This window comes from Panthera leo, chromosome B1 (assembly GCF_018350215.1).
Source record: "Panthera leo isolate Ple1 chromosome B1, P.leo_Ple1_pat1.1, whole genome shotgun sequence".
Taxonomy (NCBI): Eukaryota; Metazoa; Chordata; class Mammalia; order Carnivora; family Felidae; genus Panthera; species Panthera leo.
This window is the reverse complement of record NC_056682.1, coordinates 63,742,032-63,814,120: the sequence shown is the minus strand read 5'-3', so window position 1 is coordinate 63,814,120 and position 72,089 is coordinate 63,742,032. Positions and strand designations below refer to the sequence as shown.

At 36.9% G+C, this 72,089-nt stretch overlaps 1 long non-coding RNA gene across 1 annotated transcript; it reads right to left on the bottom strand.

The window, feature by feature from the left end:
- Positions 1 to 25,177: 25,177 nt before the first annotated feature.
- Positions 25,178 to 66,468, bottom strand: LOC122216941. Its single transcript, XR_006201199.1, has 5 exons — positions 66,374 to 66,468; positions 55,224 to 55,342; positions 52,999 to 53,101; positions 34,194 to 34,248; positions 25,178 to 25,263 (listed from the first exon to the last, which is right to left on the bottom strand). It is a non-coding gene; the product is annotated as an uncharacterized LOC122216941 (long non-coding RNA).
- Between the last annotated feature and the right edge of the window lie 5,621 nt (positions 66,469 to 72,089).

The following is a 72,089-nucleotide window of genomic DNA, read 5'->3' as shown; positions in this document are numbered from 1 at the left end:
CTGTAACAAAACATTTACATTTTTACTTAATATTTTCTACTTACCTATATAATCTCATTCATAGTGTTTACATTTTAGTATACTTTTTAGTATGCTGAATTTTTATGTTGTATCTTTTTATACTATAAACATTTTACATATTGGGGCACCTGGGTGGCTCAATCAGTTGAGCATCAGACTTCAGCTCAGATCAGGATCTCATGATTTGTGGGTTTGAGCCCCACATCAGGCTCTGTGCTGATAGCTCAGAGCCTGGAGCCTGCTTCGGATTCTGTGTGTCTCCCTCTCTCTCTGTTCTTCCCCCACTTGCACTCTGCCTCTCTCTCAAAAATAGATGAACGTTAAAAAAAAATGATAAACATTTTACATATTCATTTACATTTACATGTTATTTACATCTGAAATAAAAATTAGAATGATTTTATTTCTAAGTGTTCTAGAGCAGTTTAATTCAAAATAATTCCTTCATCATTTGTCATTACTACCAGCCACACAAGCATTTGTACCTATATTCAAACCACTGCACTCTAGCAAACCTGCATTTCTTCTGTTCTTTTAGGTATAGCCTAGCTACCAAAGGGAGACAATACTGTTACAGAGTGACATCTGTTCAGAGGGCCCAAGCACCACAGGTAGGGAGATTTTTCACAGGAACCATTACCGAACATGGTAGAGTCGTATTTCACATACTAGTAAATTTGCCTACTCCTGTCCAAATTTCTGTTTAATATACTTTCTTAGCTTTTGACCACCACCTCCATAAATATACCAAATAATAATGGTGATAGAGAAGATTTATATATCATTCCTCATCTTTCACAGAAAGGTTTTAAATTTTCAGAATTATAACATGTTAGAGATATATATTCATCCATGCTAATGAATTTTCCTTCTACTTTTACTAGTGGTTTTTAATCAAAAATGTATTTGTATATGATCAAAAATCATTTGAGCATCTATTGAAAATCTCTGATAATTTTTGTCCTTAAAATGTTTATTGGATGAATTATATCAATTGATGTTCAAAAATTAAACTTTCCATATACTCCTAGAAATAACCCCATTTCTTCATACTGTTATTGTTTTAGTATATCTATATAGTATTTTTCTTGATATTATTTTCTGAAATTTGACACCAATATTTATTTGGTAAAAATGTATAATTTGTTGTGTATAATTGTTCATAGTAGTCTTTTATGCTCCTTTGTGTTTCTGTAGTATCAGTTATAAGGTCACTTCTTTCATTTAATTTCATTTTGCCTCTTTTCTCTTGATTAGGGAAATTGAGCCGCTACCTTACAACACTCACAAAAATTAACTTGAAATGGATTAAACACTGAAATGTAAGATCTGAAATCATAAAATTCTTAGAAGACATAGGGGAAAAGCTCCTTGACATTGGTCTTGGCAATAAATTTTTAGATACGACACGAATAGCATAAGCAACAAAAGCAACAATCAACCAGTGGGACTACATTAAACTAAAATCTTCTGCACAGCAAAAGAAACAATCAATAAAATAAAAAGGCAGCCTACAGAATGGGAGAAAATATTAGCAAACCATCTACCTGATAAGGGGTTAATATCCAAAATATACAAGGCACTCAGGCAACTCAACAAAAAACAAACAATCCAACTTAAAAATGGGCAGAATACCTGAACAGACACTTTTCCAAATAACACATACAGATGGCCAACAGGCACATGGAAAAGTGCTCAACATGACTAATCACCAAGGAAATGCAAATCAAAATCACAATAAGATTATCACCTCAAATCTGTTAGGATGGTTGTTATCAAAAAGGGAAGAGATAAGAAGGTGAGGATGTGGAGAAGAGGGAACACATATGCACTTTGGTGGGAATGTAAACTAGCACAGGCATTATGTAAAACAGTATGTAGTTTCCTCAAAACATTAAAAATAGAAACGCCATATGATCCAGCAATCCCACCTCTGTGTATATATCTGAAGGAACTGAAATCACTACCTGCACCCCCATGTTCATGCGACATTATTCCCCATAGCCAACACATCAGTGGATGAATGGATAAAGACAATGTATATATATATATAAAATGAAGTCTTACTCATACATAAAAAAGAAGGAAATCCTGCCATTTGTAACAACATGGATATTAAGGGCATTACACTATGTGAAATAAGTCAGAAAAGGATACTGCAGAGTCTCACTTATGTGTGGAATCAAAAACCCTAAACTCCTAGAAACAGAAGAATGATGGCTGCTGGGGTGGGCGTGAGGGAGAACGGGTGAAGACAATACAAGGGCAAAACTTCCAGTTACAAGATGAATAAGTGCCAGGAATGTAATGTACATCATGGTGACTACAATTAACAATACTGACTTGTATACATAAAACTTGCTCAGAGGGTAGATCTTGCATTTCTCACCACACACAAGAAGGAACTATATGAGATGATAGATATGTTAACTAAACTTACTGTGATAATCATCTCACAATACATATGTGTATCAAATCCTCAATTATACATCTTCAATTTACGCAATGTTCTGTGTTGATTATATTTCAATAAAGCTAGGGAAAAATGTAAATAAAATTTTTTGATATATTTTAAAAGTATCAACATACAATAATAATAGTATCTGTATCATAGAATTGAAATAAAGATTAAATGAGTTATTCCACTTAAAGTGTCTTTCAAAAGTTAGTTCTCAACAAGTTTTAGCAATGATTGTTATTACTATTTTTTATGATTTAGAGAGAACATGAACATCTATCTAGCCTATAGAAGAGAACCTCAAAAAAATCTACCAGAAGAAGTAAAATAGTAAGTTTGCTGGATAGAAAATCAACATGTAAAAAACAATTTTCATCTCCAAAAGCAATTTAGGATGTGTATCTTTTTAAATATTCATAATTACAACAAAAACAGTAATCATCCTGGAATAAGTCTCAAAAAAGTTAAGGAATATCTTTATAGAAAAAAAGCACATAGAAGCAGAACTAGATAATTAGAGATGTGTAACACATATATGGATAGAAAGGCTTTGTCACAAAAATGACATTCCTCTCAAATTAAACTATAACATCTATGCAGTTCCAATCCCAACACAGTATGTCAGAAGCTTAAAGGAAAGATATATCACATCCAAAGGGACTCAGTACAGAGATGTGATGATAGTTAAAAGAAAGATACTGTTTTTTCTCTCTCCCTTCACCCCACAATCACCACCACCTCCCAGGCCTGACGGAAGGGAAGGAATGGAGTTAGAGAAATCCAACTGGGACTGGAACCTTCTAATATAGGAGTTGTGGGGATAAAAGTATACATCTACTGCCACATCTGATAAGGGCCACAGAGGGAGCCAGAGGCATAAATTTCCTTAGCGCTCTTTCTCTTTGCACCCCAATCTCCTGCTGGTTTCTCCCATTGGTTAAATACAACAAGAAGTCAGAAGCCGAAGAAATACAAAGGATATAGGTCCATAGAGAATTGGTCTAAAGAAACAACTGAAGAATATCCATCATGTAGAATGCTTTATGGAATTTAACAAGCCAACTCTAAAACAGTATAGAAAAGGTTTATAAAAATAGCCAAGATAATTTTGAAAACTAAGGAGTGGAATTCTTCCTGACAAATATAAAGGCAGCTTATAATGTTAAAAGGATTAAAGAATTACGTATTGAATTGGCACAGAATTAGGCAAATAAACGAATGGAACAGACTACAGAATCCAGAACATATTTAATCCATGACTCTTACATATTCTAGACTTAGCCTTACAAATCAATGGAAAAATTAAACTAGGACAATTGGCTCTGCGCAGGACAGGGTCGAGGGGTAAGGGGTGAACTCTATTCAGAACAACTACAAAAATAATTTCCAACTAAGCCAGAGACCACAGTGTAAAACATTAATGCTTCAGTAGGAAACTGAATGATATCTTTATAATGTCTAAAAAAAGACTCCTCAAACAAGCAAAGCCAAAATTCATAAAGGAAATGAATGATAAAACTGAAAGTCATAAAATTTTTAAATTTCTATCTAATAAATGACATCATAAAATTTTTAAAAAGACAGCAAGAAAATATTTTCAATAAACATAAATGATAAAAAGTGCTCAAAATGTACAAAGAGATCTTAAAATGCATTCTAAAAATCCAAAATTGGGGTGTCTGGGTGGCTCTGTGGGTTGAGCGTCCGACTCTTGACTTTAGCCCAGGTCATGATCTCACAGTTGGTGGGTTTGAGCCTCACATTGGGCTCTGCACTGACAAGCACTGACCCTTCTTGGGATTCTCTCTCTCCCTCTCTCTGCCCCTCTCCCCTGCTCATAAGTGTGCTCTCTCTCTCTCTCTCTCTCTGTCTCTCTCAAAATAATAAAAATTTTTAAAAAGTTTTAAAAAACTTAAAAAGATAAAAATCCAAACTTATGGAGGAATAAGAAGAAAAGTATTTAAAAGGTAATTTACAAAAGAGAAGACTTAAACGGTCCTCATAAAACATAAAAAATGCTCAACAGCACTAATTGGGTTAAAGAAAACAAAACACCAATGAGGTATTTAAACTTATACATGCAGGGGCACCTGGGTGGCTCAGTCGGTTAAACCTCCGACTTCGGCTTAGGTCATGATCTCGCGGTCCATGAGTTCGAGCCCCACGTCGGGCTCTGTGCTGACAGCTCAGAGCCTGGAGCCTGCTTCCGATTCTGTGTCTCCCGCTCTCTCAGACCCTCCCCCGTTCATGCTCTGTCTCTCTCTGTCTCAAAAATAAATAAACGTTAAAAAAAAAATTTAAACTTATACATGCAAAAAAAATAAGAGGCCTGGTAATGCTTTGTACATTGCTGAAGGACGTATAAACCGGTACAGCCATAATGCAGAGAATATCATAATCTGTAAGGATAGACAGGTCTATAACAATCTGCTGAAAATAGAAATCTACTACCCTCTGAACAGCATGACCACATTTTCACAATTTTACTACATATTTAAGTATGTATAGCCAATATAATTATTTTTATGTTTGTAAAGGTTGGGAAAGTGATGTAACATTATTATCCCTTGAAGCTTTCTTTTTCACTCAAATTTTAAAGATTGATCTATGTTGACACATGTAAATTTCAGTTCATTCATTTTAACATCTATATAGTATGCAATTGCTTCAAGATACCATAATTGAACATTTTTAGAATTTTTAAATTAATACAAATGACATTCTCATAAACTCATGTCTCTTTGTGCCCACATGCAAGAGTTTTTCTAGAAGTAAAATTGCAGAATACCTCCAGAAATGCAATACCATACAGTTTGTAAACTAAAGTGTATGAAAAAGATATCCAAGAGATAGTATAAGACAAGGCACAGCACAATGCGTATTTATCAAAATGTATATGTTCTTATCTGAGCATAAATATATGTATGTGAGAATGTGATGTCTATATTGTGGATACATCTGAGGAAAGAAGTCAATATTTTTGAGTTGAGAGGGAATTGAAGGAGGACTTTCATTTTCTACTCTTAATACTTCTATATTGTTTAAATCTTTTACACAACACATGCTTTACCTGTTGTTTTACAGCTATAAAAATATCCAAAAAATCCACATTTATTCTTTTATTTTGCATTATGTTTATTATCCTACTAATAAGATACCTAGTAGGACAATAGTAAAAACATCCTGGGGTATCAGATGAAATGCTTATGGTGTGTATGTTCACAAACTAATAATTAAGCAATTAACTTATCTTCCTTCATATTACCATTTATCTTTCAAATAGTCTCATTCCTTCATATTACCATTATCAAAATGAAATGCCCACATTATTGAAAATTTTAGAAAGAAAGAGGAGAAAAATAAAAGCACTCACTATAAAATGATGCCAATTATTAATACTATTCATTCATTCCCTCATTTACTTATGTGGAGGTGGAGGTGGTGGTTGTTGCCAACTTTCGTCTCACGCAACTAAATATTCAAATTTCATCCACACCGAAAAAGTACAAAGACACCTCAAAACTTTAAGTGTATAGCATATACCCTTATTTTAAACAAAAGCTATACCTGAGAGTTTAAAGAATACGTATTAGCTTTAATAGTGGTATGAACTACTCACATTAAATAGCTATTATTATTAGAAAATTTATGGGGCGCCTGGGTGGCTCAGTCGGTTAAGCGTCCAACTATGGCTCAGGTCATGATCTCACGGTTTGTGAGTTCGAGCCCTGTGTCGGGCTCTGTGCTGTCAGCTCAGAGCCTGGAGCCTGCTTCAGATTCTGTGTCTCCCTCTCTCTCTCTGGCCTTCCCCTCTCAAGCTCTGACTCTCTCTCTCTCTCTCTCTCTCAAAAATAAATAAACATTAAAGAAAATTTACTTACTACCTTTAATCCTCACAACAACTGTAGGAAGGAGGTACTATCATCCATGTGTTACAGAAAAGGAAACCAACATTCAAACACGTTAAGCAGTTTGACCAGTGTCACCTCAGGAAGTAATGGAGATTGTTTCAAAACAACTCAATATGGCTTAGAGTCAACTTTTTCCAACTACCACTGTTTCCCATTTCTCTCAGAGGGGAAACTGAGACTTTCTATTTAAAATAAGTTTTCAAATTTTCTTTATATAACAGATATTTCCGTAAGTAAAATATAATAATTGTTCTCTGACTGAGAAAGAACATAAAAACATTCCATCTCTAAAAGCATAGACACCCCCCCAACCCCACCGAGCACCCACATGAGGAAGTGCACATTATCAAATTCACACCAAGGCTGCTGAGTAGGAGCCCATGATGGACAAAAGGGCTTGTGAGTTCAGAGTCTGTAATCTACATAACTGTTACCACCATTAAGAGGAAAAAATATAGGTTTATGTGCTATGAAAGCACACAAAAGCACATAAAAAACTTAGTAATTTTTAATTGTTCTTGTAATTATTTATTAGAACAAGTTACAGATGACAATCAATGACTTGTTTAAAACAATTTATTTAAAACAAACATGATTTCTAATTTAAAAAATGGGCAGAGGACCTGAATAAACATTTTTCCAAAAAAGACATACAGTTAGCCAACAGGCACATGAAAACATGTTCAACCTCTTTAATTATCAGGGAAATGAAAATTATAACCACAATATACCTGTTGGAATGACTAGATGCAAAAAGACAAGAAAGAATGAGAATGTGAAGAAAAAGGAAACCTCATGCATTGCTGGTGAGAATGTGAACTGGTGCAGTCACTGTAAAAAATAGTATCAAGGTTCCTCAAAATTAATAGAAATATCATATGATCCAGTGATTCCACTATTGGGTTTATTTTAAAAAAACATTACTCAAAGAAAACAAAAACACTAATTCAAAAAGATAGATGCACCTCTATGTTTACTGCAGCACTATTCACAATACTCAAGATATGGAAGCAATCCAAGTGCCCATCGACAGATCAAGTACAAAGAAAATGCGATACACACACACACACACACACACACACACACACTGAAATGTTACTCAGTCATAAAAAAAGAATGAGATCTTGCCATTTGTGAAAGTATGAATGAACTTGGAGGGTATTATGTCAAGTGAAATTAGTCAGATAAAGAAAGATAAAGGCCATATGATTTTACTTGTATGTGGAATCTACAAAACAAAACAAACAAAAAGCAGAAACAGACCCATAAATACAGAGAACAAACTGATAGTTGTTGGGGGGATGGGCAAAATGGGTGAAGGAAAGTGAGAGGCACAGGCTTCCAGTTATGGAATGAATGTCCTGGAAATAAAAGGCACGGCATAAGGAATATAGTTGATGGTACTGTAACAGTGTTGTATAGTGACAGATGGTAGCTACATTTTTGGTGAGCAGAGCATAATTACAGTTGTCTAATCACTATGCTGTACACCTGAAATTAATGCAACTTCAATGAAAAAAAAATTCTTAGATCCCAGTAAGAGTTATCCCTCATACTGTTGAGAGGCAAATTATTCAAAGAAATTTTTGCACTAGATGTACCTCCATAGAGTGTAACTTAGCATGAAATAGAAGATTTTTTCACATCATTTTTCTCTATATGTAATTTTATCATAAAAGATATACAGATAAATGCAAAAGTATTAAAAAATAACCAACACCCACAAGAGAACTATTCAGATTTAACAGAAGCTATCACTTTCAAGTTTTGCTTCATCTTTTTTTTCCATTCAAGAAGTATCTAACTTTTTTTGTCAAAAGAAATCATACTTATGAAAAATTATTTGGAAAATAAGGAGAAGTAGGGTATAAAACTAACCATAGTCCCAGGACCACTATCAACATTTTGAAACACTTACTTTTATTATTTAAAGAAAAACAGATTTGTGTAATTAGACTTCTAACACAAAAATTCCTTTACATGTCCCCAAAATATATTTTTGGCCTTTCTGGGTTACTGAGTACTGTGTTGAAAAAATTTTAACACTTTTTGCATCATTTTTAACAATATCTATAAGTTGGTAACTATGGCTCATCCTCATAACAAAAGTCCATGGAAATAGTGTCTATTACCACTGCTTTTAAGATTCTTTTCTTAATTTTGGTCTACAAAAGCTAAGGAAGTTTAATGATTCTGCTTTTCAGAGCCTAAGGGTGGTTATCCTCTAACGTGAATGTTGTAAGGAACAAATCAAAAAGTCTCAGGGGCACTTGGGTGCTCAGTCGGTTAAGCCATTAAGCATCTGTCTCTTGATTTTGTTCAGTTCAGGTCAGAATCTCGCTGTTCATGAGACTGAGCCTCATATCAAGCTCTGCGCTGACAGCGTGGAGCCTGCTTGGGATTGCATCTCACTCTCTCCCTTCTCCGGCCTGCCCTGTCTCTATCTCAAAATAAATAAACATTTTTTTTAAATGTCTCAGACTTTACCTTTGATACTTGTTATTCAACATCCTAATAATCTGCCCAATTAATTCCCCCCACTTCTGTCTAATTCCCTCTCATTGTTCATGGCACAAATCTTTGTTTCATGTAGTAATTACTGAATAAATACATGTTTTCCCATGTACTTACTAAATATTTTTAAAATAATAGACTTAAGAGATTTCATAAAAGATTAAGTTTAAAAGTAACCTATAAAGATAAACCAAGCTATCTCATGAAAGAGGGAGTATTGCTGGCAAGACCATTATATATATTATGCTACATCTTAGAGGGTCATTTCACACCGTGTCTTAAATACAACTTTGGGTTCCATTAAGGCAAAATTGCTAAGAAATATCAAAGGAAATATAGTTCTAGGTGGAAAGTAATTTGTCTCTAGTTTCTTACATTTCAAATCTGGGAGAAATTAGCAAAAGCAGAATCCAAACTTGTGTGAGTACTTAGGCAATTTAACTACATTAAAACTTAAGTACATGAACTCTTCTGGGACTGAATAATTAAATGTGGCTACGCACCATACTTCAGCAGCATCTATATACACTCTTTGTGTGCTACACTATTAAAATCAATCTCAAGTAAAAGTTTAGTTGAAATACTTTTAAAAGAGAAAAGTCTAGGGGCACTTGGGCGCTCAGTCGGTTGGGCATCCGACTTCAGCTCAGGGCACGATCTCACTGTTCATGGGTTCGAGTCCCACATCCGGCTCTGTGTCGACAGCTCAGAACCTGGAGCCTGCTTCAGATTCTGTGTCTCCTCTCTCTCTGCCCCTCCCCTGCTTATACTCTGTCTCTCTCTCTCTCTCAAAAATAAATAAATACTCTCAAAAATAAATAAATAAACATTTTTTTAAAATTTAAAAAAGAGAAAGTCTATCTACAATTCTACCACCTTAAAAACTAACAGATAACTAATAAAAATACATAAATTTTTGTAACACTGTAAAACTCCTCAGATATAAAGAATTTTAAAAGCCTCATAGACAGTTCTTAAGGTATCCCCATGAGGTAGGACAAATAAATTGAATAAACTAATAAATATCCTTTTTCTTTCAACTCTCTTTATTTAGAAATGCATTAACTTCAAAATTATCCATTCCTACAATTCTCACATTTTTAAGTGTTCAAAACTTTAAGTATTTGTTAGTCTGCATATATCATACAATATTCTCCCCAGATGTTTCACACATTTGTTTTTTGCTCAAATGTCATCTGGTTCATTCATGAGGCCCCTCCTTACTGTCACCGTCACACATACACAATCACATACACTCATGCATACACACTTCATTCTTTAATATTCAAAGCATTTTGTGACAGTCCCTCCTACTTGGCACATCTCCTCCTTCGGGCTGTGACTCCTTAGAAACTGCCAAGCTTTCCCAACAATAGGGCTTGCGCACACTTCATTGTCCCTCTGTTTGAAAACTCTTTCCTTCTCTAATTAACTCGTTTTCATCCTTTTGATCGATGTCAGCTCATGTCACCTTCTCAAAGAGGCTTGCCCAGGTCTCCCTTGCTAAGTCAAACCCCTAAAACAGTCTTTCTCCCCAGTGTGTACTTGTTCATCAGTGCATTCACTCTGGCATGTGTGTGTTCATTTGTGTGGTTACTTAATTAATTTCACTGAAATAAAACTTTCCAAAAGAGGCAGTAATTGTGCCACATTTTGTTACCCATTTTGCCACCAGGACCTAGCCAGGGCATACATATCAAAGGGAAGTAAAACAAAAAGTGGGGGAAGGGGGGATTGATTAGGTCAACAGATGACTTTATACTTACTAAAAGAATTCTTTAAATAGCCTCATTTGGTGACCTGAAAGATGACGACTTTATAAATAAAACACCTTTGAAAAATACATTGTTTTAGCTTTTTCCTTACAATTTCTCTCACTATAAATAGAATTGGCTTAGTCCTGATTCTTGTTCTTTCTTGTTTTGTTTTGTTTTTTTGTTTTTCCTTTTCTTCTACAGAAAAAAAAAAAAAGTAATTTACCATGTATCTTAGGCCAAGTTCCCTTCAAAAGAAGAATGTGAAATAGAAACTTATGTGCAGGGGTGCCTGGGTGACTCAGTTGGTTGAGCATCTGACTTTTCACGTAACTTTTCCCAGGGTTGTGGGATCAAACCCTATGCTCAGCATGGAGCCTTCTTAAGATTCATTCTCTCTCTTCCTCTGTCCCTCTCCCCTGCTTGCATGCTCACTCTCTCACTCTTGCTCTCCCTTTCTCTAAAATAAAATTTAAAAATTTCAGTTAAAAAAAAAAAAACATGTGCAAATACCAGAAGGTGATCCCAGATGGTAAGAATGAAGCACCAGGTAAAGTGAAATAGGAAATAAAAGCCAATATAAGAGTATGGAGTTGGGTTGTCACCATGGCCAAATGAGGTTCCACTCAACCTGGACCCTCAGGGGGAACTACAGAAAGCCTTTCTCTCTCAGAACTGCCCACCTATTCCCACTGATTGAGGGATTCTCCTAGTGGTATTAGCTTCTCCCCACTTCTAAGCTGCACTTTTAGGGGCAAAGGGATATATAAGACATGCTGGTCAAATCACAGAGCAGCAGTTAAAAGATACTCTGCACAAGTTCAAGGTGAGAAGAAGTCAACACAACTGAGGCACAGCCTGCCAAAAATGTTTGCCACAGTCACAGGAAGACCTGGAAGTGAGGCTGAAAAGGAAGTGAGACTGAAAGGATATACATCAGACTCCAAGAGGCATGTGACACACAGTATGAGCATCAGGGCATTGCTCATCAGAGAGTCAGCCTCAAATAACAAGCAAGGAACACCACAGTCCCTAATTTATCATTCTTACCAAGCCTCGGTGAGTTTCCTAATGTACCTTAATACACTGAAAGGAAGGATGGGAGGGAAAGAACCCATTCCAGGCATTTTGAACAACTTGGTTGTGTCTCAAAACCCCGTGGTTTCTCAAGATCATAAGACCATGAAAGACCCACCACTAATATCATCCTCAATGAGGAAAAACTGAGAGCTTCCCCCCTAAGGTCAGGAACATGACAAGGATGTCCACTCTCACCACTGTTGTTCAACACAGTGTTGGAAGTCCTAGCCTCAGCAATCAGACAACACAAAGAAATTAAAGGCATCCAAATTGGCAAGGAAAAAGTCAAACTTTCACTCTTCACAGATGACATGATACTCTACATGGAAAACCCAAAAGACCCTATCAAAAAACTGCTGAAACTAATACATGAATTCAGCAAAGGTGCAGGATATAAGATCAATGTACAAAAAATGGGTCGCATTTCTATACAGCATAAAGCAGCAGAAAGAGAATTCAAGGAATCAATCCCATTTACAATTGCACCAAAACCCATAAAATACCTAGGAATAAATCTAACTAAAGAGGTGAAAAATGTATACACTAAAAACTATAGAAAGCTTATGAAAGAAATTAAAGAAGACACAAAAAAATGGAAAAACATTCCAGGCTCATGGATTGGAAGAACAAATATTATTAAAATGTCAACACTACCCAAAGTAATCTACACAGTCAATGCAACCCCTATCCAGATAACACCAGCATTCTCCACAGAGATAGAACAAACAATCCTAAAATTTGTATGGAACCAAAAAAGACCCCGAATACCCAAAGCAATCCTGAAAAATAAAACCAAAGCAGGAGGCATCACAATTCTGGACTTGAAACTGTATTCCAAAGCTGTAATCATCACAACGGTATGGTACTGGCACAAAAATAGACACATAGATCAATGGAACAGAATAGAGAACCCAGAAATGGACCCACAAACGTATGGCCAAGTAATCTTTGACAAAGTGGGAAATAATATCCAATCAAAAAAAGTCTCGGGGCGCCTGGGCGGCTCAGTTGGTTGAGCGTCCGACTTCAGCTCAGGTCATGATCTCATGGCTCCTGAGTTCGAGCCCCGTGTCAGGCTCTGTGCTAACAGCTCAGAGCCTGGCACCTGCTTCTGCTTCTGTGTCTCCCTCTCTCTCTGCCTCTAACCCACTCACATTCTGTCTCTGTCTCTCTCAAAAATAAACATTTAAAAAAAAAAAAAAAGAGTCTCTTCAGCAAATGGTTTTGGAAAACTGGACAGTGACATGCAGAAGAATGAACCTTTATTACTCCATACACAAAAATAAATCGAAAATGGATAAAAGACCTAAACATAAGACAGGAACCCATCAAAATCCTAGAGGACTAAACAGGCAACAACCTCTTTGGCCTCAGCCGCAGCAACTTCTTACTTGACATGTCTCCAGAGGCAAGGGAAACAAAAGCAAAAATGAACTATTGGGACCTCATCAAGATAAAAAGCTTCTGAACAGCAAAGGAAACAATCAGCAAAACTAAAAGGCATCTGACGGAATGGGAGAAGATATCTGCAAATGACGCATCAGATGAAGGATTGGTATCCAAAATCTATAAAGAACTTATCAAACTCAACACCCAAAAACCAAATAATCCAGGGAAGAAATGGGCAAAAGACATAGACATTTTTTTTCCAAACAAGACATCCAGATGGCTAACAGACACATGCAAAAATGCTCAACTTCACTCAATATCAGGGAAATACAAATCAAAACCACAATGAGATACCACCTCACGCCTGTCAGAATGGCTAACATTAACAACTCAGGCAACAACAGATGTTGGCGAGGATGTGGAGAGAGAGGATCTCTTTTGCTCTGCTGATGGGAATGCAAACTGGTGCAGCCACTCTGGAGAACAGTATGGAGGTTCCTCAAAAAATTAAAAATAGAACTATCCTACAATCCAGCAATTGTCATCCAGAGAATACAGGAGTGCTGATTTGTATGGGCACATGCTCCCCAATGTTTACAGCAGCACTATCGACAGTAGCCAAATTATGGAAAGAGCCCAAATGTCCATTGACTGATGAATAAAGAAAATATGGTGTGTGTGTGTGTGTGTGTGTGTGTGTGTGTGTGATGGAATATTACTTGGTGATCAAAAAGAATGAAATTTTTCCATTTGCAACAATGTGGATGGAACTACAGTGTATTATGTTAAGTGAAATAAGACGGTAAGAGAAATACAAATATCATTATGATTTCACTCACAGGTGTAATTTAAGATATGAAACAGATGAACATAAGGGAAGGAAAGCAAAAATAATATAAAAACAAAGAGGTAGACAAACCGTAAGAGACTCTTAAACACAGAGAACAAACTGAGGGTTGCTGGAGGGGTTTGGGATGGGGGATGGGACTAAATGGGCAATGAGCATTAAGGAGGACACTTGTTGGGATGAGCACTGGGTGTTATAGGTAAGTGATGAACCACTAAATTCTACTCCTGAAATTATCCTGAATTTATAATCACTTAAGGGGCACCTGGGCAGCTCAGTCGGTTGGGCGTCTGACTTCAGCTCAGGTTATGATCTCATGGTTCATGAGTCTGAGCCCTGCATCAGGCTCTGTGCTGACAGCTCAGAGCCTGGAGCCTGCTTTGGATTCTGTGTCTCCTTCTCTCTTTGCCCCTACCCTGCTCATGCTCTGTCTCTCTCTCTCTCTCTCAAAAATAAACATTAAGAAACTTTCATAATCACTTAGAAATGGAATTACATATTTTAGTTCACTTTGAGTATCTATCCATCACTAGACAGGTTCAACAAAAATTCTAGGTCAATCCTCAGAAGTGTAGTTAATTTAGGTCATACTTGAAGTGTATTGTTAAAGATATTTCTGAAACTACTAACCAACCTTTGCAACATTTCTTCTGAAAGAAATATATTCTTGGCATTGATACATTCATCTATATACCAAAAAGAAAAGAAGTTACACACAATTAACTTATTAACTTTATTATATGCAAGTGACAAGACATCAGTCTGTATCAGTTGCTTGTCTGAGTAACAAGTTGAAAAACAAAAGATAGTTGTTTCTAGAAAGAGGGAAGCTCCAGACTTTCCACGTTATCCACTCCCTATATGTGGAATTTATTTGCAAGTTAGGATGATTCATATATCATGGGGTTCCTTCGTTCAGAAAAAAAGTGGGTTTTATATATACACACGTGTGTGTTTGTTGTATGTGTATAACACTCCCAAGAGAAAGAAAAGTTTTGCCAATTTGTTATATTTAGTTACCATGAATTCGAATTTACTAGCTTCAAGATTTCAGATGGAAGAAGCATCAAAGAGGTAAGCTGAATTTTAATGGTTTTTTTATCCCCTGGGATGACGAGTGGGAGCATTTGCCAATCTAGACAAATACCAAGAGGCTGAGAGTATGAGCAGGGGACCACTGAAACAGGGTAGGGAAACCAGCAGAAATTTTGGCAGTCTTATGGGGCTGGAGATAAAAAAAAAAAAAAAAAAAAAAAAAATAGGTGCAGGAAGGACCAAGATGCCAGTGAGAAATAAATCATGAAGCATCAAGCTGACACATGCATGGTTTTAGCCACATGACATCTGCTGACATGTGAAACTACGTATACGATGCTAAAGGACTAAGAAGAACGCTTCTGAAAAGAAGAGCAGGATTCTCAGAAGTACTGCCCCGAATTGTGTTTAGTACCTGTGAATGCACCAGTGGATGCTCTAAATATCTATGCCTTGGCAGCTAGGTTCCCCCGCAAGGGATAAAGACTATTAGTACTTGAGTCAGCTCAGTCACTGATTGGATTATAAGGACTGGCAACCTCTCTAATTCATTCACCTAGCAGGAGTGTCGACAACTCTTTGGACCTGGATAAATCATCTGGAGCTTCTAGAATTTGTCACAATTACTTCTAGTAATTGTCACAATTACTAAAATCAAGAGTAAAGACAGACACTGAAGAAAAGTTCTACAGTAATCCAGTTATTGGTGTTAACTAACAAAAACTTTCAAATGATCTTGATTAATATGCTCAAAGTAACAGAGGAAAAGGTGGAAAAATAGATTAATTGGTATCTATAGCAAAGAATGAAATGCACATTGAAAACCAAAAAAATACACTAAGTAGAATAATAACCCATAGATGAGCTTGAGAGCATAACAGCCATCGTGAAGGAGAGAAGGCTAGTAAACTGGAATAAAAGATCAAAGGAAAATATCCACACAAACATAGAAAGAAAGAGTAGAAAATAGTGAAACAAGTGTAAGAGCGTGCTGGGCACAGTGAAACCATGTACTAAACATACAACTGAGACCTCAGAAAAAAAGAAAAGAAACAGAGTGGAGAACTATTTTTTTCAAGAACTCATCAATGAATTTCATCTGATGAAACACATCAATCCACAAATTCAGAAAGCACTACAAACTCTAAAGAGGATAAACAAAAAGAAAACCACACCTACTAACATCATTGAAGGACTGAAAAAAACTAAAGACAAATGAAGAATCTTAAAATCAGCCAGAGACAAAGACACATGACCTGCAAAACAACAAGACTGACAGGTCTGATGGAAGCCCAAGTCAGGAGAATAACTACTTCAAGTGTTCACAGGAAATGACTGCCAAACAAAAATTCTATTCCCAGTTTACATATTCTTTATAAAAATAAAAGCTGTATAAAAATATTTTCAGACACACAAAAAATGAGAGAATTTGTTGCCAGCAAACTTGCAATTAAAAGATATATAACAACCTATTTAGCAAGTTTTATGATAAATTGTAATACAGGAATTGCCGAGAATGCAGCTAATTAAAAATACCAGATGTTTAAAATAGAAATCACAAACTATATAGATTCACCTCTATATAAGTTTACTTCTTTTTTTTTTAATTTTTTTATGTTTATTTATTTTTGAGAGAGAGAGTGTGCGCACGAGAGACAGACAGACAGAAAGAGAGAGGGGGGGAGGGAGGGAGGGGCAGAGACAGGGAGACACAGAATCTGAAGCAGGCTCCAGGCTCTGAGCTTTCAGCACAGAGCCCTACATGGGGCTCAAATTCACAAACCAGGAGATCATGACCTGAGCTGAAGTCAGACACTCAACTGACTGAGCCAACCAGGAGCCCCTATATAAGTTTACTTCTTTAACTGAAAAGATCTATAAGTTACAAAGTTAAGTAATGAGGTAGTATTTGTTGCACAGTTCTTCCTGTTTTTTGGAAATCACTTTTGCACATCAGCTCATTTACTGTGGGGACCATACCCTGTGAGAAATGCAGGGCAGATGTTATCATCTTTATTTTATGGAAAGTGAAACTAATGCTCAAGAGATTCAGAAGCCTGTCCTCAATTACATGACAAAGTCAAAACTAGAACATGCATTTCCTTCCTACCCAGCTTTTATCACTCTGACACTGGGAAGTAGAAAATAAATATAGGGGCACCTGGCTGGATCAGTCCGTAGAGCACCCAACTCTTGACCTCAGGGCTGTAAATTCTAGTCCCACATTGGGTGCGGAGATTACTTAAAAATAAAATCTTCTAAAAAACTAAAAATAAAATAATAGTATTATAGAGGTCCATTAAGTGGCGTAATACATAACAAATAAGGGGATGATTTGGGCTTCTGGAGATTTTGTCTCAAATGTTCTTTAATTTTGTTTTTAAAACTCCATTACCTATGTTATTTTAACCCAGTGAATAAGATATTATGACACTCCTGAATATTTCGACTGTTTCATAACTGTTGACTTTCACTCTTAACTTTTGATTTCCAGAAGAAGCAGAGACACCAAAACTTTTCAGCCAAAAACGTTTTACTGAACAATTTCTTTATCAAAGACCTATGCAAGAGTTAACACCACAATGTCTTGTGATGCATAAAACATCCTTTAACTAGTATTTGAAAAACACCATAGAAAAGCTCATAAGACAATCTCTGATGGAGTTCAAGATATAATGTTGCCTCAAGGAAGGCAGAGAGTTTCACTGTATTACAGAGATTCTACAGTATCTGTTCAAATCCAACAGCTGGAACAGGGAAAACAAGAGGCCACCAAATAATATAAACTTATTCCTCCTACATAATTTTTTTTTCTTAGAAATCCTCCAGTATTCTGACACCATGCTCTTTTCTACAATCTTGAAAACATCACTATTGCCTACTGCAGGCAATAGACTATAGTTTTGCTTTTGTCTGATAATGCAACTTCCTCTCATCTTTTCCTGTTAAGCATCCTTGCATAACAAAATAGCCAAAATATTTGTGAATACATTAAAGAACATCGTGATAATATTCTCTAATTCAGGGACATTCTTTTACTTCATGTTTTTAAAATAATACTGTACTGCCTATCAAATATACGAAATCACATATATACGTATACATGTTTATAAGATGCTCATACTTTCTGAGAACTTTCCTCACATACTCTAGTGTATGCGTAGTGAAGATCATTTTTTGTACCTTCTTGGATAAATATTTTTAAAACAAAAGATTTCAAACATAAAACATAACCTATCTTTAATGTGGAATTTTACTTACCTCAAAGGAAGTAACATTCTATTGTTAAAGGAAATATCATTTGCCAAAAAAACACTAGCCAAATACCATATACCTCCTGCTTATGATTATTACTTGCTGACTGTCTGACTGGGACTATATATATTTTATACATACATATATTTTTTATGTTGGGTGTACCCCATCACGTAAGCACATCATCAGCCTGTATGCTCACAGGGCTAGTTTCAAAAAGAGATGTTGTCACTACAATATGTAAGAAAAGCAGCCAACATGAGCAACGGGCTCTCTAAGAACCTTCATGTAAAGCTCCTTAACGTTTACTATAAGGAGACGAGTACAATAAAGTTAAAAAGAAAGAAACTTTTAATGAAACAGGTGGAGCCCTTTATAAGTCAGGAAACAAATAATGAAATAAAAATTATTTCTGAATCACAGGAGAAAAAGTTGCCACTAACCCCAAAGTCCTGGGTACAGGTAAGCTCGTATCATTGGTCTCTCAACATAACACCACATAATCAAAGATTTAATTATGCACTTCCCAAGAGAAGACTGGAAAAGCCACACAGTGCACTTTTCCAAAAGCAAAACTGATGTGAAATTCTTAGTCTCACCATTTATATTTAGTAAAATCTCCTTCCATCATTTCACCCAGTTAGCCCCTTTTTCACTTCCACCACGTGTTTTAATTCAAATAATTTTCTATCATGTCTGTTCTAAAAAGACTTCAAACTTTATCAGAAGGGCAACCACTGGTCTTTTACACTTTTATACTTCTGTTTTTAAAAAGCTTCACTTGGATCATCTATCTTTACAGAAAAAGAAACAGTCTAAAGGAAAACCAGTAACCCTTTTTAAGAAAAGGAAAATGAAATTACTCTTTGATTTATAACTGAGGTTGTTACTTTCTTACACCCTACCATTATGTTAGATACTGGAATATCAAACTTGCATACAAGAATCTCCTTGATATTCGGGGATCATTATACACTAAATCCATGAAAATAAAACAGCTCTTAAAATTTTAAATATTTTAGATTGCCATGAATGAAACTCCAAAAGAAAGTAACCGAACCCCAAAGTAACAAACTTTCATTCCTTCCACCTTTTTAACAATGTGTTACTTCTGGAAATAAAGTGATATCAAAATCAAATATTCCAATAGGTACCGCCACTTCTCTGTGATCTGAAAATTGGACTCTTCCCAAACAGAAGGAATTCATCGATAAAACGTGTGTCAAACCTGCAGGTAGCGAGGAGGCGTGGGTATTGCTAGCTTGGCTTTCTAGCACTTAACACGCAGCACAACTCTAAGACACCTGAGCAGGTTCCGAATCTTTTCCCTTTAAGCCCTCAAAACTCTGTAACAGGACAAATCTCGAACACATTTAGCAAGAAAACCTCTTCCGAAATTACTGAACAACAAAAGGGATTGCCAGGAAGGCGTGGATCTCCCTAACTGTATCCTGAACCTGCTTCCAATTCCATCCACCTGCCGCAAATAATCCTCACAATAAGCGCGTCAGAAACCAGGAAAAAAAAAAAAAAGAAAAAAGAAAGAAAGAAAGAAAGCAAGCTAGAGTGCGTCTCCCTAAGTTTGCTCTTTGACTCACACCACTAGGGGACAGAACTTGGGCGTCATTCGGCCTCAATTAGTCACTTCACTTCCAGGAGCTTAAGAAGCTCGCCCTGCACCTGTCTAACTGCGACACTTACCGTGGGCGCAGGACACTTCTGGTGTCTCAAGTCCCAGCTCTCAGTCCCGCCTGCCGCAGGAACACAATGGCATCCCTCGCCCAGGCGGGTGGGTGCCGGGGACCCGGATCCGACTCGACAGTTGCGGAGAGCCTGACTCAGATTTGAGTGCATTAGCGCTACACCCAAGACAAAGGCTGCCCTCGGTGGTCGTGGACGTGCGCCCGCCCTGGGGTGATCGGTGCCCGCCCCCCTCAAGCCCACACTGGAAGCTCGTGAGCCTGTAAAGTGGCCGTCATCGATTCCGCGCTTTCCGAGGGGTGCGGTTCGCTGACTAGTACGAAGCTGGTGTAAACAGCGCGCCGCGCACTGGGGAGCCACCAGAAAAGGCTAGCGCGCAGGGCGGGCGCTGGCGGACCAGCGGAGGTAACTACTACCCCCGGGCAGCCGGCTGGCACAGTCTCCACTCACCCGAGCGGCGCCCGCAGGCGAGCCCGCCGCCTGGGAGTTGGGTCCCAGCACCCACCACGCACCCCAGCCAGGAGCCTCGGCTGCTTCGCGGACCCACCGGGCAAAGGCACCTGCTGCCAATGCTCCCAGCCTGGTGCTGTGCCAAGCCCCGCTCGGGGTCAGGGACACAGACGCCCGGGACGGGGAGCCTAGGAGGGTACGGGCTCGCAGCGAGGCGGATTGAACGATCTTGGCAATCACTCACCGGCGGAGGGCGAAGTCGCTCAGGCGGCCGCGCGGCGGAGCGCAAGGAGCATCCCGCGGCGCAGGCATCCTCCCATCCTTTGTCAGTAGCGGGCGGAGCGCTCCTCCCCAGCTTGCGGACGTACACCCGGCTCTGGCTTCGCTTCCCAGCCCTCTCCCCTCCTCTCCTCCCCCTCCCCTTCTCCGTCCCCCTCTCGGAGCCGGCACTCACTCGGCTCCCATGATGTCATCCGGTGGAAATCTGCCATGCTCAAAGACTAGAATAATCCAGCGCTCACGCGGGGAAAGCAGCGCGGGCGGAGGCGGCGGCAGAGCCTTTAGGCGTACCCACAACCGGCCTGGCCAGTATAACTGGAGTTCAGGCCCGGATGAGGAGGGGTCTGCAGAAAGGTGGCTCCGAGGGTGTGGAAGAGCGGGGTGGGCGTGGTGGGGATGAAGCCCAGGACGAAAAGTGCGGGCTCTGCTGCAAAGATTCCTAACTCAGGGTTTAGACTGACGGCGAATAACAAGGGTAAGGAGAAAGTTTTTTTTGGCTTCTTGGCCGCTGTAGCGCCCCAGCACGGCGCTGGACTCCTATGGTACAGCCAGGAGAAGGCCTAGAACCCCTTGGACTCCAGAACTGCATCCTCAGAGTTTAGGGTGTCTGGCCCCTGGCAACCTCAGTGACTGGCAGCTAAGAGGATGAAGAAAGACTCATACTGCTTATGGGCGAGAGAATCTGAAACAAAATATCCGGAAATGAGGGGGGTCACGGCGACCTGTGAAACTAACAAGGAAAAGACCATCACTCCCTTGAGAAGCCAATAACAGAAAATCACCCGAGGCCTTAGTTTTCCCTCACTTCCTCCTCACCAAATACTATTGGACACTCTCGCGGTGACTTCTTCGTGGCCTCACCCAAAGGATTGCCATCGCTGATGAAAACATTTAAATCACGAGAGGTTCATTAAAAGCCATAAAAGATGTGATGCCAACTTTATTTTTACTTGATTTTCTTTAAAATATCAATAGATGTTTTCTTGGAGGAACAAACAGCCTCCTCAGCACTGTTAATGGAAACACACACACACCCCAGATATGAGACCCAGTTCCCCACCAATCCAGGGTTGTCTCCTGTTAAAAATTGTTGCTGTTCCAAGAACAGATCCCAACAACTGTCTGCACTCATCAAGGAGTCTCTTGAAGTCCCCAGAATTACCTGCCACTATCACCCCTGGACGAAACTAACGTTGCTTGGGGAAGCATTAACAATCAGTGCTGATTAAGCTGGATTAACTGAGAGTGTCTCCTCAGCAACACACAGACTCTGCCAGTGGCTTCATCCACCATCACCCTTTAGAAGTAAAAAGACTAGAGACACCTGGGTGGCTCAGTCGGTTAACCTCACTCAAGTCACGATCTCAGGGCTCCTCGGTTTGCCTCCCACCCTCCGCCACTGGGCTCTGCGCTGACAGTGTGGAGCCTGCTTGGGATTCTCTGTCTCCCTCTCTCTCTGCCCCTCCCCTGCTTGTTCTCTCACTCTCTGTCTCAAAATAAACAAATAAACTTTTTTTTTAAGTGTAAAGACTAGATACACTTAGTACAATTAGGAACTCCTGAATCTTTGTAAATACAAAGAGAAAGACTCAGTATAATAACAACTTGAAGGCTAGTTACTGTATTAAATAGGCTTGTAAATCCATTTGAAATTCACTGGGACTTTTCTTAGGAAAAGATAACAAAGTGTGAAAAAAGAGGATCGGAAATTTTTTTTTTTTATTTTATTTTTTAATATATGAAATTTACTGTCAAATTGGTTTCCATACAACACCCAGTGCTCATCCCAAAAGGTGCCCTCCTCAATACCCATCACCCACCCTGCCCTCCCTCCCACCCGGAAATTATTTTTAAAAATAAAATGTCAAAAAGGCCATGAGGCATAGTTTGAAAATAGCGTACGAAATCTAAAAGTGTTAACTTGCATTTATTTATCTTCAAATTATTTTAAGTATCACTTATATATTGTATATTATAAATATCTATTATAAATATGTATTTATCATCCTTGTTGATGTTCTTAGTTTTTTAAGAGTTGAAAAAAACCTTTATTTTGAATGTTTATTTATTTATTTTTGAGAGAGAGGGAGGGAGAGAATCCCAACCAGGCTCCGTGCTATCAGCACAGAGCCCCACCCAGTGCACAATCCCATGAACCATGCGAACATGACCTGAGTCTAAATCAAGAGTCTGATTCTTAGCCGACCGAGCTACCCAGACACCCCTTGAAAAAGCTTTTAAGGATAGCCACTTATCATTTCCTCCAAATCAAAGTATAAAAGAACATGTAAAATGTATGGACAACTTCTAGAAATGAGTATTTTTAAGGATCAAAATAATGAATATTTCTAATAATCAGGGAAAATAGGAAAGAAAATAGATGGAAAAAAAGGTAAGGATTTGGCAATGTAAGCAATGACCGTCTTTGAGAATAGACAAACAATCTAATTGCTGGGGGAAAAAAAGTAATTAGAACTGCTAATGATGCTGTTCTAAGTATTTCAGAAGGTCAAGTTGTAAACCTTCCTTCCTAGATTGCTTCTCTGATACTCCCATCTGTCTTCATTGCCTTTGTTTATCTTGCTGTTCTTCAGCATTCTCTGGACTAACACACAAGTGTGGTGACAAGAAAGGCATCAGGAGGTAGCAGATCTGGGACACTTAGACAAATAGTCAAAAGGATCAGAAAAAGTATCTCTCATTTTTTTTTATCACTTTTATAAAGGGCTAAAAGCAAAACCTCTATCTCTTCCTTTAAGAAAAATGAAATGCATTCGTATGTGATAATTTATTTGGTCTGTGACAGGTGAAATAAAATAGGTCACTTACATCAAGGGGCTTTAAAATGGAGCCGAGAGGCCATTAAGGAGATGGGCCTTACACATCTTCATGGGTGGAACCGTGAACTTTTGAACCGGGCCAAACCACAAATGTTCCAAGAAATCTGCCCAAACACCTGCAACTTGCTACACTTAGAGACTGCTTAGCAACCAGTTACTTTCAGTCACAGTTTTGTTTTGTTTTTTTTCTGCCATCAACACTAATCAAAAACTCTTTGTAAACTCCATATATAAGCAATCTCTTTTGCTCCCTAGTGGGAAACTGTTTGGGTAGCTACCCAAATCTGTATACCCTGAACTGCAATTCTTTGATCCCAGATAAATGTTCTTGCTTAATTATTGCCCCCTCATAATTTAACTTGACAGGTCCTAAGGAAAAGTAGTCAGTTTTATTATTTTTGAATATTAAAAATACTGTGCTGGGACCTTCACTGTGGCCCTCGATTTTAGCAAAGTCAATTTACTACATTCTACAAGATCTTTCTTTCCAAGTGTGTATTAATCTACCAAGGTGCTGGTCTGTGTCACAGACATTTCCCACTTCTAATGCATTCTTTTTTCCTTATTTGTAATTTTTAAATCATGCTGTTTGAATATTTTAAGATATTTTTATCCAAATGGATGGCTATAAATAACAACAACAAAACATTTAATTGTTACATTGAAAAAAAAGGGTTATAATTCTTAGAAAAAAAATTACATCTGAATTCATACCTTACATACCTAACATTCTAATCTTATTTAAATGGTGAATATATTAAACCTTAGAATTGAAGATTCAGAGTGGAAATATTAACTCTGCCTCAATTATTGAGGATCTGCAGCACAGTCTTCATACTGATACATGACTCTCTTCACCAAAACAATGAATGTTTCCAGCGGGAAAATTGACACATTTTAATATTTTCCCTTGTGGATTTCATGAACTATAAAACTTTTATACTCTGGTTTTATCTGAATTAATAAACTCATTAATAGCTCATTGCTTGCTAACAACAAGTTCTCCTGGGTTTGAATTTGTTAACTGTTGATAAATAATAAATCATAAGCAAAAATAATATTATTAAGCCCTTATTATGTGCCAGATACTGTGCCAAGTGCTTATATGCACTAGCCCATTTGATCTTTAAAATTACCCACATGACATGAACGTTATTAATCTCTCTTGAAGATGAATAAACAGATACCTAGAGAGATTTCAAAAATTGTCCAGGCAACTAAACCAGTAACAAGTCAAATTTAAGATTTTATTCTGTCAGCCTAAATATATATAGCCTGCCTGCCTAATAGCACACCAGCAACTTTTAGATAATTTTTCCTTTGAAAAAATGGAAACATTATGATTTCATTTATTTTATAGATTGATTGATTGCTGAGATGGACAATATGCTTTTGTGGGCTTTGTGATTAGTTACAAAATTCGACATGAATTTTATTTTCATTATCCCTGTTAATGAATGCTTCCAAAGTTATCTACAGAGAAAACGCATTTCAGAATACCAAATAAGTTTTAGTTTCCAGTCTATCCTTAAAACAGTTTTAGACATAAAGCAAGGTGCAATGAATTTTGTACTTGGAGACAGATCACTGTAAAATGAAATAAAAAGAATAACCATAAGCTATTAAGTAAAAACAAAGACTACCTCAGCAACTCTCTTCTCTGTACAGTTAATCCATTTGTGGTTCTGGGAAGGTACATCTCCCATCCAAATGAAGGCTTTCTTCCCTACTGTGAATATTAACAAGGAAAATAGATCATTTTACATATTATATCTCAAAGGCACCATATGTGTTTTTTTTATCACAGAAAGTAATATTTCTTGGACACAAACGTATAACCAAGCTTCTTTAAATAGAAAGGTTTAGTATAGATTTCTTCAAAATCCTTTTTGTATCTTACCTTTTTGATAATTGGCTGATGTTCAGCAGCTCTGCTAACAAGGGTTACTTGAATGGATTTGTGGAAAGGTTAAAAGATACGTATAACCAATTATCATTCTTTTGAGATATACTGCTAAACTAGCTTTTGTATTAATTTCTCATAAATGAAATAATGTAAACAAATAATAATCTTTATATTCATAAGATATGTTAGCAGACATAATCTAAATATTGATGTAATTTTGACTTTGGCTTCAGTACATTCTTCTGTCATTAAACATCCTTATTTTACAGGACAGGTGGCCCATCCCATAATCTTATGCTCATTTTTCAGTTGCTCTGTCTATAGTGCTGGTCATTGGCACTAACATGACCTAGAAGTGGTCATAGAGGAACAGCTTTTGTTTAAAGGTAGAGGAAGGGATGGGGAAAAGTTCTTTTGAGCCACAGTGCTTATGAAAAGGAAAAAAGAAATTCTATATATAGCAATAGCAGGCTATGAAAAAAAAATGTATGTATATAATAAAATAAAAGTATTTGCAAAGTAAAGATGCTGATTTACCTAAGTCTATATCAGTTCCTCATTGTATTAAGTTGGAATTTTTCTTAATCAGATGTTCATTGTATTCAGCTGTGATAGTAGCATGAGTGATCTGCCTTCAATATCTCCACCCAGATCTTGTTTCATATATTCATAGACATCCAAATTAATTCCATTATCTTAGTTGACCCCATTTATAGGCATGGAATTAAGGACAACACAGAATGAAATATTCACAACAGGGAGATAATTTTCAGATTTTTTGAGTCATAGTTCTTAATCCTTACAGCAGACTACTTTCCCAAGGCTGTATCTTTTTAACTACTGTAGGAGACAACACTGAAAAATATATTTGCTAAGGAAAGACCCTAATAGACATTCCTGATTTTCCAAGTCAACTTTAATTCCTGAAGTCCACTGAGAGCCACGTGGAAAGAGCTCAGAATGCTACAAACTTGCTTCTGGACCTAACTTTCTTCATGATATACTTAATCACTTAAGCAATTCATTTAACCTAGCCATCTTATCTTTCTCATTTGGAAAAGGAAGTTATGATAGCTGTCTTACATACCTCTCACTTGAGAGCCTTTTATGAGAAAATAGAGTTAGAAGTGTGATACAAAGGTAGGGTAATATTTGTAACAGATCTAAACAGGGTGTCCTGAGCTGTGTCCTAAACAGATATAATGCACATTCAATAACATGCAATAGATTTTACTGGCAAGGACAAGAAGGGGGAGAAGGAAGAGGAGAAGGGGAAAAAGGAAAATCTGTTCTGTTGGGGATCTTTCCAACAGACATAAAAATGGAACACTGGAAAGAGGATGGCCTTCAAAGGGGGCTAACTCCAGTTTCATCTCTTACTATAGCTTCATGTCAAAATATCTTACTCTCTCTGAACCTCACTTTCTCCTGTAAAATACAATCCAAGTTACTTTTCCTCAATTTATTTTAATATTTTTAAATCAAGATACATGTGCAATTCTAGTATACTTTTAATATAGTGTTATTTCCCACTCCTCCCTAAAGGTTATTTTACTAATGGTGACAAGGGTGATGATGTAGTCTCTAAGAAATAAGATGCTGTCTCAAAGAAGGAAGGAGAAATTAATCTGTTTTATGAGTGATACATCCCAAACATCCTGAACAGAACCTAGAAACTACTGGTTGAATGAATGAATGAATGAATGTGATGATTAAATAAAATAACAGAATACAGATATACCTAAAATGGTACCCAGCATTTAGCAGCTGAACCCAGATCCAGGTTCAGGGACTACTAGCACCCTAAAACTTTTTAAATTTTTTTTTGAGAAGGTGGTGACGACAGGGGATCCAAAGTGGGCTCTACACTGACAGTAGAGAGCCTGATGCGAAGCTCAAACTCACAAACTGTGAGGTTATGACCTGAGCCAAAGTTGGACATTTAACCAACTGAGCCATCCAGGTGTCCCTGTACTAGAAAATTTTTATCCACTAACTCTTTAGAACCAAATATAGTGTATATAATGTATTTTGTACACTATCCCCACAGGGGCCTAGGTCAGTACCCTATGGTCAAACACAGCGTTTTGTCTGAAGTGAAATAAATGAAGGTTCACACCAAGTTTGATAAAATAAGCCATACAAAAGTTTGGTCATGTTTTACGCCAAATGAGTTGTGAAAAAGTTTCCAATAACCAGATTTCTAAATTTTAGAATTTGGACAAATGGTTATGAATAATAATGGTAACATTTACTGAGTATCTGCTACATATCAGTCTCTGCTTTAAGCACAGTACATTAATTAATTAAACCTCACAAAAACCTTTGAAGGTAGGCACAATCATTATTCCTATTTTATGTGAGAAAAATCTGATGCACAAGTTAAATTACTTGCTTTATTTGGTTTATGAACCAAAGTAAGTCTAGAAGGATTTGTGTTCAACATTATAGAATAAAAAATTAAGAAGAACATATACATTTATCTCAGTAGAAAAGGAATTTCTATGATCTAAGCAATGAAAAGAAATAAAAAATGGGTCCCCTCAGTGGCTCACTCAGTTAAGTGTCCAACTCTTGGTTTCATCTCAGGTCATGATCTCACAGTTTTGGCGATCATGCCCCATGGAGGTCTCTACACTGTTAGCGCAGAACCTGCTTGGGATTTTCTCTCTCTCTTTCTCTCTTTCTCTCTGCCCTTCCCCTGTTTATGTGCTCCCTCTCAAGATAAATAACTTTATAAAAAATAGAAATAGTAATATATTTTATTAAACAACAAAAAATTTTTTTGTTAAATTTACATCCAAGTTAGTTAGCATATAGTGCACAATGATTTCAGGAGTATATTCCTTAATGCCCCTTACCCAATTAGCCCATCCCCCCTCTCACAACCCCTCTAGTAACCCTCTGTTTGTCCTCCATATTTATGAGTCTCTTCTGCTTTGTCCCCCTCCCTGTGTTTATATTATTTTTACTTCCCTTCCCTTGCATTCATCTGTTCTTGTCCTAAAGTCCTCATATGAGTGAAGTCATATGATATTTGTCATTCTCTGGCTGACTAATTTCACTTAGCATAATACCCTCCAGTTCCACCCACGTAGTTGCAAATGGCAAGATTTCATTCTCTTTGATTGCTGAGTAATACTCCATTGTATATATATACCACATCTTCTTTATCCATTCATCCATTGATGGACATTTGGGCTCTTTCCATACTTTGGCTATTGTTGATAGTGCTGCTATAAACATGGGCGTGCATGTGTCCCTTCAAAACACCACGCCTGCATCCTTTGGATAAATACCTAGTAGAGCAATTGCTGGGTCGTAGGGTACTTCTATTTTTAATTTTTTGAGGAACCTCCATACTTTTTTCCAGAGTGGCTGCGCCAGCTTGCATTCCCACCAGCAGTGCAAAAGAGATCCTCTATTTTCCACATCCTCGCCTGTTGTTGCCTAAGTTGTTAGTGTTAGCCATTCTGACAGGTGTGGGGTGGTATCTCATTGTGGTTTTGACTTGTATTTCCCTGATGATGAGTGAAGTTGAGCATTTTTTTTCATGTGTCGGTTGGCCATCTGGATGTCTTCTTTGGAGAAGTGTCTATTCATGTCTTTTGCCCATTTCTTCACTGGATTATTTGTTTTTTGGGTGTTGAGTTTGAGAAGTTCTTTATAGATTTTGGATACTAACCCTTTATCTGATATGTCGTTTGCAAATATCTTCTCCCATTCTGTCGGTTGCCTTCTAGTCTTGCTGATGGTGTCCTTCACTGTGCAGAAGCTTTTTATTTTGATGAGGTCCCAATAGTTCATTTTTGCTTTTGTTTCCCTTGCCTCTGGAGATGTGTTGAGAAAGAAGTTGCTGCGGCCAAGATCAAAGAGGTTTTTGCCTGCTTTCTCCTCGAGGATTTTGATGGCTTCCTGTCTTACATTTAGGTTTTTTTACCCATTTTGAGTTTATTTTTGTGTGTGATGTAAGAAAGTGCTCCAGGTTCATTCTTCTGCATGTCACTGTCCAGACTTCCCAGAACCACTTGCTGAAGAGACTGTCTTTATTCCATTGGCAATTCTTTCCTGCTTTGTCAAAGATTAGTTGGCCATATGTTTGTGGGTCCATTTCTGGTTTCTCTATTCTGTTCCACTCAGATCTAAGTGTCTGTTTTTGTGCCAGTACCATACTGTCTTGATGATTATAGGTTTGTAATACAGCTTGAAGTCTGGGGGATTGTGACTGCCTCCTGCAATATCTGTTGTTGTTTACAACAAAATTTCTTGAATATCAAAAGCACCATATTAAAATTTAAAGTTTAATAACCTAGATAAAATGTTTTCAGCAGATATTGTTGGCATATTCAATATATAAAGAGTACATATAAATCAATAAAAAGCAAAAAGACCTCATTAGATAAGGAAGAAAGAGACATTAAGAAGTCACAAAAAAAAAAAAAAGTTTTGCCAATGGCAAAAAAAAGTGTGAAATTTCAACTAATATTTAAGTTTACAAATTGAGATACAATTTTTTGATATTAAGTAGAAATTTTATAACTAATAATATATGCTGAATGCTTTAAGAATTCTTACAGCCTTTGAGGTTGTGTTTTGATTTTTTTTTCCATAGAGAAGTAACTAGAAATTCTAGGGGAAAAAATATTTCTCTACAAAGATGTTCATTAAAGAGTAATTTATAACATTAAAAACAAAAACAATAACAATAACAAAAAAGGAAACCAATGCTTTTAAGGTCCAGGGTCATGGGGTTAATAAAACAACTTCAAAAAATGATGTGGAAAAAATTGTTTGAGCCTACCAATATCCCATTTTGTCAACACACTGCTGAGTCTAACAGAACTGTCAATGTTATAAAATCATAGTTTAGTTTCCTGATATCACATTAATAAGCTCTCTGGAGTTGTTGCCAGGGAACCTGAGACCCTGAAGCCATTTATCTAGGCAGGAGAGTTTTCTCTGCAGTTGTCCTGAACAGGTGGGAGGGTAATTTTCACTGCAGAGATATTTTTTCCACAGTAAATGATGACTAGCTATGAAATTGTTATGTTCCACTGTAGACCTGTATGCTGTACCTTTCTCCAAATAAGTTGCTAATACTGCCACTTTAAAGCTGTATTAACTTTGAAATCTTTGGAAACTAGATTAACCCAGCTTCAGTCTAATAAATGAGTGATTTCAACCATTAAAACTCAACCTCACCCATGGGACTGTTTACTTCATTATATTTTCCAATTGATTGTATATATTGTTTAGGAAGGCTATTGATCATTGTATGTTGATATTGTAACCAGCCACTTTATTATTCTCTTTTATTCTAATGGTTTTACATTTGACTTTCTTGAATTTCCTAGGCAGATACCTGCCTGTTAATGGTAAAAAAAAAAAAAAAAAAAATCTTACTGTCATTGTCCATAGTTTTTTTTTAATTATTCTTATCTTACTAATTACTATTGGAGCTTGGCTATAAGTTCCAATACACCACTAAATAATATTGGTTAAAGAAAAAAAAGGACCTCACACAACTCATTGACTTAATTTTCTTCACTCCAACTCCAGCTCCACTTTCCCCTTACTTTCTCTTGTAATCTTTTTTTTTTTCTTGGTAAATAATTCCACTATTCATCTAGGTTTCCAAGTAAGAAATCTGAATATCACTGCAATATCTTTCCTCTCATTTGTACCCCACTGGAATAATCAATATCTCACATATACACATACAACTATTTTCAAACAAATTATTCTACTTTAATTAATTAAATGCCAGTTCTTTTAAAACATGACTGACATCATACCACTCTGTCATTATATGTCTTCAAAACAAATATTTATCAAGTGTATTTGTAGAATCCTATGGGATATGTCACAGTCACCAAGTCTTATGGATCCTACCTCATAAAAATATCTTGCAGTTAATCCCTCTTCTCCATGCTCATTGCCATTGTTCTCATATAGACACTTTAATCTTGTGCTGGTTAGTCTCTGTCTGCCCCCCTAGATCTATTCTTTGTTTTTCTCAGTTTTCCAGAGGGTTGACTTCTTGAAAAGGTTTTCTTTGCTCCTTAGCTTCTGGTGGGGATTGGTTTGGAGGTACCAGAAGGATTTGGAGAGTGGGAAGGGAAAAAGTTGAGTTTATGTTTCCCCCATTCCCTGTTTGCTTCATTGTTGTTCTGATGAATACTACTTAGCTTTATGATTATAGCTTCTCCCGTGATTCCAGCCCTCAACCAGTCTCTCATGATACCTTAAAAGTAGTAAACCCAGTAAGGATTAAGGGTTGTAATGGCTTCCCACTCTTGCTAATCCTAACTCTGCTCAGCTACCAATAATTATTTCCTTTACTAAAATGTCTTTTAATAAATCCTAGTAGATTGAACCCTTTGTTTCCTATTAAGACACAGACTGATATGTAACCCTTTTCCAAACCATTGAAATGGACTCTAATTGATTTCATTTCTACAGCCTCACCCTCTCTCTTACCTTTTTACAACACATCCTTCAACCATGAACAGAGAACCCTTTTCTCAAATGCAAACCTGACAATGTCATTCCCTGAGCAAAATCTTCATTGTTCTTCATCATTATTAGCAGTAGTTTCCAACCAGAGTTACTGCAAATGACCTATAAATCCTTACACACCCAAGAATTTTCTGTGGAATAATCAGATTCACTTACATACATATTACTTTTTTTAATATGCCACTGTGATTAAATACTAGGTCATATAAATTTTGGCTAACATCATACTATGTCATTATGTGTTTCCCCAGGCAACCAGATATTCCATCATATACACTAAAGAATCCTCACATTCAAAATAAAATCTAAACTCTTCCTAACTTTCTAGTTTATTCTTCTGCTGCTCACCCCACATGCACTTACACTTTACTTAAGTGTGTACTCTCCCTGCATCTTTGTTTTAGGTAATCTTCCTATTTCTGGAAGGCACTCAACCACATTCAATAACCCTTCATGGCAAATACTTTGTCATCTTTCATAATAGAAACATTATATTGAAAACCAATAGGCTAGAGTTTGAGTTAATTACTTTTCATGCATTATCTCATTTAATACTCATTGCAATAGATGAGATGAAGCTTAAGGGGTTTGCACAAGTTCACACAACCATAAAGTATAAAATTAAGACTTAAAACCTGACTTAAAGACTTAAAGACTTAAAACCTACACCTTAAAAACTAAACTGTTCTTTCTAACAGGGTACTAGTCTAGAAAGTCAAAAACTTACACTCTTCGAAATCTCCTTCACATGCCTTTTCTCATTTTTATTTCTATGCTCCTTGATCCATGCCTCTTCATACTGTATTGTCATTCTTTGCTTATTTGTTTACCTCTCCCATTGACTTTGAAATTTTTAAGGATAAAACTCAATTTTGTGGGATGCCTGGGCAGCTCGGTTGGGTAAGTGTCTGAATCTTGATTTCAGCTCAGGTCATGATCTCACCATCATGGGATCGAGCTCAGCCTCAGGAGGGAGTCTGCTTGGGATTCCCTCTCTCCCTCTCTCTCTGCCCCTCCCCCACTCATGCACACATGCTCTCTCTCTCTCAAAATAAATAAATAAATCTAAAAATAAACCTCAATCTTGCATTTTTTTCTTTGTTCGTATACCAAAATTTAATAGGATATCTAGGTATTAAACAGAATAATTTTTAATCATATTAATGCTTTATAAATGAATAACCTTACTTTTAATATTAAAATGAAACTTTATCTCCTAGAAATTGTTGCACTGCAACATTTCCAAAAATACCTATTTTGTTTATATTCCTGATTCAATCCTGGAAAGGTATTTATATAGTATGTTTCATTTGACCATGTCATTGTGGCAACTGCCTACTGTTTTCTGATTTCTTTTGTCTTAGTTGCCTAATAATGATTAACTAACCATATACATCAAGGAACATAAATTCTTCAGTTAACTTTAATTGACTTGGTTCATATATGAATACTTATAGTAGTTACCTTTCTGTTGTCAATATCATATATTGTAAATTAGCCGCACAATAAAAAACTGTTGGGGCACCTGGCTGGCTCAGTCCATAGAGTGCGCTACTCTTGTTCTCTAGGTTGTGAGTTCGAGTCACAACCACACTGGTTACAGAGACTACTTAAAAATAAAATATTTTTAAAGAAAAAGGAAAAGAAAAACACTGTTTTTCTGGATGTCCTCATTTGTAATTTATATTATTTCTTATTTACTCTGCTACATAGACCAAATTTAGAAGATGGAAACACAGCCAAACCTCTATATTTAAACCATAAGATCAATGCATAAGAGAGAAAACTAAATATTTAAGCCATATCCTTTGGCCACAAAATTTCTTATGAACATGATAAAATTGATCAAAAATCTGGTTAGAGCCCAGTTAATTCCATGAAAACATGCAATAATGATAGCTAATATTTATTGAGGTCTATTATGTGTCAGCTATTTTTCTAAATACATGCATTAACTCATTTAACCCTCGTAACAACTTTATGTGATAGGCATTATTATTTTGCCCATTTTATAGATTGGAAAACCGAGGTGCAGAAATGGAAAGCAACTTGCAAAGGCCATGCAACTACTGATGTCCCAGGTAGTATTTAGAGCCCAAGTAGTCTATACTCTGAGCCTCCTTAATAACTATGCAATACTGCCTCTATTTAAAAAGTAGCAAATGGAATTATTATTAGTGAGGACACACACAAAACATTATAAATAAGGGAGGACTTTGGCCCATATTCCTGACCTGACTGGTCTCTGGGGCAGTATTCTGCTTCCACCATGTACTTCAAGTTCCTCATCTGTAAAATAAGAGCAATAATGGTATTTATTTTATAGGTTGTTGTGATGATTGCCTGTCTTTATACATATGAAGTGCTTCAAACAATGCCTAGAACAGACTAAATGCTACTTATTAGTATTTTCCAACTAAAAGGAGATGATTTATCCTCTTGGTAAGCATTTACTTAGCTACTATGCAACTGAAAATTAATAAACTATTATTCCAGTTTATACATAAGTCTCTTGTGTACTTATTAAAATTGGTTCTCTTTCAAGAGTTCTGATGTACATGCAAGGCTGAGGCATGATATTAGACTTGGATTGACTAATAGGTTTTAATTTTTGAACCATCTCTAAAAAATTGATGGCAGTGTCTTAAGTGTATAGTTCAGGTTCCTATAGTCACATAAGTGTACAGCAGGAAAGAGTGCTTTGCTGAGTTCATGTTAGGCTGCGACCTTGGGTCAGAAACAGCAGGAAAGAGTGCTTTCTGAATTCATGGTTAGGCTGTGGACTTGGGTCAGAAAGGCCGTCTTCAGGACCATGGACAGAACTTTGCACGCCTGAAGGTGCTGACACCGCTTGATCATTTGGAGGTGGACGAAGAAGCATGATGAGAAAAAAAATGCTGTATTTTCTAGAAAATTGAGCAAGTATACATGCATGTGCATATACTTTCATTAATGTCTTGTATATATAGCAGCATTTACCATTCTGATAACAAGAAATCAAGATCAATATAAATATGTTAAGCAACACATAAACGAGGAAGAAGTGAAAAGAATACCTAAAGCTTCAGAAGCGCTGTATTGTTCCCATGTTTTTAGTTATACCCAAAGGAATGCATGTGGGTATTTTTCTAAGCTTTCTAAAATCATTGGTTTATATATCTGTACTGCAGCAGAGCATATTTCAAGTGGCAAGATTCATGAGATTGGTAAGAGTTGGCAATAATATTTTATAAGTCTTATTTTACTTAATAGAAGTTTATGTACTGCATGAAGTTTATATTTATAGGATATTTAAAGAAAAAGTGCAATATGCTTTCTCACCCCAAATGTTTACACACATGTTTTTTAAATATTTTACCATAGAATTAAAAATTTTCAGTGTGCTTTCACTTTAGTAGCAATTTTTTTTTTAATTTATTCATTTAAATTCAAGTTAGTTGACATACAGTGTTGTATAGGTTTCAGGAGTAGAACCAAGTGATTCCTCACTTATTGTATAAGACCCAGTGCTCATCCCAAGAAGTGCCCTCCTTAATGCCCATCACCCATTTAACCCATTCTCCCACCCCCCTTCAGCAATCCTAAGTTTGTTCACTGTATTTAAAGAGTCTCATGGTTTGTCTCCCTCTCTGTTTTTATCTTATTGTTCCTTCCATTCCCCTATGTTCATCTGTTTTGTTTCTTAAATTCCACATATGAGTGAAATTATATGGTATTTTTCTTTCTCTGCCTTATTTTGCTTGGCATAACCCATTCTAGTTCCATCCATGTTGTTGTAAATGGCAAGATTTCATTCTTTTTGATCACCGTGTAATATTCCATTGTATATACCATATCTTCTTTATCCATTCATCAGTCGATGGACATTTGGACTCTTTCTATAATTTGGTGGCACTGGAGCCTCCAGTGAACCCAGTGCTGCTATAATCATTGAGGTGCATGTGCCCCTTAGAATCAGCATTTTTGTATCCTTTGGGCAAGTTCCTAGTAGTGCTAGTGCTGGATCATAGGGTAGTTCTGGTTTGTTTGTTTTTTTTAAGTTTTATTTATTTTGAGATAGAGGTAGAGATAGAGAACACAAGCAGGGGAGGGGCAGAAAGAGAGAGGGACAGAGGATCCAAAATGGGCTCCAGGCTGACAGCAATGAGTCCAATGCAGAGCTCGAACTCACGAAGCCTGAGATCATGACCTGAATTGAAGTCGGAGGTTCAACCGACTGAGCCACCCAGGTCCCCCCTCTATTTTTAATTTTTTTGAGAAACCTCCATACTGTTCTCCAGAATGTCTGCCCAGTTTGTACTCCCACCAACAGTTAGTAGCAGAAATATTAAGTTTGCTTCTGTCTCCTTGCATTTAAAAATAAGACAAATAAACTTCTGAACGGACCTTACCACTTGGTAAATTCTAAGATAATGGCATTGTGTAAGTTCCCATAGCAGGCAGTCAGTTTTCCTTGGCAAATGTTTATCTTTACATGTGACTTCCACTCCTAAACTAATAAAGCCTTTCTAGATTCCCTTTTTATAAAATGACATCTCTCCTTCTTCTGGATCCCTCCTCTGGATTTCTGTAGTACTCTGTAACTACCTGTTTTTACATTTTACATTTTTTGTTCTATTTTGCAATGAATATTCCTTGCTGTTATACATCAGTTCCTTAAAAACAAAGATTGTATCTCCTCCACATTTGTAATTTCCACATTATCTAACATAATGCATTACACATAGAAAGCCATTAAACAAAGTTTATGAAAGAATCATACAATATTTTGGATATCAACTTTTTTGAAGGAGTGTGGGCTGGAGGATGCTTTGTGGTATTCAGTACATTCTTTGGGTAACTTCCCAGAAAAACAAAATAGATATGCATTTCTACAAATATATTTCAAAGTATGTGTAGCAGAATTAATAATCATCAAATATACCAGCCGAACTAGTATTGCAATAATATCTAGTAGTCCTGCCATAGAATAGAATATTTCCTGTTAGGAAGAAACCTGTCATGATGCAAATTATTTTGATGTAGTGGTAACCTCCAAATATACAGGCAGGCAAGATCCCCAAGGCCACAGAAGAATAAGGCATACAAAACAATTAAAAGGTTCAAACAATATGATTTATTTAATCAATTAAGATACGTAGTGAAAAGCAAAGGAGAAAAGTGGCATGGGTTAATGCACTTGAGATAGTATGCAAGCAGAGTGGAAGACAATACTACCTATCTTCTGGGTTATGCAATTCTCCCTCTCTGTGTCTCTGTCTCTGTCTCTGTCTCTCTATCTATCTATACACATAAATACATACACAAAGAGGGATATCATCTCCCTCTGTCTCTCTTCTGAGTTTCACTATCCATTAATGGCATAGTTACAAGCACCAGAACTGAGGTTTGAGTAAATAGACTCAACAAAGAGAAGAAGCCTAAGACCAACATACATACTTGCTCTACCAGAGAGACGCAGGGCAAGTATGCCTGAGCAATCACAGGACTCACCATTTGAAAATCTCCCTGGACTCTGCCTGTGAGAAGCTATGGATTTCATTTGTGTTTCTTGAGTAGAAGACATATGAGGCCTGAATGGGCATTACCAGTGAGTGACCAAATTAAAACCTAAGAATACTCAAGGGCTTACATATATTTTAGTGCCTCCCGAATACTATGCGTCTCCGATATATTTACAGTGCCCCAAACTTTAGGTGTCTTTTGATCTATCTTTTTAAATCTATGTTCATCTCACACAGGATCTGCTTACTATCTTATTTATCTTACCCGGCTCATCTTACAGATTCTGCCTACATCTCACGAGCTACTTATTTACACATTGTATATACACACCTAACACATCTTACGGGTTTTGTCTATGTGCTCCTCTTCTATAGGATATTCAAATATTTTCAAATAATTTGTTCAAAAAACCTCTTTAGAAATATGAAAACAGGGGCGCCTGGGTGGCTCAGTCGGTTAAGCGTCTGACTTCGGCTCAGGTCATGATCTCGCGGTCTGTGGGTTCGAGCCCCGCATTGGGCTCTGTGCTGACAGCTCAGAGCCTGGAGCCTGTTTCAGATTCTATGTCTCCCTCTTCCTCTGACCCTCCCCTGTTCATGCTCTCTCTCTCTCTGTCTCAAAAAATAAATAAATGTTAAAAAAAATTTAGAAATATGGAAACAATTGTGCCATTAGTTTACAAATATATTGTATATTTAAAACATTCAGGGGACCCCTGGGTGGCTCAGTCAGTTGAGCATCTGACTCTTGATAATGACTCAGGCCCTGGTCTCACTGTCATGAGATCAAGCCCCATGGCAAGCTCTGCACTGAACGAGGTCTGCTGGGAATTCTCTCCCCCTCTCTCTTTTCCTCCCCAGCTCTCTGTCTCTCTATCTCTCCCAAAATAAATAAACTTAAAAAAATACAATGTTTTAAAAATATTTAAATAAAACTTCGGAAAAAAGTTAATGGAAAATAAGTTTAGCCTGAGGCTTATGACAGAATTTGTATTTATAAAAACAAACAAACACGAACCTTCCACAAAGCCATGTCAATGAAAAAATAAAAACTATTTATATATAATGTAATGGCATTAGAAGGAATTGGGGATATAAAGACAGAAAATAAGTAGCATGATTCAACAAATTAAAAGATCCTGGTAGGAGTTGCTGTAATGGTCAGGATAAGCTAGGTTATGTTATGTTCACAAACACCCCAAATCTCAACTTTAAAATTACAAAGGCTTATTTCTCACTCATTGTTGATGTCCAACACAGATTCTGCCAGGGAAAGAAGACTACTGTCTTATAATGCCACCATTTCAATACAAGGCTTTATGTTTTATCATGGCAGGAGATAAGTGAATGGAAAAGCTGCATGGTTTTTAAGTGCTTCTACCCAGAAGTGACACAATCACTTCCACTCACATTTTATTGCGCACAACAAGTCACTTTGCCACACCTAGTTTCAAGGAGGCCTGTGGCAAGAAAGAGAGGAAAACTGAAAGTTTTGAAAAACACTGGTAAAGTCTTTCATGGTAATTATTAACATGAAAGCAATAATCAGAGATTTACCAAATTGAAAAGCATCATGAGATGGTGAAAATTGAATATCATATCTATATATCTATATACATATCAGATATCTCTACATTCATATACATATAACATATATATGCAAATATTTGTATGTATACACATATATCTATAGATACACACACATCATTGGGATGAACCGAATGCAACCTCATCCCTTGTCAGCAGAAAATTTGAAATCAAAATAATCTACATTGGGGTAACTCCTCCTACACCAGATGGTTGGGGATTATTCATGGCTAATGAGTTGGTCCTTGTAATATAAAAAGCGGACCCTGCAATTTGTCGATTGTTTCTTAGAACAATGAGATCAGGATTATTCATTCATGTGGTAGGACAGCCAAAGTCACAAATTTAGTATAAACATGCTTTCCTCATATGATACTACCTTGGCAGCCTTGGAAAGAAAATCAACATTCACCTTTTGAAATGTCATAGTTTTAGGTGCCCTGTGAGAAATGTAGCGTCAACATTTGCTGGAGGTTGGGGAAGACTCAAACTAGAATGAGGACGCCCACTGACTTTGGAGAACAGAACCTACCCTGTTCAGCAGAAAGTTCCAGTTAGCCTGTAGGCTGCAGCTAAAATTGTTGAATTCACAAGACCTCAGAAGAATGCCTTTCTTCCTGGAAGGGATGGAAAGGTGGGGGTGAGGTAAGACTCTGGACTGTGAGATTTAGAGAAGCCTCTTGGGAGGAGGAGAGGGAGAAGTAAGAAGCCATGGCTGAGAGGTAGGGTTCACATGTCAACTTCCTTGGGTTTGTTTTATAAATATATGCATTTTTTTATTTTATGTTTTTGCATAATATAAATCAGGCCCTTGAAGAAAAGAACTGTGTGTTTTATTCTAGGTCAAGCAGTCCTCAAGGAAGATGGTATCTGATTTTTCATATTCTTGAAGTTTCCCAAGCAGGAAGACACTAAGAGACCTCTGAACCCTCCACCCCCATCTTTGAGGATGAGTGAATGAAGCTACTACCATTTCCCAGCAACTGCATAGACAGCTACTGACCTACACATGGCATCCCTAGCTTCTTACCTGCCCCGAGACTGAATTTCCTGCTCCTGAACCTTCCCGCTGGCAAACACACACAGTCCATGGACACTCTGTGGGACTGTGAGGAGAGGTGCAAGAGCTGGCACCTCTGCTTTACTGGTAAGTCCTTGGAAAAGGCACTTCACCTCTCCTCACCTTCCTTTCCCTCATCTCTGATGTAGAAATGGTAATGTCTGTGTAGTTTCTATCACTAACACATTGCAAGGGTCAGATGAGTAAATGCACATGAAAATCCCCTGAAACTTTTAAGAGCTGGTTTTGCTAGTAATGATCTGTTTAGTTTTAATATTCAAATTAAGTAGTCTTTATATTGACACACTTCTTTTTATTTTTTTAATTTTTTTAACGTTTATTTATTTTTGAGATAGAGAGAGACAGAGCATGAACGGGGGAGGGGCAGAGAGAGAGGGAGACACAGAATCGGAAGCAGGCTCCAGGCTCTGAGCCATCAGCCCAGAGCCCGATGTGGGGCTCGAACTCACGGACCGAGAGATCGTGACCTGAGTCGAAGTCGGACGCTTAATCGACTGAGCCACCCAGGCGCCCCACACACACATAGTTCTTTTTAAAAACAAGTCATTTTCTGAGGGAAAAAATATCTAATCTGCTATGTGCATTATGTATTTTATCCTTACAGTAAACATATCTTGTGTAAGCATACTTTTTTCACATTTCACTGTGCAGCAAGCTATTCTACCTGTGGATATAAGAAGATGAGAATGTTTATTTTAAAAATTAAATCTTCCTAAGGGGAAAATAGAGCACTAACTTTTTGGTGGTCAGCACACTGGTCACTAAAGAAACTTCTGATAAATATGTATACTTTAGGGGCGCCTGGGTGGCTCAGTCGGTTAAGCGTCCGACTTCAGCTCAGGTCACGATCTCGACGTCCATGAGTCCAAGCCCCACGTCGGGCTCTGGGCTGATGGCTCAGAGCCTGGAGCCTGCTTCCGATTCTGTGTCTCCCTCTCTCTCTGCCCCTCCCCCGTTCATGCTCTGTCTCTCTCTCTGTCTCAAAAATAAATAAACGTTAAAAAAAAATATATGTATACTTTATTATTACAGCTATTCATAACACAACTGACAAAACACTGTAATTACATTGGTATCTATTTTTCATAAAAACTTGACTCGGCTTGACAATTTCATAGAATTTTGGAATATTAAGCTTAAATGGACCTCAGAAATAATTTAGACCATGTCTAGATAAAGTAACTAGGACCCAGAAAGGTTAAGTGGCTTTTATAAGGTTCTACAGATAACCCTTGGCAGAATTACGACTCTGACTTAGAGTCACTTTACAAAATAGTGAATTTCAAGATTTTTATAAAGAAGCCTTCTCAATTTTACTTAGTAAAGATAATATATACTCTAGTGCTGTATGAGAAGAAGAAAAAATATTTTACTTTAACACTAAGTAATACATTAAATTGAAATATATACCCATAATTAGTCAAGTACTGTTTCATTAGGTTTTAAATATTCATTAATTTCACAATGTATAAAAAACACTATTTATTAAAATAAAACATGAAGAGTATGTAATGTATCAAATAGTACCTGAAACAGTTGAATATGCTATATAAAGTATTTCTCTTCTAAATCAAATATTCATTCTAAAAGAGAATTAATGAAAATTGGCCATTATCATGTTTTTATGTGTCCAAAAATATCAACAATATAAAATTTGTGCATACGTATACGTGCACGCGCGCACGCGCACACACACACACACACACACACACACACAAGCACACTTATTTTGTAAAATAGTTGAGTCAATTTATTCTAGGGTGTGTTTTTTTTAAAGATAACTATGCTAAATATCATCAAAAGAGCTTTTAAACATGGTTCTTTGCAATTTAAAGTGTTACTATCTTTTTTTGGTTACTATATTTTTATGGCCAAATTCCTTGGTTACTAAATTGTCTCACAACTATCTAATGCTTTTGATAAACAGAATAGTTTTTTTTCTTCTTTTGGGAAGTAGCAGCATTCATCTGCCACTAAATCATGTTGGTGGGAAAACAAAGGTTAATAAATAAGAGATTTAATAAAAGCATAGTTAAATAGGATTTGAGTTCAATGGCACCAAAATGGGAATTAGACAATCTATGTAGATTTCCACAGGATAAAGCTTTCATAATATATAAGCAAAAAGAGGCAAAAATGTGTTTCTTTCAACCTTTATTTCTTGGCATAGAATAAATAGGAAACCCCTCTTAAGAGAAATTTATAATATGTGAATAAATTTTATGATGTGACCTAAGAAGTCATAAAATAGTGAATTGAAATTTATCATCAAATTCTACTATGTAAAGAGTTCATCATTCAGCAAGACATTTATTGACAAAGAAACAGAAAATTACATGAGAGTAACCCTCATTTGAAGAACTAGTGTGAGCAGCATCGACGAGGTCTTGACCTCTAGGACTAAATGGAGGCCTGTTATAGAGCTGTGGCAATCCCCAACACCTTACATGGCTTGGCAGTGTGACGTCACGTCTGGCCTCACATCTGTCTTTCCTCCTGTGGAGCATCTAAAGCACCAGGCTTTGCTGTTATCAAGAGCGTAAAATATCTGTCCTCTTAGAAGCTCTCATAGGATTTGAGCACAAATTGAACGAGCTCCGACATCTGTATAAAACTCATTTATAATTCTTGGTATTTGAAAGCTGTTTCATAATGAGCATGTTAATTACCCACTTAATAGAGAGGTGTCATGTTCTGACATTGCTTTGAGCTTGACCATTAGGAAAAAGTTTCTGCACAACTTCATCTTCACTCCTCACAGCTTTGCCATTTCCTAGTTACAATTCAGTGTCAAGCCCTCTATTTTTATGGAGGATTTATTTAAAAAAAAAACAGATTGTACGGCCTTTTCTTACTGATTGTGAAACTATGCTTAAGGATACTGTACCCTCCATCATTCAATGTCCTCTATCCAAGGACACACATGATCAATTTGTGCTGTAGTTTAGTTCAACCAAAAAAATCATCTTTATAGATGGATGTGCATGCTTTCAGTTGTCACAAGATGAAGGCTGTGTTTCTTTCTTTTTTAAATCTTAGCTGAATGAAAACAGCATCAAATATACTCACCAAACACTGTAATTTAATTCTGGTCCTGAAAACATTTCACTTTTTCTGCTAACTTTAGAGACACCATTCAGTTTTATACCTCCAATAGACAATTTTGAACTCTTATTAAATCTATAAACTTCCTCAAAACTCTTTTTTCAATCCTGCCCTTCTTCTGTTTCATTTATCTGCCACAATCTTGGTTTTTCTTTGAAGGCCGAATCCCGCATGGACATTGAGCCTAACTTGACCAGAAGAATGTATTAGGGAACCCTAACTAGTCAGATTTCCTGTCTGAGACAAGATATAATGCGTTAGATTCAAGATCCAGTGAGCTGAATAGGTCATGGATACCTGGATCTCCACTTAGCAACACACTTCTCTCTTCTTCCTTCTCATTGTAAAGATTGGGTTTCTGCCTCAGTTTCTGGAATTAACACTCCAAGTCTCTTGTTTGGAATAGAGACCTACTCTAAACACTAACTAGCTTTTTTAGAATACTGATAACAGAGGTGCCAGGGTGGCTCAGTTGGTTGAGCATCTGACTTTGGTCAGATCTCACATCATCTCACAGTTTGTGGTTTCAAGCCCCATGTCAGGCTCTGTGCTGACAGTTCAGAGCCTGGAGCCTGCTTCAGATTCTGTGTCTCCCTCTCTCTCTTTACCCCTCCTCCGCTCCCTCTCTCTCTCTCACTCCCTCTCTCTCTCTCTCTCTCTCTCTGAAAAATGAATAAACACTAAAAATTTTTAATAAAAAGTAAAAAAAAGAATACTGATAACAAATATAATATCAGATCATGTCTCTCATACAAGAAAGATTCTGTGGTTATGTATCCCTATGTGAGAGCTGGTGTCCTCCAAATTTCAAAATTACTCAGGAAACTAATATAGTCATTTACTCAAGCTAAAATATGATCACTACTTAGAAACCACAGCTGCCAGACTCTTCACCTGCTATATTGGATTTGCTGATATACTGGTGTTTGCCGAAATCAAGCTCAAGTTTATGATTTGTCACTTTTATCCCAGGCTATTCCAATCTTTGTGAACTCTCATCACCACCTACAGTCCTACTGCATTAGTCAACTCATCCTGAATTTCTCAGGCAATTATTTCCTACCTTCTATTCTCTCTTGAACCCCTCAATAATCGCTTCCCCTTCTCACATGTAAATGAAGACCTTCTCGTTAGATAGCTTCCTCATCCCCACATATTATATACCATCTGTATAACAGAAAAAATACACGTGCTTCTACTAAGGTATCAACTCTTCTTATTCCCTAGATCCAATTTCCTCTCATCAGCCCAAGAATTATCCTCTTCAAGTACTCTGATTCAATTTCGCATTATTAATTTTTCTCTTTTTATGGGGACTTATGGTCAGCATAAAAATGTACTGTTGTTTCTTCCATCTTTAAAAAAGCAACAAAACCAAACTTTAAGGAAAAATTTCAGGTGTCCACACTTTCTGATTTTATTGTCATACTCACTGGTTCTGTCTAGAAGTCACTCCAATCAGGGTTTCATTCCATCCACTCTACTAAAACAGCTTTGGCAAGTTAATCAATGACCTCCACAACACTTCTACAGTTTTATTTTCATTCTTCTTATTTGACTTCTTGGGAACATTTGAAGCATTCAATCCTGTCCTTCTTGAAATGCTGTAGGTGGCCATTTGGTTTCTGGAACACTATCCTTTTCTAGTTTTACTCATAACTGACCATTCTGTATCTCCTGTGATGGATATCTTCCTTTCTCTAACTTGTAAATACTGGAGTGCTCCAGGGATTTATCGTACCCTGTCCCAATCTACATTAATTCTCTGGGTGATCTCATCTAGTTTCATTGGCTTTAAAGTTTATTTATTTATTTATTTACTTACTTACTTATTTATTTTTAGAGAGAGACAGGGAGAGAGTACACAAGTGCACACATATGATTTGAGCAGGTGGAGGGCAGAGAGAGAGGGAGAGAGAGAATCTCAAGCAGAGTCCATGCTATCAGCATGGAGCCCAATGTGGGGCTCAAGACCACAAACTGTGAGATTATGACTTGAGCAGAAATCAAGAAACAGTCACTTAACCAACTGAGCCATCCAGGCATCTCCAGTTTCATTGGCTTTAAATGTGATCTTTATGCTGAGGACTTTAAAATCTCACTTCAGACTCAACTCTTTTGATGGACTTCAGATTAATATATGCAAAAGTCTTCACTTGAATACATTTCTCAAGCCTAACTCTTAGTACCAACCCTTCTCCCTCAAGCTTCTCCCTTTCAGTAAGCAGCACTGTGCTGTCATTCTTGGTGTCTCATTTTATATCACATCCCACATCGGATCCACCAACAAATTCTGTGAAAGTATAATGCAAATCTTATCACTTCTTGTCTCCTCCATTGCTATTACCCCATTTCAAGCCATCATAATCCTCATCTAGAATATGGTCAAATCATCCTATCTGAATTCTTGCTTTTACTCTGTCTTTCCTCCACAGAGCAGGCATAGTATTTCCTTTAAGACATTAAGGCTGATACATTCCTCACTTAACTACCCTTCTGTATCTTTCCATAATACTTAGAAAAAAATCAGTCTTTACCTAAATTTACAAAGTTCAACAGTTATATGATCAGGTGCTAGCTAACTGTCCATTAGCATCTCTTACCACCATCACTCTGAATCACTAATTGCAGCCACACTGGCCTCCGGCTATATCTTCAACCAAACAGACATGCTTTTACCTCGGAGCCTTTGCATTGGATATTCTCTCTTCTTAGAATGTTCTTTCCCCATGTATCCTCTTCCTGACTTCATCCAGGCCTCAGTTCAAATGTTACCTCCTCCAAGAAGCCTTTGCTGATAAAACCATGGTAAAAATCACAATTTGTTTCCTTGAATTCTTTGTTTATTTTATATCAGTTACCATTACCTGTCACAGAAACAACCAGTGAATTCAGTCCATTTTGCTTCAAAAATATCCAACTCATGAGAAGTTAAGCCTTTCTTTTCTGGGTTCATGAAAACAAAAAAAGAACCGATTGATTTTAAAAGCTTATTTGGGCATTGAAAAGACACAGAATGTGATCAATAGTACCTCCAAACTCTCTCTTTTAAAGAGTATTATGTGAAAATGTTAAAAAGTATATTATGGGAAATTCACATAATATTATTATGGTATTATGTGGAAAATTCTGGGAGACAACTGTCAGAGAGAATAATGGTGCACTTCTCACATAGTCTGCCACAGAACTAACAGTATTTTTCAAATGCTAAATGTGCTTATACTACATGCTAAAAATCTCATTTCTAAAATACTCATCCTGCTCATACCATTGAGATATACTTAGTTGAAAAATCTGGCACTTTATGCTTGAACTCATAAACGACTTGAACAGATACTAAAATCCTTTTGCTTTGATGTGTTAGACAAATATGTGAAGTCTGAAAACCAGAGCTTCCGTCTTGGTTCCACCGTTTACTATGTCTGCAGTCTTGAATGAGTTATTCAATACCTTATCTTTGTGTTCTCATCTTTACAAAAAGAAAAAAAAAAAGAAGCAGATACTTTTGAGATACTTAAAATATATACAATGAAATTGTCTGAAAACTGGGAAGTTATTAGTAATCTAAATTAAATCTTCGCAAATTTTATACCATATTTGTTGTATACAAATGATGGCATACAACTGGCAACAACTGTTTAGGCACAAAGTCATATACTGGGTATTTTACCACAATATAAGATCGTAAGATTTTAGAGGGACTAATATGTTTATCAAGTCCTTTAACTACTACCATACGTGGAGGGAATGATTATGAAGGGAAGAATCTGTTGCATATCCAAAGAATATAAGCTGGTACAGTAAAACAAATACATACAGTTATTTATTTGCATAAGATCTTCCTTAGAGTAGTTTCAAAATCCTAATATTCATGTAGCAGTTACACGAGGAAGATTTCAAGCTAGTAAAAGAATTATTCTTGTTTTATACATTTCACCATTTATAGTCCAACTGATGTCTGCCAATTCGCTTAAACTCACACGATAAATCAGTGATAGATTAAAAATAAAGTCTTAAGCCTTAAGACAGAAATGTAATTTTTCAATTGCTTTTAACACTAATTCTTTACAACCATTGCTATGATGTGAGTATATTAATGTGTTCTTCCAATCTTGTGTTCTTGAAAAAAAAATCTCAAAAGATCCCAGGGAGGGCCTTCTATTTAATTTGCTAAGAAGTAGCAAAATCATCTTATCACTAAAAGAAAATGGGTAAATATTTAAAGATTACTAACCATAATATAAATTTTTGAAGTGTACTACCACAAAGCTAATATGCATGTGATACGCAAAAGAAATTGCCACCTTCTAGAATGGTTCTTTCAAATGTCTAGTGGTACACATGGTATGGCACGTCATCTCGGATACAACATTCCTCTGCCTTTTCTTTATCTTCAGAGGAAACTCAAGCCATTACAAAGTCCGTCTCAGCATTTTTGATGCTGCTATGGTCATTAATTTAGCTATACTTTATATAAATATAAAATGTTTACAATGAAACATCATTTATTGTCTTTTTATTCTGCCATTAGTTAAGTTGACTATAAAGTGTATTTGAAAGAGAAGACAAGCAATAATCATCAGGAAAATACTGAAAATAAAAGCCATTGGGGATTGGGAAGTATTTGGCTGTGCCAAATATTAAAAGATCTTATATAGCTTCTGTAATTAAAACATTAGAGCATGAACAGGGCATCAGAGCATGAACAGACTGTGAGACCAATGAAAGCGAATTGGAAAATATAGAAATAGAGCTAATCTCATATGAAAAATTAGCATGTGATAAAGTTATCTTAAATCACTGGGGGAAATATGGACATTTTAATAAATGACATTGAAATAACTGAATAGCAGAGTAACAAAACATATAATTGAATCTGTCCCTGTACACTATGTCATGACAGATTCTAAATAGATCAAATATTAAAATGTAAAACATAAAATCATTGAATGATTAAGAGAAAACATGGCTATATTTTTCTATAACTTTGGGCTGGAAAAAACTTTTCTGACTATACTCAAAATCAAGATGCAATAAGAGAGTGATAAACTGGACTAAATACAATGTTAAAATTAAATAAATAAATTTGAATTTCCAAATTCCATACTCTTATGTATGGAAAAAAATCTATATGATAATGATCAAAATAAATAAAATTAAAAAACAGAAAAATATTTTTAACTCAAATCATTTTTCCAACTATATATAATGTCTTTCAAATTATATGATATTCTATTATTGATGGAGTGTTAATAATTCTAATATTTAAATAGATTCTTTTAAATTTTTTAACATTTATTCATTTTTTTGATAGAGACATAGTGTGAGTGGGGGAGGGGTAGAGAGAGAGGGAGACACAGAATCTGAAGCAGCCTCCAGGCTCTGAGCTGACAGCACAGAGCCTGACGTGGGGCTCAAACTCATGCATCATGAGATCATGACCTGAGCCGAAGTCGGACGCTTAACCGACTGAGCCACCCAGGAGCCCCTTAAATAGCTTTTTAAACTAGAAGGAAAAAAACAATATTAAAAATGAGCAGGATATATGAATAATTCGTGGAAAGAGAAAAGCAAATGATCCTTAGACATATAACAAGATGCTCAGTTGATCTTGAGCATTGGTAATGGAAAATAAAATTTTGAAACAACTCTGAGATATCATTTCTCCTCTATAAGTCTGGGAAAAATCTGAAAGTTGGACAATAGATTTTTGCAAAAAAGAGCTCACGTCAACACTGCTGATTATGGCAAAAACTGGGAGGCAATACAAATGTCTTTCAGTCAAGATCTACATAAATTATGACCCATTTATTCAGTGGAATTGTATGTGGCTATTTAAAGAGTGAAATAAAAATTTTAAAAAATCATTTGATTTCTCACTGCTAATGAGTGCCATTTTAACCAGAATTTTCTGTTTAATTATCTGCTCACTAACCCAGAAAAAGGCATAATTTTTAAATGGATATTTTAAATAAAATTGAATCATCACAATATATGTTTTGCTTTTAGTATTTTTTCTTTTTGCCTTTTTAAAAATGTTATTATTTTTAATTTACATGCAAGTTAGTTAGCATATAGTGCAACAATGATTTCAGTAATAGATTCTTTAATGCCCCTTACCCATTTAGCGCATCCCCCCTCCCACACACAACCCCTCCAGTAACCCTCTGTTTGTTCTCCATATTTAAAAGCCTCTTATGTTTTATCCCCATCCCTGTTTTTATATTATTTTTTCCCTTCCCTTATGTTTATCTGTTTTGTCTCTTAAATTCCTCATATGAATGAAGTCATATGATATTTGTCTTTCTCTGACTAATTTCACTTAGCATAATACCCTCCAGTTCCATCCACGTACTTTCAAAAATCACAATATATATTTTGTTTTTAGTATTTTCAAAAATCAGCTACAGCTCAAAAATTTTCTAAATAACCACTGCATTTAAACTTTCATTGAGGTATACAAGACTATGTATGGAGCTTCCAAACAAACTTAACTAAATGCAGTGAAAAGTGCAAGCTGACAAAGTTATTCATGATGTGGAAATTCAAATCAGATAAAAAAGAACCTTGATTTGGCTAGAGACTTGAATCTATAATTCACATTCAACAAGATGAAAATCACCATTGCCGGGAATATTATAATCAGTAACCCAAGGAGTCTGTAACTAGCTTGGCGGTGAGGGGAAAGAGAGAAGTAATCAAGTCATCAACACTTGTCTTATTAATGTCAATCTTACAAGCACATTTTTTTGAAAGGAAACACTAAATAAGAAGGATTCATATTTCTATTACAAAGTCATACAGTTTTATTTCAGCTTGAAAATTTGTGTTAGAAATATGACAAGGAATATAACAGTCTGACACAAGAAAATCAAGGACTATCATCCATTCATCCATAAACCGTAGGATTGGTGTGTACATAACTATCATACCAAGGGTCAAGTTTTATGCTAGGGACTGGATATGTGAAGTTTACTGTTGTTGACAAGTAAATGATTGTAACTCAATGTGATAAGTTGTATGTAAAAGTACTTATAAAAGACTATGAGGAAAAACTGAAACATCATGGATGACTTCATAACACAAATAACATGTGAGCTGTGTCTTGAGGAATGTTTTATTCCTTATTCTATTTCATAACCAGATGGACGAGAAGAACACCCTTGCAAATGGATTAGCAAGTACAAGGATATGGAGTATGATATTACATGATCTATTCGGGAAATGCAGAATAGTTCTGTGGTAGCAGTATTAATTGCAGGGAAAGTGGCTACAAATGAGACTAAAATGTACCATGAAAGCCATGATACGAAGAGTGTCACTTTCACCAAGCTAAAACGATTTGTAAACTTTATGATGGAAAATAAGATACTACCAATGGTACTTAAGCAGGATGATTAGATTTGGGTTTTACAAAGAAAACTCTGATATTTGGATTGAGGAGGTGAGAGACTAAAGAGATTTTCCTATTCCTAATTTCCTTATCTTTGGTTGGTACTAGTCAATTAGTCGTAACAACTAATTGGGTGTTTAAGGTAATAGACAAAAAAGTTAAGTGTGACTCAGTAATTTCTATTTCTTACAACAAGATTAATTCATGTGGGCACAAAGGGGGTGTGGGAAGAGAGCAAGTTTGGGGAAATAAAAATAAGATTAGTGTCAGATGCCAGGAACTTCCAGGAGATGCTGAAATGATAGTTGAATATACAAGTTTTAAGCTGAGATATGAAGACTAAAGAAACAGGTCTTGGAGTAAACAGCTTGCAGGTGATATAAAAACTATGGAGGGTGGGGCACCTGGGTGGCTCCCGACTCTTGATTCCAGTTCAGATCATGATCTCCTAGGTTCATGGATTTGCACCCACCCAAGACTCTGAGCTGACAGTGCAGAGCCTGCCTGGGATCCTCTCTTTCCCTCTGTCTCTGCAACTCCTTCACTCACACTCTCTCAAAATAAACATTAACTGTGGAGGAGGGTGGATAATATTGACCTGAAAAACTATGGGAAAAAGAGTTCCAACAACAGAATAGAACCTTGGACCATTGGCCTTTTAAAGGATGGAGAGAGAGAAGGAATCTAGAGACTGGGAGAACCTGGGTCAAAGATATCAAGGGAAGAGAGAATTTTATGAGGTGCACATTATTGTTAAATGCCTTACACTAGTCATAAAACATAAAAACTAAAATGTTGTCATTGCAAACTTGGGGACCTTATAAGAAGAGTCAATGATTGATGAGGAGTAAAAAAAAAAAAAAAAAAAAAAAAATTACTGCAGTGAGCAGAAAGTAATTAGAAGTCAAGCAAACAAAGACAGTGTGTCTATACATTTCTCAATAAATCGCATTTTAAGGAAATGAGAGCTTCGTCTATATTTTAAGATTAAGTTATTCCCCAGTTTTACAACAAAATATTGTCAAACTAAAATACAGTTGAAATACTTAACTTGTTTGCTTTGTGTAAATAAGTTTATGAAGTGGGAGAATAGAAACAAAGTGAAATGAGAATTAGAATTTATTACTCACTTAACACAAGCCCAAGTAAGTTTAACAGAAAAATCAACTTACTACACTGTGATTTCTACAAGGATTCTCAGACCTTTGAGAAGCCCTTCCCTGGTTTTCTCTCAAGGGTTTTCCCTACCCTGGACTGTAAGGAACTTTAATTCTTCAGTTAATGAGACTTTTGTAGGTTCTGATTCAGACTTTTGGAAAGATTCCAATTTGACCACAGAAAGTTCCTTCCTTCCTTCTTTTCTTCCTTCCTTTTTTCTTTCCTTCCTTCCTTCCTTCCTTCCTCCCTTCCTTCCTTCCTTTCTTCCTTCCTTCCTTCACTCTTTCACTCCTTTACTCCCTCCTTCACTCCTTCCCTCCCTCTTTCCCTCCCTCCATTATTTCTTCTTTCAGCTTTTAGGCTAAACTACATTTAAACACCCATCTTTTACCTGTTTTCAAGGTCTCAATCCCTAAAATTCCTACATTTTCACCTTTCCTGTTTTCTTCAGTCTCATTTTCAAAGAACATGGCGTACCTATGAGCTGTTCCCTAAGTTCTTGCATCTAGCTGGGGTTATTGCTTCTTGTTCCTATGTCATTTATAAAGCAGAAATGATTGACATTCCCTGAGACAAAGCATGGCTAAGCCTTTCTTGGTTCTGGTTCCAATTTCTCTTGATCCCTCAAATGTTTCAACTGCCAAGGAAAATGACCCTTCAGAATTCTAGTTATTAAAATTTTACCACATATTCTACTTTACTTTGCAATATCACTGCAGAGTATTATCCACACTAGATGTCAAAGAGATACCTACAAAAACATACACTGTCTTGTGCTTTCTTACAGCATGTGGTTTATTGTCTGTATGCTGCAACTTCTATCCTTTCAAAGAAAAATCTCTCCATGTGAGCGGTGACTTAGTAAGCATAAGTTGAAATATCTAGTCCTAGGGCCCAGCATAAGTGCTTAAAAGAAATATGCAGAAGCACAACTCTGAGCCTTTATATTGTTTAAGTGGAAAGAGTCTATAGAGGAAAATAAAATATAAAAGTGGATCAGTTAACTATTGGGGCATCACAAACCACCAACTATTGCTGCAAAACTTACTGGCTTAAAACAAAAACCATTTACTTTCTCAGAGAAGGAGCAATTTGGGTTGAGCCCAAATGGGTGGTTCCTCTGCTGGTTTCTCCTGCGATCACTTATGTGGCTTCAGTCATCCAGCTCATGGTTCAGCTGGGGCTGGATGATCCACAATGGCCTTGCTTACCTATCTGGCAGTTGGCACGGGATGTTGCTTGAAGTGCCTTTGTTCCTTTCCATGTGGTCTCTTATCCTCCAGGAAGCTAGACAGTTGATTCTTCATATAATGGCTAAAGTGTTCCAAAAGATCAAAAGCAGAAGTAGCAAGAACTCATAAGATCTGGTCTTAGAAGTCATACAACATTGCTTTTGCCAAAGCAAACCTCAAGGCCTGTCCAGATACGAGGAATATAGAAGTAAGTTTCATTTCTGATGGGAGAAATTCTAGGATCACATTGCATAGAGACATAAATACAAGGCAGTGTGATTCACTGGAGGCCTTTATTCATAATTCTCTGGAAGTCATAGCAACGAAAACCAAATGATTTCTGCCTTAATAAGAAGCAATATACTTTTATCTATCAGACATGATTATAACTGGTTAAGTGTATTCTCCCAGACTACACTATGAGCACGTTAAGGGTTAACATCTTACCTTACCTCCTTTAGAATGCAGAGTTTACATTAAAATCTCCACATAGTAAGAATATAAATAATAATAATAATAATGTATAATAGCTACTGTTTATTGAGTTCACTATAGCCTAAAATCTTTGCACGAATATCTCATTTGATGCTCACAACAACACTACTAGGAAAATGTTGTCATCACCCTCAGTCAAAAGATGAGGAAACTGAACCTCAGCAGGAATAAATAATGTAGCCAAATTACATGAATGGGTAAAGGTGAGATTAGAAACCCGTTCTGCCTCACCAGTGAGCCTATCATCTCTCCCACTAAGCCACACTGCCTTACATGACGATGCCTGGGAGGAATGTGACACGCATGGCTTTGTCTAACTCCAGGCAAGAATATGCACACACTAAAGTATAACTGAGTCTTTCATTTACTGTTTCATATATTTCTTTCTTAGTTATTAGGATTTTGTAAGTCCTGACGGTGTGAGAGGTGATTTGTTTTCATCTCAATTCTAACACATTTTGAACTATTTTATCAGCCTATGGGGAAAACAGATTGTTATTTTTATTTTTATTTGGTTTGTTTAAAAAAAAAACACCAAAAAGCTGGTTTACTAGTAAAACTATTGTAAACAGTCGCCTGGGGACATCTCCTTTGGCAGACAACCTGTTTGCAGAGTCCAATTCCCATCAGCTCAGTAGTTGAGATTAATGATATGGGAAGAGTTTGAACACTACAGGTGGCAGAATGGGTGATTTAACAGCAAAGCTGTGCAAATCAATCTACCCTACACCTCACAGTCATCTTGTAAGTTTACAGAAAAAGGGAAAAAGGAAGGAAGAAAGAAAGGAGAGAGGGGAGAAAAAGAATATTCCCCACTTTCAACATATGGAGTGATATGTGATCTATGTTTACTTTTTATATTTCTCTTTTTCTTTACTTTACAACATCCATATGTTACCAAAACAACTTTGTTGTGATGTGCTTCTCACTGATGGGAATTTGTGTATAATGCAGATTACACCCTTCTTCCTCTGAGCCCCGTTTTTAAATGAAAGATTGGCTAAAGTTGTACCTTTGAGCAGGAGGCATGTAGAAAGAAAATGATGCTGGACAGGGAACTGCAGGCGACTGCAGGAGAGGACAGGGTAGATTCCCATGTTTACAGGATTTTACCAACCTTATCTTCCCTCATGGTATCAACAAAAGGGGTACCATTTGACCTGACGATTTCTTAAATTGTCTCAGACATCCTGGAAAGCCCAACTTGGCAGAGAATGCAGAATTTTTGCCAAGTAGCACAAAGTTGAATTTGGATCATATGGCCTGACTGACCCTAGAACTCCATCAAGCTGCCAAATAGTCTCACCTTGGTCATTTTATTAACTGCACAGTGGCATGGCTCTACATTTGATTAGATGGAATTTTTTGGACGCTACTGCTTAAGTAACAACTGAGCTTTACTGTTTACATAATCATAAGAAAAGATGTGTTAAAAATATATGTGCAAAATAAAACATTTATAATGGCAACAAAAACTAAGAAGTATTTACTGTTGGGGTTCTGCTAGTTGTCCCCTAATGTCTATTTGCCCCTTTTTCCATACTAATAGAATGCCAGACTTTTTGTTGACTCATAGTGTCCCAAAATAAAGGAAATGTTTCTCAGACTTTCTTGCCACAAACAGGTGGCCATTTGACTTATTCTGGCCATGGGATATAAGTAGGAATAGGTGCAAGGATTCTGTTTCCAGAGGCTTCCTTGTAAGATACCTGGATGTTCGTCTTGACTCCTTCTTGTGTATCTTTTCTTCAGTCTTCCTCCCTGTCATACAGATGTGTTGGCTGACATTCTTACAGTTATCTTGAATCGTGAGGACCAGAACTGATGTCTGAAAGATGACAGGGGAATGTGGAAGACTGCAGCAGAGATATCATACCAACCCCTTGTGAGATACTTTCATGTGAGAAAGAAATAAACTTCTTCCATATTTAAGCCACTATTACTTTGAGTCTTTTTTACTTTCAGCCAAACCTAGCCCTAGATGATATACCTAGGAATAAAATCCATAAAAAATGTACAAAACTTATGTAAAGCACACTTTATTTAATGAAGGACATAAATGAATACCTTGAATCAGTAGAGAGTCATGCTAATTTTCTGGTTGAGAAGGCTCAGTATTATAAAGATATAAATTCTCCTCAAATTGATCTATAAATTCAATGCAAACATAATCAAAATCTCAATTGGATTTTTAAATTTTAAGGTGATTCTGAGGTTAATCTGGAAAATTAAATGTACAAGAGTACACAAAAAATGTGAGAAAGAGAAAAAGAATAGTGATTAGGGACTTGCCCTCTAATATGTCAAAATATATTATAAGATATATTAATTAAAATAATATGTTATTTTTAATGTTTATTTTTTTATTTTGAGAGAGAGAGAGAGAGAGAGTGAGCAGGGGAGGGGCAGAGAGAGGGGGAGAGAGAGAATCTCAAGCAAGCTCCGCGCAATCAGCACAGAGCCCCACGCCAGGCTCAAATCACAAACTGTGAGATCACGACCTGAATGGTAAACAAGAGTCAAATGCTTAACCAGCTGAGCCACCTAGGTGCCCACAAAAATGTTTTATTGGCATAGAAAGTACAATATACATCAATGAAATAAAAATACTCAAATATATATGTATATAAACACATATAGTATAAATGAATATAAGCAGGTAGCATATATACATATATATACGTGCATAAGGCTATATATATTTATACGCAACCTGGTTATATTCATATACTAGCATATATAAAAATATAAATCTAAACAATGTAAACTCATTAGGCCACGAGGATAAAAGGAAAATCTACGATTTTAGAAAGGAAAGGTGGTACCTCTCAAAGAGACATCACAAATATGAGCAAAAGAGTGGCATTTACTCTTGTAAACAAGATGGGCGTGCGACAGTCCCAGAGTCTCATGCCAGCCTGTCACCAGGTCCCGCCCTTGCTATTTACTGTGGATCCAAACCTATTTTCCTCTAAATCCAACAGTTTCTTTATTTACATTTTCCTGGAGAATGTTATCTTAACAAGAGAAACACTCCCAGATTTGACAATGTTTTGAATTTAAAGAAGGTTGGGTAAGATTGTGAAATGTCTTAGTATTAAAGTAAATATAAATGACAAGAAAAATCACAGTTTTAACTGTATATAGTATTGACAGGGTATTTATCAATGAATTTAGATTTTGGAAAAACTGCAGATTCTACTAGAATAAGTCCTAGTAATGTGTGCTTATAATTTAAATTTAGACAGGTGGTTTAATTTATTCCTATGTAACAGAATATCACTTATTTTATATACTAGGAAATTACAAAATAGAAATGCATAATAGTTATGATTTCAAAATACCTTAACTAAAAAAAGAAACAAAAATATTTTTTTTCTTTATTACTACCATAAAATTTTGGTCTTTCTCTTCAAACTGTTTTATCAAACTGGTCTATAATTATTGATCATTGAAATGTTTGCCATCTGTTATTTAAGAGTCACAGATATTTTATCCTATTTAACCATTGAGTTCCAATGATACAAAAAGGTATTTACTAACTATGTAAACATGGAAATAATTGCTTGGAAGGGAAAGTATTTATCTAATTAATTATTATCCTTCTATGAATCCAAAACAAGTGCTTCAGAGTAGTATGACACAATGGAAAGAATCAGAATCCTGATTCTTATCTACCAGCTATGTGAACATACATTATTTACCTAACCGCATTGACAATTAAATACAGTTTTTAAAATGCAAGTAAGGGGCGCCTGGGTGGCGCAGTCGGTTAAACGTCCGACTTCAGCCAGGTCACGATCTCCCGGTCCATGAGTTCGAGCCCCGCGTCAGGCTCTGGGCTGATGGCTCGGAGCCTGGAGCCTGTTTCCGATTCTGTGTCTCCCTCTCTCTCTGCCCCTCCCCCGTTCATGCTCTGTCTCTCTCTGTCCCAAAAATAAATAAAAAATGTTGAAAAAAAAATTAAAAAAAAAAAATGCAAGTAAATTGGTTGGCATGCAGTTGATCCTTGCTAATTATCATGCTTCCTTTCTACTAAGTGTGCCAATGGGTTTGGGAAGCTTGAGCTCAAGTCATAGTTCATGAAACCCTTTTTTGATTATTTATAGAAGCAATAATTTAGAAATCTATTTGATTTAATAATCATAAAATGATCTAGATTGACATTTCTGAACCCTGACACAAAGTTACTGAATTAGAATGATAAGGAATAAATTCAAAAACTCTATAGAAACAACTCTCCAGGGAATTCTGATGATCAATTATAGAGGAACAATACTATCTTAGACATTTTAGTAAATGCAAAGAAGCATATTTAAAGTAGCTGGCAATAAAATTCAGCAAAATTAAAATGGCAAGAATGAACTATGAGAAATGTACATTTATTTGCATCTTCTAAAAGTTAAAGTCTCTTCATTTTAGCCATATGTCTTTTTTAAATTTTTTACAGTGTATACTAATATCCATATAGTAAAGATTAAATTATTCAAATAGATAATCTTGGCTATCTAGTACCATTATTATAAACTCCTAAGGAGCCATCAATGTTTCTATGTGGTCTGCCTAAATCTACATTTTGCATTACAAATTGCTTTGCTATTTGCTTCATCTTGCTTAGAACTTCCTAATCATTCATGACATATGACATTGTGTTGGAAAGACACACATGGAGCCACACACTGTGCTCTATTAATTTTATTTGTTTACTTAGTGAAAGTTCCAGCCACTGCATCTCAATAGCTTCCCCTTTTTCTGGGTCAAGAACATGAAACGACAAATGGAGTGTGATGCTCCTGGAAATCGTTCCAAGAGTTACTTCTCCCACCTATCTCAGGTTGCTATATAACCTAAGAGTCAGATTTCTGGAAAGGTCCCACTGAGATATTTTAGTTCATGTTCCTGCCTCCAGGCTAGGTCTAGTATCCAGCTACCTAGTAAAATATACAGCCAGCTTTATCTACATGTACTGTCCACACGTAGAAAAGTGAGTATGCACATGTGTGAATGTGAGTGTGTAAAATAAAATATGACCCCCATAATGCTAATGTTTTTAAACTAACTGTAATACATTAGACAGACTTTTAATAATATACAGAAACTACCCCCATGGATTTACTGATTTGGTAACTATGGACATTTTATGCAGTGGTTTGGAGTCATCAGGTTGCTTGATACATTCTTGTTCTCAGCTTATCAACACCAGAACTTTGATTACCCAGAAACAGAGCAGAAAGTAGACCAAACGATAGGATTTGCTGGGTACCAAAATCTTGTGTTCCCCATAACATCTGTGTACACAGCTGTAAGTCTATCTTCTCGCCTTAATAACGGGTTCAATTCAATGGAGACTCTGGAGCCTGACTTCCTGTATTCAAATCCTGTCTCCACCACTTCCTAGGACAGGCATTATAGTCAAGTTCCCTAACCTCCCTGTGTCTCTCAATCAGCTATCTGCTAAAAACATAAAATAAAATACCTTTTGGAACTGATGAGATAAAGTGAGGTCACCTATGTATGCAAAGCACATACAACAATACTAGGCCCATTATAACTTCTCCATGTTGACTATTATCTTTACTACTATGATTATTATAAACTACTGTGTAAACATTTAGCTGCAGTGACTCTGCAACTCTTTCCCACCATTACAAATTGATACTAGGAGCTAATAACTTTTTTTTAATATGAAGTTTATTGTCAAATTGGTTTCCATAAAACACCCAGTGCTCATCCCAACAGGTGCTCTCCTCAGTACCCATCACCCACTCTCCCCTCCCTCCCACCCCCCATCAACCCTCAGATTGTTCTCAGTTTTTAAGAGTCTTTTATGGTTTGGCTCCCTCCCTCTCTAACTTTTTTTTTCCCTTCCCCTCCCCCATGGTCTTCTGTTAAGTTTCTCAGAATCCACATAGGAATGAAAACATATGGTATCTGTCTTTCTCTGTATGACTTATTTCACTTAGCATAACACTCTCCAGTTCCATCCACGTTGCTACAAAAGGCCATATTTCATTCTTTCTCATTGCCACGCAGTATTCTATTGTGTATATAAACCACAATTTCTTTATCCATTCATCAGTTGATGGACATTTAGGCCCTTTCCATAATTTGGCTATTGTTGAAAGTGCTGCTATAAACATTGGGGTACAAGTGCCCCTATGCATCAGCACTCCTGTATCCCTTGGGTAAATTCCTAGCATTGCTATTGCTGGATCATGGGGTAGATCTATTTTTAATTTTTTGAGGAGCCTCCACTAGCTTTTACCTGGAATCCTGATCGGATGAGACACAGAAGAGATAAAATTAGTTGCAGCATTACAATGATAAACACTATGCCCTTTTTCACATATAGTGTGAATAGTAAAAATTCCTTCCATTCAAATATTAACCTTTTGTGCAAACCCAGTGCAAGTGATTTCGTTTTTTTAAAAAAAAAATTTAGTGTTTATTTATTTTTGAGAGAGAGAGTGAAAGAGACAGAGTGCAAGTTGAGGAGGGATAGAGAGAGAGGGAGACACAGAATCTGAAGCAGGTTCCAGGCTCTGAACTGTCAGCACAGAGCTTGACGTGGGTCTTGAACCCATGAACCAAACCATGGGATCATGACCTGAGCCAAAGTTGGACACTTAACAGACTGAGCCACCCAGGCACCCCAGCGATTTCCTTTTTTATAGCAGCCCCCCTGTTCACTCCAACATGAGGTTGCCCAACCTTCTGGAGCAAGAGTGGTACCTAACACATAATTCTATGTAATCAGGAACTGTACTACATTATAATACATTATATTACAAGACAATACATTAATTGTATTAATGTATTTACTCTTCACAATATCTCCTGAGTTGGGTGCTATTATTTCCCCATTTCATAGATAGAAAAACTAAAGCCTGGGGTCACACAGTAAGTAGTGGAACAGATTGAAATCTTGGTTTTGAGCTCCAGAAGCTGGTTCTTGACCTCCCTTCTTCTTTTGAATGCTTCTGGAACTCATATTGACCTTGTGACATTTGATCTCATGAAACTACTTGAAATTGCCCATGGGGGTACCTACTGTAACAGGAGCAGAGCCCTTCCTGGTTCTGCTCCTTAGTCAGTTGGTAGAGGAGAGGGCCCATTGTCTCCCTAGCCCCAGGGCCTCCTACAGTAATTAGGGCTGCTACACTTTCATTCTGAAAAGCCCCTGTGAAGTGCTCTGCAGGTCCACACCACTCCAGGGACTATCCAAAATGACCAAACGAAAGAATTCCCCTCAAAAGAATCTCCAGGAAATAACAACAGCTAATGAACTGATCAAAAAGGATTTAAATAATATAACAGAAAGTGAATTTAGAATAATAGTCATAAAATTAATCGCTGGGCTTGAAAACAGTATAGAGGACAGCAGAGAATCTCTTGCTACAGAGATCAAGGGACTAAGGAATAGTCAGGAGGAGCTGAAAAACGCTATAAACGATATGCAAAGTAAAATGGAAATGACCATGGCTCGGATTGAAGAGGCAGAGGAGAGAATAGGTGAACTAGAAGATAAAATTATGGAAAAAGAGGAAGCTGAGAAAAAGAGAGATAAAAAAATCCAGGAGTATGAGGGGAAAATTAGAGAACTAAGTGATGCACTAAAAAGAAATAATATACACATAATTGGTATTCCAGAGGAAGAAGAGAGAGGGAAAGGTGCTGAAGGTGTACTTGAAGAAATAATAGCTGAGAACTTCCCTGAACTGGGGAAGGAAAAAGGCATTGAAATCCAAGAGGCACAGAGAACTCCCTTCAGATGTAACTTGAATCGATCTTCTGCACGACATATCATAGTGAAACTGACAAAATACAAGGATAAAGAGAAAATTGTGAAAGCAGCAAGGGATAAACGTGCCCTCACATATAAAGGGAGACCTATAAGACTCGTGACTGATCTCTCTTCTGAAACTTGGCAGGCCAGAAAGGATTGGCACGAGATCTTCAGTGTGCTAAGCAGAAAAAATATGCAGCCGAGAATCCTTTATCCAGCAAGTCTGTCATTTAGAATAGAAGGAGAGATAAAGGTCTTCCCAAACAAACAAAAACTGAAGGAATTTGTCACCACCAAACCAGCCCTACAAGAGATCCTAAGGGGGATCCTGTGAGACAAAGTACCAGAGACATCACTACAAGCATAAAACATATAGACATCACAATGACTCTAAACCCGTATCTTTCTATAATAACACTGAATGTAAATGGACTAAATGCGCCAACCAAAAGACATAGGGTATCAGAATGGATAAAAAAACAAGACCCATCTATTTGCTGTCCACAAGAGACTCATTTTAGGCCTGAGGACACCTTCAGATTGAGAGTGAGGGGATGGAGAACTATTTATCATGCTACTGGAAGCCAAAAGAAAGCTGGAGTAGCCATACTTATATCAGACAAACTAGACTTTAAATTAACGCCTGTAACAAGAGATGAAGAAGGGCATTATATAATAATTACAGGGTCTCTCCATCAGGAAGAGCTAACAATTATAAATGTCTATGCACTGAATACCGGAGCCCCCAGATATATAAAACAATTACTCATAAACATAAGCAACCTTATTGATAAGAATGTGGTCATTGCAGGGGACTTTAACACTCCACTTACAGAAATGGATAGATCATCTAGACACACGGTCAATAAAGAAATGAGGGCCCTGAATGATACATTGGATCAGATGGACTTGACAGATATATTTAGAACTCTGCATCCCAAAGCAACAGAATATACTTTCTTCTTGAGTGCACATGGAACATTCTCCAAGATACATCGTATACTGAGTCACAAAACAGCCCTTCATAAGTATACAAGAATTGAAATTATACCATGCATACTTTCAGACCACAACGCTATGAAGCTTGAAATCAACCACAGGAAAAAGTCTGGAAAACCTCCAAAAGCATGGAGGTTAAAGAACACCCTACTAAAGAATGAGTGGGTCAACCAGGCAATTAGAGAAGAAATTAAAAAATATATGGAAACAAACGAAAATGAAAATACAACAATCCAAACGCTTTGGGATGCAGCGAAGGCAGTCCTGAGAGGAAAATACATTGCAATCCAGGCCTATCTCATGAAAAGCCCCTGTGTCACCGGCTGCCTCTATTCCCACATTCCCTGGACACTGTGGGGGTTGGCCAAGAGGGTGTTATTAGCACTAGGCACTGCTACCCACCCACATCCTATAGGAAGGGAAAAATAATTTGCCCCCTACCCTTCCAGGTTCTTGGCTGACACTGCACTGTCATAAAGATAGATTAACAGGGGGGAAACAAACAGAAGTTTAGTAATATGTATACCACCAGAATGCATGGGAGAGACCCAGGAGAATTGGCCTCCCTGAAATGGCCTAAGCCATCACCTTAAATAACATCTCTGGCTAAAGACAAAAGAAGATGTTGGTAGGTGGAGTAAAGTCAGAGCTGGGGAGTATCAGGTAAAGGATAGTAAACAAGAGTAAGGTTGTTAAATTGATTTAGGCCATTGCCTTCTCCGTTGCTAAAAGTTTCTAGAGTTTTAAGCACCCCTCTCTTCCTGGTACAAAGAGGAAGACACCCTTCCAAATAGAGATTTCCCTTATGAATGTAAATGTTTCTTACAAAAAGGTAACTTCTGTGTGGTTTTCAGAGCTTTTCCTATGCTGTTTCTTAAAAATAATCCTTATGCCAAAGAGATATTTTGGGATGGCAAATTCTGCTTTCCCTTACTACCCTCACTGTAGCCTTCCATCTTCCCCCTACCAAGCACCTGAGCTCAAGGACCACAGAAGGGCAACTGCAGGTTGTGACATGTTAGCCTGAACTGGTCCCTGCAGTCCCCCAGCCCTTAGCCTGGGAGAGACCTTCTCTGTCCAGAAGCATAGCAGGACAGCCAGGGTGTTTGGGCAGCACAATGAGAGGGTCGAGGTGGATCTGGTCAGTAGGTCCTCAGCCATCTGGCCCCATAGCTCCGCATCCTGTCAGTGCTGATGTGGGAAATAAAGACAGAAGGAAATGGTAGATAAAATTAAATTTCCTTGTGACCTGCAGCCCACTGACAAATACTTGAGGCAGGCAGAGTATAACATTCCTCCAGGAACTCCCTACTATCTTAATGTTAATGCTTTGCTAGAGAAAAAACAACCTTAGCTTGACAATAGCTAGGCCTCCAGTATCCTGTGAGTCTTCTTTAGTATATGAAAATCCTTTTGGAAACTTCCCCTTGCCTTTACCTCCCCCAACTCCCAAGTATATAATCAGTCACTCCTCACAATCTGCCAGGTCTTTCTGCCCACGGGCCCCATCCTCATCCTTTAATAAAACCACCGTTTTGCACCAAAGATGTCTCAAGAATTCTTGGCCATCAGCTCTGAACCCCAACACTCCAAACCACATCAAGGGCCACCACCCACAGTACCACCTCGCCCAACACATGCCCCCTTGTGCTAATTGGCCCTCTCCTGTGTGGTGACCCATTCTACCCCAACTCCAAACTCCCTGGGTCATTTCCTTGCTGATTTTTCAATGCTATGTTTAAAGAGTGGAAAATGAGAATATGAGTTTTTATTTTAAAAAAATGGTGCCAAAAAAAAAAAAAGCTTTGGTGAATATTTTATTGCTATTTACTTTCCCCACAAATTTATGTAATTACTCTGCAATTAGATTATAAGCTCATTGAAAGAAAAGACAATACTTTATAAATTTTGTGTTCTCCCCCAAATACCCACCACAGCAGTAGTAGTTCTAAAATTCCTCTATAGCAAGGGATTAACCTTGCTATACCTTCTACTGAGGGGGAAGATAAGGAGTGAACTAGAGGATGTGCTTAAAGCTTCATTTTCCAAGCAAATGTTTTAACTTATGTTATATATTTACCAGGGCCACTTGTGGTAGTAGAAAGGCTGAGAGAATTTTCAGCTGATAAAGACCCCCAATTACCTCTGGCCCAAATTCTGTACAATAGTGCTATGCACTGTTGAGGAGGAAAAATTTTCTTCTACCCTTCCAAGTTTCTTTCAGGTGGTCTAAGAATTAAATTGAGACAGATTAATAGGAGAAAATCAAATTTAATTTTGTATGTATGGAAACCCTACCTATATAAGAGATTCGAAGATGAAAGGTACAGTGAGGTATATGTGCCATCTTTGGCTAAAGAGTGAGATCAGGGTTTGGGGCTTCAAAGGGAGGGGGACAACTCTAAGGCAATAAGAAGAGCAGATGTTTGATAATTAAATGTTTTCCCTGCCATACAGATGGGTCACTCAGACAAAATTTATCTCTGGGAGTAACTCCAATTGTGGGAAGGGCCTCCAATTTAGATTCTTCTAAGTGATTGAGGGAACAGTAAAAAGTTTCTCTTGAATCCACAGGGTCTTAAAATAGTCCATATGCCAAAGTGGCACATTTTGGGAAGACTTGCCCTGAAGTCCTTTAGCACATAGGAAGCACTTAATGAATACTTGATGTATTATTTCATATATGTGATAACACTAAATGACAAAAAAATGTGATGGTGCCTTCATAGATTAAGAAGGGCAATATCCTTAGGAAAAAATGGATAGTCTGCCCCACCCACAAACTAGATAACAATTAAACCCCCTGCTCCAGTTCTCATTCCAGAATGACCTACTATACAAGCCCAGTGATCTATAGTCACTCGGAACCAGTAGCAGACAGATGGTAACCTTAAAAAGAAAGTCTAATCTTAGGAATTAGAATTGAGATTTTATAGCACAATAAAGTCCAAGACCATATCTTTTTCCTCTATAAAGCTTGCAGAAAAGAGCCAGAATTTAATTAAACTGCCATTACTCCTGAATTACGTATTCTCTTTTCTAATTTTCCCCAAAGTTCTTCATTATCTTTTAGTTTTCAGCCCAAAACAAAGGAGGACGAAGAGGAGGAGAAAGAGGTGGAAGAGGGGAGGGTAAAGGGGAGAAAATGGCTACTAGAGGAAAAGGGCACTATTTAAGGGAACTATTGGGGAATAAAAAAATCTCCCTTCTTCTTGTCTAGGTTCTTTGTCCGGGCCTAATAATTTCAATTGACATAAGACAGATTAAGAGAAGAAAAACAAACAAAATTTTATAACATATATCCTATACACACACACACACACACACACACACACACACACACATAGGAGACATCCAGGAAAACTGAGTAACTCTTAAATGGCCAAAGCCATCACCTTAAATACCACCTTCAGTTAAAGACAAAAGAAATAGGTTAGGGGTGGGGAATTAGTTATGGAAGTTTATGAGGCAAAGACAATAAACAAGAGTGAATTATTATGCAGACCTTTAAGTTGTTAGAATGACAACCACAGGTCCAAAATGGAGTTATTTATGCTGGACCAGATCTCCAAACTGGTGCTTACTATCTAACAGAATTACAGTTTCAACTTCTCCCGCAGTAGGAGTCTTAATCACTCAATCAGGAATTTTCTGCTCAGCACCAACAAGGTAATCTGTCACATGAGCCCTCTCCATCTACCGAAGGAAGATGAGTTAATCCAGCTAACAAACCTTCCTGCTTTTCCCCCAAAGGGAAGGTGACCTTGCCTGAAACAATCCTTTTGTGTCTTTTGCTAATTGTTCTGCCCCATTTCTACCTATACAACCCTTCCATTATGTACAGTTCCTTGGAGCTCCTTTCTACTTTCTAGATGGGATGCAGCCTGATTCATAAATCATTGAACAAAGTCAGTTAGATCTTTAAATCTACCCAGTTGAATTTTTTTTTTTATCAAACTCCATACCTTTTCCAGTTTCCATTTCTAGAGATCTGGGTATTCTCTTAGTCCTGGTACAGAGAGGGAGACACTCTTACAAATGGATATGTCCCTTATAAATGTAAATGTTTCTTACCAAAGGTTAACTTGTAGTCAGTTTTCAGAGCTTCATCTGTATCTGCTATATCTTTAAAAATAACCACCTTAAAATATCAATATGACAAACAGGCATACTTTGGGGTGGTATATTTTGCTTCCTTGCAGAAAATTTGCAATCATTTAATCTATTTCCCACTGTGAGGGAGCAAAAATAACTTTCCTCTACCTTTCTAGGTTGTTGGCTGAGACCCCACTGTAATAAAGATAGAATACAGAATAACAGAATTCTAAAGATAGAATATTCTGATGGAATTCTAAAGGTAGAATAACAGAAGAAAAACTATCTATCTATCTAAAGATGTAATAACAGGGGTGCCTGGGTGGCTCGCTCAGTCGGTTAAGCATCTGGTGTCCGACTTCGGCTCATGTCATGATCTCGCAGTTTGCGAGTTCCAGCCTTGAGTCGGGCTCTGTGCTGACAGCTCAGAGCCTGGAGCCTGCTTCCGATTCTGTGTCTCCCTCTCCCTCTGCCCTTCCCCTGCTCATGCTCTGACTCTCTCTGTCTTCCAATAATAAATAAACTTAAAAAAAAAAAGATAGAAGAACAAAAGAAAACAAAAACAAAAGTTTAATAAACATGTATATTTCCTGTGACATGGGAGAGACCCAGGAAAATGGAGAAACTCCCTGAAACGGTCCAGGCCACCACCTTAAATATCATCTCTAAATAAAGAAAAAAGAAGATATTGGGGAAGAGGGGAGATGAGTTATGGGAGGCTACCAGGCAAAGAACAGTAATCAAGGGTATGGTTGTTACACAGTTTTAAGTCCTTGCCTTCTCCATGGATAAGAATTTATAGAAATTTAGCCTTCCTCCTCTTTCTGGTACACAGAGGGAGACCATGGAAATTTCTTTTACAAATGGAGATTTCCCTTGTAATGTCTCTTACAAAAGGGTAAGTTCTTGGTTTTCAGAGCTTTTCTTATGTCTGCTTGTTTCTTAAAAAATAATCAGCCTAAAATAATCCTTATGCCAACAAAATGTATATTAGTGTGGAAAATTCTGCTCTTTCACTGTCTCAATGAAAGGGAATATCACAAGGGATCACATGGGAGGACAGAGATTTACAGTACTTGAAATCAGGCAGACCTGTTTTACTTCCTGGTTTTACTAGTCAACCAGCTATGTCAATGAAGTTAGACTATTTAACCATTCTCAGTCTCATCTTTCTCATTTGTTAAATGTACATCTACATATCTTAGTGAATTAAATGAAATAAGGTGTACAAAATGCTCAGCACAAGGCCTGGCACATTAGAACGCAGTCACTGTTAGTCATATCGCCATTAGTGTTCCCAGGGCTGATGCTGCCTATTGATGGCACAGGATAGGTTCAATGTAGAAAGCTGAAATAGAAATTCTTCCTTACAGTGTGCTAAGGCAAAATGTCTTACACACTGGTTATTATTGTGATAGAATTAAACAACATTCTTTTTTACAGCCTTATTCCGACATAATTCACATACCATACAATGTACCCTGTGAAAGCATGCAGTTCAATGATTTGTAGTCTATTTACAGAGTTGTGCAAACATCACAACAATTTTTGAACATTTTCATCACCTTAAAAGCAAGTCCCAAACAATGTATTTTTTGACAATAATTTTTATGTTTTTAGAATAATGTCATAAAAACATTCTCCTCTAGATTACAATTACCAGATACATAACACAAAAGTGGAAAAGTGGTAAACAAAGTAGAATAAGTCATATTTATGGATTATCAGTTTACTCAAACATACTATGACATAGGATACCATAATGACTTTATAAATAGGTTCAATGAAACACTAGTCACATTAAAACTGAGAACAATGCTCATAGAATTGATATAGCAACAGTCATAAAATAGTACATGTACATCTCTTCTGTATTTAATTATTTAAGTTTGTAAGTGTTCAAATGCATCACAGATTTTTTTAAATCTTAGAAAATATGCAACTATTATACAGAAATAGTAGTCAAGTACTCAAACATTTCAAAAACATAAAAAATAAAGTAATTTCTCTGTTCTTACTCTTAGTGGTATTGGATAGGGAACCAGAAGTCTACATCCCTTCATGACTAATTTTCCAGGTTGTTTTTATTAATCAGGATCTATGGGAAATAATAGTAATAGTAGAGGATTAAAAAAAACACCTATGGAACTAGATGCTCCTTATCAAATCTAACTGGGTAAACTTAATAAGGTTAAATGACCTCCCATGCATCAGTTTTCTCATTCATAAATTCAGGATATGGTAGCACATGTAGCCCATAAGATTGTAATGAGGATTACATATATAACATGCATAAATCAATTTCCAAATAATTCCAAAAATATATAAATAACCCCTCCTAGGAAGTGGAGCTTAATTCTCCTCCCCCTGAATATTGGCTGGACTTATTAACCTGCTTACAAAGACTAGTGCATGGAGAGGGGAAAATGGTACCCTTACAGTGGAGAAAACTGGCAAACAATGTCCCCTGTTGAACACCATCTTCCAAAAAAAAAAAAACCAGTAAAAAAAAAAAAGTTATAGTCACACTACTGCTTAAAACTTCCCAATGGTTTCCATCTGTGCTTACAATACAATTTTGATTCCTTGCTATCACTTTCTAGGTCCATGGTCTCATTCTCATCTACTTCATAATGGATGCCTTTTCCCTCTCTCACTATGGTCTGGCCTCACAAGCCTTCTCAATATAACTCAACTGATCCAATATTTTCTTTAAGTGCTTTCCTTGTGGTGTCTCTGATCTTGCCATGACCAATCCTTGTTTATCATTGTCACTTCTGCTCAATAGTTGCCTCTTCACAGATGCCTTCTCTGACTATCCTACCTAGACTGCCCTCTACTTGGCCACTCTGTCAGCTTACCTAGTTTATTTCCTTCACAGAGTCTATCATACCATAAAATTTTCTTGATTATTTGTTTACTTACTTGCTTGCAATCTCTCCCATCATGAGAAAGGTTGTTCAGTGAGGGCAGGAATTCTGCTTGTTTTGTTAAACTCCATACCCTCAGTTCCCATAAACTTGTGGAAGCCAAATAATAACGTGTTGAATGAGTAAATGACAGAGAAAATAGTAGGGATGTCCCCCATAGTTTTCATGTATTTTAGTAATTACAAAGACGGTCAATCCTTAAATGAGGACTAGATGAAGAGAAGAATGTCTGTTTTTTAAATTTCTATGCTTATTCTCTGATAGTTACCAGTCTTTCTCAGCTGTAGACATTTACTATATCTTTAACTTTCATGCTTCGCACCATTCATTTCTGATTTAGCATTGATCATGGACTCCTTCATGCTAGTCAATGAGCTGTAGAATTAATCTCTCTGCCAAGGCTGGGACCATATTAAGGGAGGGTGTCCTAAATACTTCCTTCCCTCAGATCACAGCTTTCCTTTAGCCCTTACCATATTTTCTCAGCTCCAGTAAGATTGTCGGTGGATTTTCTTGTCCCCCACTAGGATTGTAGCCTTTTCTGAGCCCAATGTAATTAATTGGGACTTTGCATCTTGTCTAGCTGTCAAGAATTTTCCACCTAAGACACAGATTCCCTTACCTCTGTGATTCTTTTTCTCTTCTTTCCCACATCTTAATTGTTTCACCCACCTAACTGCAGATATGGCCCACCCCATACTCTTACAGCACCTAAAGAACTAATTTAGAACCCCTTGGTTCATGTATAACTGAGTTCCTATGCCTCCTGGGACCCAGAGCATTAAATGATAGCTATTAAACTTAGGCTTTCTTCTTTTTCCACCAGCCCCTGCAGCTGAAGTCAGAGTATTCCTAAGGAAAAAGTCCATTTACATCATAAACCCTCTTTAATATGTGTGGCAAAATATTCTTAAAGTTATCAACCATAGCAGAACATATTTCAGTTTCAAGATACTTAAAAATAATAAGTAAATCATCATTGTATATATAAAATGTAGTAATAGACATTAGTAAACTGTGTAACATTCACCTGAAAGTAAAGACCCATTGGCAAAGTTTGATAATTACAATTAACCATGGCACAGTCCCAAAATCACTCGGACTGTCTAATAACTTTGAAGGTAATATTATGTTAAGGAACCACATACCTAAAGAAAATGTTTATAATGTTCTGTATTTTTGTAACAGATTTACTATCACCTTTCACAGAACCCAAAATTTTATGCTTCAAGTGGTAGAATCTATAGAATATTGATTTGTTTTTATTTGTTCAGATTCAACTGTCAGTAAAACCTAAAGAAGAAAGAATTCAGTCCCACTTAGTGGAAACTCACAAGATATAAATGTAGCAATATAATATTACATACAGGAAATATTGTGACTATCAGAATATAACAGGAACCATGTTTTAAAAATATTAAACCAATGTGTTTTCCCTTATTAATCCTGTTCTTTCCCCTATAACTCTTTCGGCCACTATGGCTATACCATGAAGGTTATTACCCAGAAAAAGTATGACTGCAGTTTGCCTAGACTCCAGAACATAGTGTAAGTAAAGAAGAAAGGAAAATAACATAGAAAAGAAGTTCTCAACAGAATAAGGGAAAATCTAAAGAAAATGGTATTTGGAAAAGATGAGATGATATTAAAGGAATTATGTTCAGGATCCCTTCATCCCTCATTTGTGTTGAGAAGATAGAAACCTCATTGAATGTCTAACTCAGACAGCTCCTGCACCCTGCTCCCACCTTATAAAGGACACCTCTTTGAACAGCACTTTACATCAACTCAAAGTGGTAATATAAGAGGAATCATACAGCATATTTGGGCAGCAGGTGGACTGGAGGTAGCATTCCAAAAATCTTCCTAGATTCGTGTGTGATATGAAAGGTATCCAAAATCCCTTCTGCTGTAGGTAGAACTAGAAAAAAGATGTGGGGTTCCTGGCTGCCTCAGTTGGTGCAGCATGCAACTCTTGATCTCAGGGACATGAGTTCAAGCCTCACATAGGGTGTAGACTGTACTTAAAAGAAGAAGAAGAAGAAGCAGAAGCAGAAGAAGAGGAGGAGAAGGAGAAGGAGAAGGATGTTCTAGCAGATGTTACCTGGCTAGCAAGCTTGCTAACGTGTGATGCTAGTGATGGTCACTGTGGCAGAGGTAAAATGTTTATATATCAAGATCTACTGGATGAACCACCAGGTCCAGGACCAAATGAAAGTCAGAGCCAGAACTAGAGATAGCTTTAGTGCTGCCCCAAACAAAAATGGGATCTTACTCCATGGAGGGCAATATACCTCCAATAATTAGCCATGTATTTATATCCCTCATATATCTATCTATCTCCCTCATATATCTATCTATATCTATCTATATCTATATAGATATAGATATCTATATCTATCTATATCTATATCTATATAGATAGATATAGATAGATATATGGCCATATAGATAGGTATATGAGGGAGATAGATAGATAGATAGATAGATATAGATATAGATATAGATAGATATAGATAGATATGCATCCAATAGCCAATATTCCAGTTTGAGTCTGAAGACTGTCAGCTGTAGAAACAGGAAGAGCCAATGATGCAGATGAAGGAAATCTGCTAGAGAATTCTCTCTTGTGTGGGGAGTCTGGTCTTTTTGTTTTTGTTTTTGTTTTTTCAAGTCTTCAACTGATTGAATGAGGCCCACTCCCATTATGGAGGGGATCTGCTTTACTAAAAGTGTACTGGTTTAAATGTTAATATCCAAAAACA